Raw genomic sequence first — 72089 nt, forward strand, 5'->3', positions numbered from 1 at the left:
AGATGCTAGTTGTCTGATTTACGTTCTAGAGTGGTTAGCAGGATGGAGAAAAGTTCCAGTATCCCCAAACTTGGGAGTGAGGAGGACCCAGAAGAATTTGTTATTTGTGCGCTCCCCTGCTGGCTACTAGTAGATCATCTGGTCTCCTTGCCAAAGGCCTTAATTCTGGTCCCTCCGATGTTAAGGAAAGTTTTGTTACTGATTTCAAAGAAGCAGGATTAGACCCCAGTCTTCTGTTGAAATGAATTTGGAATGGGAAGAGATAAAAAATTGTTAGCCACGCACCCCTCCCAAATGGACCTTTTGCTTAATAATTCTACCCTTTTCCAGGAACTTTCTGTCTCAAATACCTCTACAGCCAACGAGTAAAGAACAGGCCAATACAGCACCTGCCAGTGCATCAATGGAAGGCAATGGAGATATGCCCTCAAAGCCATCACAGCCCCTTTATGGTCATTTTCCAGCATGTACATTTCTGGTTTAGGGCCAAATTGTGATACCTTTATCCATATTGGACTAAGTAGTACCTCTCACTATGCATAGTCCTACTGAATTCAAAGGCATTACTTGGTGAGCAAGACACTACTCAGTCTGAGTCATGGTATGACAATGAGGCCCTTAATGGCAACGTATCTGGCTGTCAGCATGAAACACTCACACTCCTGGCACTACAGATATTTTATCCAGTTGCAGAGGAGGGAAAGCCAGCAACAGGCTAGGAAGTGGCATCAGAACTATGCCCTTGGCTTGTTAATTGGAAAGGGAAAGTTAATAAGGCTTGCCCTACAATTACGTAAAATGTAAGATAACTGGCTTATATTAACAGTTTTTATTGAGCAGGAGACCAGGTGATATTAGACACCAAATCCCTTCTCACTTCCTGAGGTGATATTGGGATTTCACTTCTCACTTTTCCCCCCTGCTCCAAAGAAGATCAGGATTTCTCCAAACCCCTTTGGACGTGTAGAAAGTTCCCACTAAAAAGTGTGGTTACCAGCCCATTCAGGTACATAGCAGCAAATGCTACAGGCTTCCTTGAAAACTACCCACACCTGTAAGCTGAGAACTCCCAAAGCAGTCCACATGTTTTAATTCCCTCTTCCCTTGCCCCTAAACATTTTCACTCAAAATGCCTACATGTCAGGGAATATCATAAATTTTTGAGCTCTGCATATTGGCAATAGCCACCAGATGGATGGTGCATTTCATGGTCACTGGGTAGCCAGCCATTGGGTTATGTATTTCATTCCTGGTCCTTCACTAAATTTGGGTTCATATTTGTCTGGACTATTGACCAAACCACAATTTGTCAGCCTTTAGTAGCAGCTGTACAAAGGATGAGCTTATGTCTGTCCTCACAAACACTGGTTGATTATCATCGACTAGGCCCATGTGTTTCCTCATGATTTTGTTCATTTAAAGAAAGAAAAAAAAGAAAAACCTTCAGTTCTGACCTTTACAAAAAGAGAAATAAGAAAAATGTTGGCAATATATACAGGTGGGGAAATTGCACTTAATTACAGTAGTTTACATCCATTGGACAAAATTTACTTCTTTAATATAACTCTCTATTTATAGATGGAGATGGAAGGATCAGAGAGGAGAGAAGTTTATCTATATTTACAGTTTAATTGGCTCAGTTCAACAGAACATGCGATTCCTTCTTCCAAACTCCAAGTAACAGCTCCAAGTCTCATCAGTCTGTTTGGTGAAGGAATATAACTTAAATATGTTTGATCTTCATCTTCCTCTTCTGCCATCTGTACATTTTGTTCTTAATTTTCTCATGAGAGCCAATGCCCTCTCAAAGGCAAATACTTAAAATCCTCAAGACATCTCTTGGAAATACTGCGTGAAGGAAATGGAAAAGCACAGTCTCTGGGAGTAGGCACTTCGGTCCTGTCAAGTCACAGAAGGGTGGCTATTAAGTCTTGAAGCGCTAGCTCTTTTTCAGGTTAATGGGCGTCTCGCTATGGCACTAGACAAGCCGGCTGAGCTTCACTATGGCAACACCCCTCGGACTTCGTTGGTTACCGGCGTGATGTTGTGGAAAATAAGTTCCCGTTGCTAGGTGCAGAATAAGTGAGGTGTGGAACATCACCAGGCTTGCAGGGGACACTGGGAGGGAAAGAAACAGGATGCGTGAGTCAGAGAGCGTACAAAAAAATGTTGCAATGTGCAGAGGTGGAGTCACTGGACCTGGATGATTTTATGACACTCGGGATTGAGCTTTCAGGACCATTCAGGTGTTCATAAAACGTTCAGTGTGATACAGACAGTAATTCGTACGCTGCCTTTCCTTCCATAATATTATGGGAGCAGAACATTCTGTCCTGCACAAAGGCTCCAATGTGCCAAGCAACCTCAGCTCCACGGAGTTCTGCTCGTATTCTACACATCCCAGTAGGTCCGTTTATTGACCCAGGCTAAGATCCTCAAAAGTATTCAGGGACCTAACTCCCCTTGAAATGAATGCGAGTTAGTCACCTAAAGGATCTGGATCATAGAGATCAGTCCCGTTTATACCAATTCCCATTAGCCTCAATGAATTCAAGGGGAAAATACTCCAAGGTTGCAGATTGGGCCCGTAGCTCTTAGAAGATTTTTATGCAACCGGTACACTGGGGCCAATCCTGCCAGCTGACTTGGTAGTTAAGGACACTCATCGGGGCCTAATCCAACTCCCACTGAAGTCAGTGGGTGTTGGATCATGCCCAAGGTCTCAAGAGTTGCAATGGGGAACACAGTGGGAAAATAGTTTTCACGCCAGATGTTGCAAAAAAGGGCCTGTGTGTGCCCAGCCTATGGGAGAAATTGTTCCAAGACCAGTTCATTTGCCTTTGCAATGCTGCCAAGATCAGCCAAGCGTATGGAGATCTGCTGAGTAAATGCAGTCACACGAGTTAAAAGTTGCTTGGGGGGCAGCTCATGTTACATACAGGCCAGGAGTTATGACCCTCTGATGGCTTTCTTGTGACCTATGTAAAATGAGTTGAGGATCTCAATCCCAGATCCACACCAGTATTTAGGCTCCTAACTTGCTGGGCAGGTGTCCACTTCACATCATCCACGCAACTGGTGCTGCCTTACCAGCACTCTCAGCAGAAAATGGGTAATGGGACTCACTTCTTGCACCTAGAGGTGGTCCCTCCAGATCAGAGTTGAGGCATATTGACCACTGGGGAGCATAGGAGATGCTTGCCTTGCTGCTGCTTCTGCTGTGTGGCGGCTACACGGAGGACTGCTGTCTCTGGTTTGTCTCACCAGCACTGACTAGAGAGAAGACACGGTGTACAACATGCCCCTCTGCCATTTCTTTTCTCGTCTGCTCGGTTCATCCTCTCTCTTCCCGTCTCACCTCCCCAGCCCCACTCCTGACAAGGCGCATGCTGCATTTCAAGAGAAGCTCCAAAGGAGGGAGAGAGGTGAGAGCATACACTGAACCACTTGAACAAGGGCAGGAGGGACAGAGCTGAGCCCTTGGTGTATCTCTGGTTTTGGAAGCATTGGTCAATTATTTCCCACCTGGAGGTTCCATGATCCTTCACTCTCCACCCCCTCCCATCTCGCCTACTCAGTTCTTCAATTTTCAGATTTTGGGTGGAGAATGAGGAAGCCTGGGATGACCTTGTAGATTCAGTGAAACATCATAACAGGGAGATAAGGAGCCGCCAGGAGGCCTCTAGGACATGTCATTAGGGATGGGCCTCAGAGCTATCAGATGTTTGCTAATGCAATAAAATGGTGGCTCAGCCTTAAGTGTTGTCAAAGGAACTTATTTACCCCTTCCAAGTCTAAACATAAACATCTGATAAGAGCTCAGCAGTGTGGTGCTCAGAGCTGAAGCTGGCGAGCCCAGCCCAAAGGGGTGGCTTAACCGCTTAACATAGCATTCTGCACTGTTGAGCAAGAGACACTGGCGGTGTTCCTCTTCCTGCTTCCCAGCAGGATGGGGATAGAGCCCTGCAACTGGTCCAGGAGAGGGAGGGCCACAGTATAGCTCAAAGGGCAAAGCCTACCACCAAGCTACATAGATAAGCCCCATCCACTTTTGCTCAGCTGGAAGGATCCTGTGAGAGGCTAGGAGAGGGAAGCTAAATCACGGATAGGCTTCGCATTAAATCTCGCCTTCGAAATGTCTTAAAATCTTATAAATACAGGAATTTGCATTAGGCATTTCAAACTTTCCTGAGAAAGGAGCACCCTGGCCTCCCATTTTTATTGGTCTGTCAATCAATACAGATTTTTCCATCCTGATCAAGTCTAAACAGTGGCATTTACCTATTTAGGAATGGGAGTGGAGACCATTTGGGGCATGCCCTCCTTCTAGCCCTGCTCCACACACACACTGAACTCCTTCCAGATACGTTTCTTCTTTTGCACCCATTCTCTTCCTCTTGCAGCAGATATTATAATGCTCTTCACCACATACCACCACCACAACAGCGGCTACCAAGAAAATGCTAGGCTCCTCCTCCTACTTCGACCTATTTAAGCCACTGCTTGTATGCGCCACTCTCCACTATTGGCTGGGATAGTCAATCTGCTCAAGTGCATAAAGTTCCTTCTACTGACTGCTCTGGCAACAGGCCTCAACCCAAGGTAGGGTGACCAGATGTCCCAATTTTATAGGGACAGTCCAGATTTCTGGGTCTTTTTCTTATATAGGCTCCTATTACCCCCCACCCCCGTCCCGATTTTTCACACTTGCTATCTGGTCACCCTAACCCAAGGAGATGTAAGTTTTGGAGATGAAGGTTCTAATTCTCATCGCTGTGTATGTGCAATGAGTAGGTGGCCATGCTGTCTTATGCATTCAGCTGTGGATGGATACGAAGCTAGTTTAGCTCTGGGCCTTGTGCATTTAAGGTGAGTGTGTCTACTTGCACGTGGCTTGGCACAGAACTTTACCATGGGAACCACTAGCATTATGTTTTCAACATCAGCGCTCATATCCTTCTGAACACTTAGAGCAAAACTCCAGTTAGCAACCAGTGTGAGAATGGGGGTCAAAAGGAGCACTGTAAAATGACATGTATGAGATCAGGACACAAAAACCTTTTTATTGAACAAAGCCTTTTGACTCTTTTTGTCATGTCAAAATAGAGCATAAATCGGTCAAATGATCAGCTGGTATCCTAGGGCCTGATCCAAAGCCCCCATGTAGGGAAAGGCTCCCACTGACTTCCCTGGGTTTTGGAACAGTCCCTTGATGTCTTCTCTTCAGAATTCTGCTCCCCTCTTGCTAAAAGCAGTAGGTGGCAATGAAAAAAATATTCAATGATGTTTAAGATGAAAATTATTTCTTGCCTTTGCCGCTAACGGTCAAACGGTGTTTGCAGAATGGATCATAGAAAAGCAGGCCTATCTATGCAAACTTGGGCCTGGACACTTACTAATGAGCTTTGTTTGGGACGGCTGAGGGTGAAATGTATTCCAGTGCACAGACCCTTGCATCACTCAGCTCCCACTCTAGCCCTACTCTTGTGGACTTAAAATGGGACTTAAGTGGTTCACTTGCCTGGTGCCGGGCCTGTGCCCATAGAGAAATTTCATTCTATGCTCAGTACAATTTGCACGATCAGGTGCTATGGTTGGGTAACGTGGTATTTGCTGATTATGCTCAGCACTTGTTTGCATGGGATAAAACAAGAGTACATTAAAAAAATTCAAGTAAAATAGTGTGTGTGTGTGTGGGGGGGGGGAAACGAGTGGCTTGATTATCTTGGCCAGCCATGCTTCAAGGTAGGCTGATCATTCTCTCCAACGAAGGGCATAAGCCATCATTAGGCTCCATGACAGGCCTAGCGGGTAGCATCGTGCGCTATTTTGATTAAAAAGAACATTTCCTGTATTCAGAGGGCTTGTTTCAACAAGCAAGCATCAAAGTCAACTAGGGGTAAGCCAGAATAATTAATCAAGAGAGAAGTTAGGGCTGAGCGCACACCAGATGGATTGATAAAGGCTTTCAAAGGAAATGGTATTCCCTAGGAGTGCTGATGCGCCTGATTGCCCGACTGATTGAGATTTGTGGGCACAGATAAATGTTTTCCCTGCACACTACAAAGAGTGGGAAACCTGACAGGAGTCGCAGGGGCAGTGGGATTTGGAATTACACTTTCACCTTCCATTTTGTGAGAGAAAGGTTCTGTGGCGGGTCCCACACCCGGGGCCAGATCGTCAGCTGGCATAAGTGTATCTCCATTGACTTCAAAGGAGCTCCGCCAAATCACACCCACTGGGGATCTGGCCCACTGACTCCAATGGAGCTGCATCAGTTTACACCAGCTGTGTGTCTGGGTCATTGTACTTGGTCTTACACAATCCTGTTTCTTTCATTTTTTTTTTTATGGTGGCAGAGCCTTCCCTTTGCCATCCTCGGAGGGAAACTTTAAGGGCATCTGAAAATGAACCCGGGCAGCAATTCCAAACATTATTTGCTGTGCATTTGTTGCAAAGATTTTTCTCTTCCCACCGTCAGAGCTTAGCAAAAAGAAGTTTATCTGGATACAAGTTCAAGGTTGTCTCCTATTTATCTAGTAATCGATAAGGGCCACATATTTCCCACAGTCCCCAGAGCACTTTTTTTTTTTTTAAAAGGGCTATTGTCTGATCTGGACACTAAAAATGTAGGGCCTGATTCACCTTCACTGATGTAAATCTGGTGTGACACCAATACAGATTTGGGGGCTGGGGACCAGATTCACAGCTGGTATAAATCAGCATAGCTCTATTGACTTCACTGGGTTGTGACAGTTTTTAACAGCTGGGGATTTGGCCCAATAACTTCAATGCTGATACACACAAGCTGAGGATCTGGCCCCAGATTCCGATCTCATGTCCACTCATGTACATTTAGTGTAACTCCAATGACTCTGACAGTTACTCTGGCTTGTCTCGCTTGCAGTTTAGAGCCGGTCTCTCAATATAATCATTCAATGTCATTTTCAGTAAGCCTTGAATGACACCAAAAAGTCATTTTGATTCAAGGAAGTTAAATTGACTTTGATGGAGTTATGCCAGAGATGAACTTGGTCCATTGACTTTGCTGCATTTATCAAAGGCTCTACACACAACCTTCAAAAGACAAGCCTGGGAGCTTGAATTCATAACTTTGCTAGACACTAAATAACATGGTCTTCATAAAGACACGGGATTTATGACTTATTAAAACAATCTGTAACCCACTAATCTCCCTCTTTATCCTATGACTACATGGGTGTTAATGGGCCACTCCATCTTAAATGGTCTTGGAATCTATGTGTTAACTACTTATGCTAAACCATCTGTTCCATCTTGTATTTAGCTGGGACACTGAGTATCTTTCCCAGACCTGAAGAACTCTGTGTAGCTCTTTCACCACCAGAAGTTACCTCACCCACCTTATGCTTTTTAAAACAAGTCATAATAAACCAGCACAGCTTGGTGTTACATCCTCATGCTGGTCATTTTTGGGGCCAGGTTTTAAGAAGAAAATGAACTGGATTCACAATGGGTGACAGGTGTTGGGCTGAGAGCTCTGGAGAGTGGAGTGAAGTCCTCCATATATACACTGAATAGCACAGCCCAAGCCATGCAAGGACAAGCTTTCCCCTACACAGATCTGCCAACATGCCTTAACTCTGCACTGGGATCACATATAGAGGTAGGTGGATCACTCCCTCTCCACAGCCCATTCACGCTGGGCCCTCTCCTTTGAGTCTGCCAGTAAGAATGCCAGTTACCAACATGGACACTTGTGCACTGTGAACAATCCTGAGACCACCCATTAATTTCCACACAAAACATTCAGCTGCTGTGGTTTATATAATGGGCCGGTATTTAGGGCTGAATATCAAACACTATCCATAAATAGAAACACACAGGCCTTTGGATCAGCTTTTGTGAATGCTGGTGTGGTCCCTGAATATCACTCTTAGAACAGTGGAGCTGAGAAGCAGACACTGGGGTCTATTCACCACCAAATGTATTGGCTTAAACTCCCATTAGCAGTAGCAAGCGTACCAGGGAAGTACACCGTTCACACTGAGAGAATCCTATCCCACTTTCCCAGTATGCGCCATTACCTGTTTATTGGAAGACATATTGGTTAATGTACTGATGCTGCTGGTATCTGTGACCACCATGGCTGATGGAAACCGGGAAGTGTGGGAATACTGGGGAGGCTCCTGCTTGTGTGCATACACTATGAAAATGAAGGAGACAGACAGCAATCATATAAATGCCAGCTACAGTCTTCATGCAAATGCAAAGCAGTCAAGCCAAAAAGTTTCCAACACATTTGTGGGGGGTTTTTTTTGTTTTTGTTTTTTGTAAAAACAAATAAGGAGGAATGCTCGGCGTCCTCCTTAGAGGTCTGGAGAATCCACCTGGTTTCTCTGCAGCAGCATTTGGAGAGATTAAGGGTTAAAATGGCATGGTTTGATCCAACAGCTGAAGACCCTCAAACCACTTTCTGGGAGGCCATTCTGCTGGAGAACCAAATGCACAAACAAGACAATGAGCAGGAGTGCTGGACAAGAGCATTGGAGGCAGCACAGGCAAATATCCTAGATGAAGTCAATGGGAGTTTTGTTTACCAGGCTGACCAGGAATGGAAATGCCTGAATTAAGAAGCAAGCTCTTTGTCCAGCTGAAAAGTGTGAAGCAACTTCCCATCCTGTTCTCCTCAGCCAGAAAAAAGGTAAAAACAAATTCTTAACTCTGGTTAGTTTTTGACCAGCCTTAACAACCGTTTGATAGAAAATTGGGTTTTCAGCTAAATTTTTTTTTGCAAAAAATGTCTGCTCTCTGAAGAAATTTTTGATTTTTCATCAAATAATAGAATTCCCCAAAACTGAAATATTTCAGTTATGAAGTGCTGCTGCAGTGCCTCATGGGAGTTGTAGTTCAGGTTCCTCATGCTTTAATTCTTCTCTATGGCTGGTCTCCCCAGACAAACTTCATCTCCCATGATGCACTACTACCATATAACTGCCATAATGTACTACCTCCTCTCATCAAGAAGAGACCATGATGCATCCTGGGAGATTTAGTCTAACCAGGGACCCTAGTGGAGAGAGGAATGGATGCACTAGGTTCCTGAGCTTCAGCTCCCATGAGGCACCACAGTGGTATTTCACAATCTAACTATTTTAGTTTTTGGACAAAATATTTTGCTGAAAATCCACATTTTCTGTGCAAAACAAACACACACCCCACCTCCTTTTCTGACCAGCTTTAGTGTTTAGCAAGATATTCCATCTGCTGCTGCTGTCAAACCTCAGTTCGAGGACCTACACCTCTACCCCGATATAACGTGACCTGATAGAACACGAATTTGGATATAACGCAGTAAAGCAGCGCTCCGGGGGGGCGGGGCTGCGCACTCTGGCAGATCAAAGCAAGTTCGATATAATGCGGTTTCACGTATAACGCGGTAAGATTTTTTGGCTCCCGAGGACAGCGTTATATCAGGGTAGAGGTGTATGTTATAATCACCAACCTGCTGGCCAAGGAGAACTGGAAGAGTCTTCCCCTCACAGTCTCTGCTGCTCCTCAGTTGGCCAAAGCCTTATTGTTTAATTACATGAGGCCCCTGCCTGCCTGGTAAAACTAAAAGCCGGGAATAAAGGCCATGTATTCCATTTGGCAAAACAGATCGTTAGTCACAAGGACTAGGCAAGGTGTTTTAAAAGATTTGTTGTTAAGCTTGAGTACATGCTACAGGTAAACTACACCTGAAAATTTAGTAAACATAACGGGAGCATACACTAGTTTACAATTAGACTGGGGTCTTGGAGAATAGTAAAACTGCAGTTCACTTATATTATGCAATTAGGCATCTCAACTGCATTGTACATTTAAGCATCTTACAGAACACAATTCCCCAATAATTTGGGGAAGGAAACCCTGGACACACAAGATTTCTTATTCTAATCTAGGTCATAACGTATTTTTAAATTTTTTTTAAATGATCATGAGAGTGTAAATGAATCAGGCACAATCTGAAAATTGTTGTTCGTAGAACTGTAATATGAGAAAAGCTCAACTGAAAAAAACATCAACAGACATAAAAACAAAGGCATCATTTGCAGAACATACGGGTAGTTCATCCTCCCCCACATACCTATGTTCTAACTTCCTCCCCAAAGTGCAAAGACCATAATAAGTAAAATGAAATGGTTGGGAATGTCAAGGAGACTCAGGGAGTTAGGCACCTAAATCCTATGGACTTTTACTGACTCCCTTTGAAAGCCCTAGCCAATAAATACAGCCATACGGAAAAAAAGTTATCATCTGCTGCCTGCCCAAATGTCCACAGAGCTAAACCTGTTTGTTTTTCATCACCTGCCTGGCCCCCTAACTCCAATGATCATGTTGAGTGCACCTTAAAAGGGTGGTCCTATCAATTGCAGTTAGAGAAGAACTCAAAATCTCCTTGGATAGCACAGTGCAGGCAAGCACAGGCGCTCTGGGGACACAAACAGAAGATCCTCAACCAAATTCTGCTCTGGTGTAAATCCGGAAAAACTCCACTGACATTATACTGAATTTACGCCTGTGATCGAGAGCAGAATTTGGCTCCTGGACTTGCAGACCGAGTATGAAGGAATAAGTTTGTGCAGCGGGAAGGTGCACTCTGTATTCTAAAAGAGTAGCAAATACATGTACTATGGAAGGGTGAGCTGGGAGGGGTGTAACAATGGGCAGTGGGCAACATTAATTGCCACGTGTTGGCGCCCTCTGATGAAAGCTGAGTCATTTCCTCATATAGTCCTGAAAGGTGAAGTTCGGGTGTTTTCATTCCCCTGATGCTCTCTGGGATTCAAAATTCTTCCATGGTGCACCTTTTTTATCTGACTGCTTTAGTGCTGGAGAGTTTGCGATTCCCCCATGAATCAATCTACTTTGGAAAGGGAATGTCCTAACACCTGCAGGAGAAGATGACGCAGGTCATGAGTTAGAACCAACTAGCCGGAGGGGTAGAGAGGGCAAGGAGGGGAGAAAGCACAGTTAATTCAAAATGTATTTATGACAATTGGCAATTATAATGCAGCTAAATCCTTCCCTTCAGACCTCAACAAATACCTGACAAGATCCTTACTGTGTGAATTCTGCAGCTGAGTCACTGTGGCCATAAAAGGCTGCTGTGTCATATGGCTGGGCGACTGTTGCATGAGTGGCTGTTGATGAGGACTGTGTAGCTGCTGGGAAAACTGGACTGGTTGTAAAGCTGCCAGACTTCCGGCAACACTGTTGATAACAGGGACGCTCTGCGCCTGGGAAGTATTTAGACCTATGAGAACAGAGGAGAACGAAACAACATGTCAAGATTTCAGTGCCGGTGGAATCAGAAACAGAGACGGCTGCTGCAGTGGAATAAAAATCGAGATGAATGTTATCTTCATACATTGGAGATACCTACAAGGGTTGTGCTGTACACGGTCTGCTTCTATCTGCAGTACAGCAGGGTGTGCAGTAAAATCAAAGGGTTTTATCCCCCTCTCAAATACATCTGTTTTCACAGGTTTCAATGGAGTTCCTCCTAGTTTATGCCCAGAACAGCTGGTCAGATCAGGCCCTAAACACTCTGGGTGAAATCCTGGACCCGCTGAATTTAATGGCAAAACTCCCATTGACTTCAACAGGGCCGCTGATTTCACTCACAGCACATAGCCACTGCTTTCCTTCCCCTCTGAACTTGGTGGCGAAACACCATAGCACGTGGCAAAAGACCACAAAGTGCGTTAGTGCTGGGAGCAAAGAACATTACTGTACCCAGCTGGAACTACGGAGGAGGGGGAATTCAGAGCTGCAGAACGGAGTTACTCGCATACTGCTTCTAAACATACCAGCCGAGGGGATAAAAGCCCTATCAACTGGAGTGTACTGAAACTAGAGCACGGTGAGGCACTTACTTTGCGCGATTGCCATGACGCCAGAGAGCGGTGTCATGATGAGGTTCTGAGACTGTTGTGGGTTGTGATGGGGCAAGCTGTGGATATTGGTCAGGGTACTTACAGGGGGCAGCCCACCTCCCGAAACAGAGATCTGTCAAGAAACCAAAAGGGACAACAGATGTCAGAGGCGCAATGGACAAAACCGCTTCTAGTCAAATGAAAGTGACTTTGGCTAGGGCCAGCCATACAGAAATGACTCTCTTCATGCATGACTAGGCCATTTCACAAAAAAGACAAGCAAAATCATCTCATGGAAAGTGACCCAGTCAGTCGGGGGGAAACCACCATTTATGTCAGTTGGGAGCTCTCTGGGGCAGGAACTCTCTTTTTGTTCTATGTTTGTACAGCGCCTAGCACAAAGAGGTCCTGATCCATGACTAGGGTGACCAGATGTCCCGATTTTATAGGGACAGTTCCGATTTTTGGGTCTTTTTCTTATATAGGCTCCTATTACCCCCCACCCCCGTCCTGATTTTTCACACTTGCTGTCTGGTCACCCTATCCATGACTGGGGCTCCTAGGTGCTACTGCAGTAGAAATAGTTAAATAAACCACAGCAGCAACAGTGAGAGGCATTTCAGGAAACCTGCTTCCACTGCTCCCATCAGTCTACCAGATCCTAAATTTTGGATCCTCAAGTCACGCTGCAAAAACTCATCTTTTTTGCTCAGGCCTTTTCTGAGTAAACAGCAATGTCGCCAGTTCTTGAGAGTTCATTGCAATTTTCTTGGTAATTAGTGTTTTATTCTTAAAGCCGCAGATCCTGGAGTCATGTGATTATGGGAGAACTTTCATTAAAAAAAACCACAACAACACCAAAAACCCAATAACTTTCTAGCCCTCATGGTTACAAAGGAAAGGTGGAAAATTCGAATCATAAAGGTTAAAAATACAGAAGGCAAAGAACAGATCCCACATGTATTATTTTTTTAAAAATTCATTAATTTTTAAGCCAGTTTCATCATTTTAGGGGGCCAGACTCATGATTTTTGAATGGCTGCAGCTGGCAATACTGAAACAGGCTATATGGTGGAGGAATGCTAGTTAAGTGAGTCTGGTTAGGTTTAGGCTCCAATTCAGCAAGGTACTTAAGTAAATGCCCAACTTTAAGCATGTGACTTGTCTCATGGAGTTCAAGGGGACTGCTCATGTGCTCAAAGTTACAACACATGCTTATGTGAACGTCTTGCTGAATCGAGGTCTTGATGTTTCGGACAGCGACTCAATTGTCCATACATGGGTGCCTAAAATGAGGTTATTTAGGCCTGGTCTAGATGGGAGATATGTCCCAATTACAGCCATCAATATAACTGCACTACTGCAACCCCCTGGTGCAGACAAGGCCAACTGCTTGACACCACAATAAGCTTTCCCAGTGCATATTGTGGCTTTCCTTGTCTACAATGGTGAGGGTTTGCACCAGTTTCTGAAATTGGGGTCCCTGATGCAGGCAAGGATTCAAATACCTAAATAAAACCAGTCTGATTATCAGAAGTGCTGAACATCCACAAATTCCACCGACATTGATGGGAGCTTCAGGTGCTCATCCCTTTGAAAAATCAGTCCACTTTTATTTAGACACCTCAGTGTGGATTTAGACACACTTTGGGGTTCCAGGTGTGAAATTTTTGGTCTCGGTTTGCAAGTGTATCATGCACATCCGAGCTTGAGATGGGCCTTGCTTTAATTGAAACAAACATATCAATGCATTTCAGAGCATGAGAATGAGTCAGATTTTCTTATCCAGTATTTTCCCTTTTCAAAAAGTTCTTCAAGGCCAGCTTACACCACAGCAGGTGTGCAAGTCAAACAATCAGTCACAAAACCATGGAACTCTTGCAGTTTGAGCTAATTTCAAACTTGAGATTAGGACCAAAAACTTGAACCAAAAGAAACAAGCTAGAGATCACATGACGAAGAAAGTATTCAAACCACATCATTAAAACAACCCTCCACTGAGTTTTCCATAGCTGTGATGGTAAAAGGCAATGAAGGCTCATAAAACAATGACAAGCCCAAACTCCTGATAGGTTCAATAGCATGTGCCTCAAAAAAAACAAAACACAACATTATTTTAAGCTGCAATGACTTCCTTGGCTGTTGTTAATTTGATATGGGATATTAGAGAAACATGTTTACTCACTGGAAACCACAGCCCACAGCATATTTGTGTTAAATAACTTGCAAGCACTAGCTAGCTCTGCGGAGGAGATCAGAAATAAACTGGATGACAGCTCCATACTAATGGATGCCCATAAATGTTCGGTGCTATGCATCCTGCACTCAGTGGGGCTGGTTGAGCACTGCGTCAAGCTGGGTAAAAAGCTTTTACTGCTGTGCATGTTTCTGTGATGGTTAAAATCGGTTCCGTTTCAACTGTAACTTGTTAAATTTCAAACAAGCACCGTCGTGCTTTCCCCCCATGCAGCCCCTCACACTTGGGAGGAGCAGCCTGTGAACATCTGCAAAACTACCTCATTGTCCTCCTCCAAATGCTTCCAGAAAGCTCACCTTTGCTGTGATGGCTACAGAAAACTTGGTAACAGTTAGGCAGCTGGAGTGCAGAGACCACTGGCTACCATCCTGCTGACCATCTCATCTAATTGTGCTTCCTCCATGTGTCTGTCTGTCTATGCACCTGCTGTCTCTCGTCTTACATGGAGACTGTAAACTCTTTGGGTCAGGGACGGTCTTTATTCCATTTGTACAGCGCCTATCACCACATACTTCCTCTCTGTGACTGGGGTTCCTAGCTGCTATTGCAATACAATAAAATAAATAATATGTTTGGGCTACTACTTCAGAATACTCTCCTGACTTTTAAAAGGAAAGGCTCACAATGCCTTATCAGTCATTTTGTCCATTTGATTTTTAATGCCTGATGTGTCATCTATTCTTCTGGATTATTTTTTATGATTATTCGTGATCTGCTTAGAAATGCATGTCCCAAATTTTGGGGGCACGTGAAATCTGAACATAGGGGGGTCGTGTGCAAAATCCAGATCTCTCTTTGCAGTGAGACAAACCTAATGTTCGGATCGAAAGGCTTTTACTGTAGGAAGTTGTTAGGAATCTGGATTAAGATAATGTATCTTGGGCCCACTGATATTTATTACCATTGCCACATACAGTATCTTTTTTCAAGGCTCTCATTAGGGAAGTACTTGAAGCCAGTTCCCATTGTCCTAATCTACACAGCAGAATATTGGGAAAAGTTTTCAACTAGCAATAATCACACCTCAGATTAACCTCATTGGCTATGATACTGCCAGTATTTCAAAAGCCTGTGTGTGGGCCACCATCCTGTCTCTCTCACCAACAGAAGCTAGTTCAATAAGAGATATTACCTCACTGATCTTGTCTCTCTAATACCGTGGGACCTCCAGAGTTAAATGCATAAGCTGCTACAGCTTGAACTACAGAGCCTTGTTTACTGGGTCTGTAACTAGAGCTTGGCATTTTCAAAATGTTAAAAAATAAATTGGATCAGACCAAAGGCTGAGGTTTTTTTGAAATTTTTTGGAAAATTGAAGTTGAAAAAAATTTTCATTTTGGGTCAATCAAAATATTTTGTTTAGCTATCCAACGTTCTGAACTGGTTTTGAAGGTCTTAAAAAAAAGAAGAGATTATTTTGATATAAAAAAGCCCTTTCAAACTGAAAAAAGGAAAAACATTTCAATTTTTTAAAGATTTTCAGACAATTAGGTGAAATCGACATGAATTCGCAAAATGTTTTGGTGTCACCAAATCTGTATTTTGCCCCCCCCCCCCAAAAAAAAAGAAAAAGAAAAAGCTTTGGCCCAAACTCTTCCACTCAGCTTGAGCGGTAACAGATTCCTATCCTCTGTGGCCCAGGTGCAGAGTGGCCCAGTAACACACATTGAGCAGCAGATTGTGTGTGTGTGTGTGTGTGTGTGTGTGTGTGTGTGTGGGGCGGGGGGGGGGGTCAGAGAGGGGAAGGGGCTTGCTTGTAAAGAAACTGCTTCCCTGGTGAAACTTAGAACTTTGGAGGGCTTAAGAAAAAAAATAAATGAATGAGCATTTTATCAACACGAATGTCATCGGCAGCGAAAAACAAACAGTGATCCACCCACTGTGCTACTTTACAAGGCATTCAATCAATAAAATGAGAACGGGCCTGTGTCAGGTTTATTGGCTGGGTTCAGACCGTACACCACTACCTACGGTCAGAGCGCTGCCTTTGACTCCTGGCAGCTGGGATTTTTTTTTACCCCGCCCCTCCCACCTCCAGCCCTACAATGCTTCATTGTTTAACGTGGGCCTTGTGTGAAACTAAAAAAAAAAAAAAAAAGTCTTGTTTGTTTTGCCTGCTGGGCCCTCTTATCTTATCAGCTTTGGAGCTACAATAGGCCAGGTGTACTCACCATTTTACCATCAGGCGAGAGTAAATTGTGGCCTGGGTCCAACCCTGCTGGAGAAACCTGCTGTAGGACGGACTGGCTGGTGGTCACCATGGTGTTGTTGCCATGGTGACTGATTGTCGAAGAGGAAGTGACCTCATTGTTCCCCTGCTGGCTGTATCGGACTCCTGCAAAAACAAGGCCAAGTGCAGTGTGTTAACAACCCCTATCTGCCATACAGTCATAGGGTTGCCAACTGTTTAATTGCACAAACCAAAACACCCTTGCCCCGCCCCTGCCCTTCTCAGAGGCCCCGCCCCTTCTCCAAGGCCCCGCCCCCTCTCACTTCATCCCTCCCCCATTGCTCTCTCTCCCCCCCAACTCACTTTCACCAGGCTGGGATGGAGCTGAGGGGTTCGGAGTGTGGGAGGGGGCTCCAGGCTGAGCCTGGGGCAGGGGATTGGGATGCACAAGGGCTGTGGGGTGCAGGAGGGGGCTGAGGCAGGGGGTTGGGGTGCAGGAGGGGGTGGAGGTGCAGGAGGGGGTGGGGGTGCAGGCTCCAACCGGGCGGTGCTTACCTCGGGCAGCTCCCGGAAGCGACCGGCATATCAGCTCCTAGGCTCAGGGGTGGCCAGGTGGCTCTGTGCGCTGCCCCTGCCTGCAGGCACCACCCCCGCAGCTCTCATTGGCTACGGTTCCCGGCCAATGGGAGCTGCAGAGTCGGCGCTCGGGGTGGGGGCAGCGTATAGAGCCCCCATGGCCATCCCTGCATCTAGGAGCCAGAGGGACATGACGGTTGATTCCGGGAGCCGTAGGGAGCCTGCCTTAGCCCCTCTGCACTGCTGACCAGACTTTTAGCAGCCTATTAAAATCCCCCAGATTGGTTTCAGTAGCCTCCGGGAGATCGATTCCGGGAGACTCCCGGCCAATCCGGGAGGGTTGGCAACCTAGTCAAAGCATTTTCATTATATACGGCAGGTTAAAACAGCAGCAAACAATCAGTCAGCATGATATGGTGACGTTTCTGGGGAGAAAAAAGGACATTTTTCACGGCTTTTATTTAAAATAAATAATAATAATAAAAGACACCAGGGATAAAACTCTTCCGATACTGCACTGTCAGAGACATCTATACATCCGTTACCAAGGCAGCCACGATACTTCATGATCTTGTTGCTCTGTGTCTTTGTTACTAGTCTTCCGTGTGCGCTTGCAAAAACACCAGGCTTCATTACTGGTGTTTTCTTACAAGAACCACACGAGAGGGGCTCAAGTGGGATCTAGATTCCTAACACTCCGAAGCTCACGAGAAAGAGCTCTTCAGAGCCAGAAATTTGCTTTGGGCCTGTTTTATCTGAACCCACAATGTTTGAGGCAGGGGGAAAGTTGGGGGTAAGTTTTGGGTTTGCTTCATCTCTCTAATCACGGACAACAAAAGCAGTGAGAGCAAGACATTGGGAAAGGGGCTTGACATTTTTTGCGCCTTAGTTCTGCTCAGTTGTGTCTTCTATCTCAGAGTGGTTTGGTTTGTTTCGCACTTACTTTCTCAGCCCTGGTTTGAATCAATTTAATTTGCTTTTAAACCTCTCATTTTGATGGCACAGACGTAGGAATTCTGAAGTAAAGGCAGGACTGTTTGGGCTGCTCATTCACATGCAGTTATCCATAATGCTCTTCCTTCTAGCAAACAGTTACACCTCTACCTTGATATAACGCTGTCCGCGGGAGCCAAAAAAATCTTACTGCGTTATAGGTGAAACCGCGTTATATTGAACTTGCTTTGATCCACCGGAGTGCGCAGCCCTCCCCCCCCCCCCGGAGCACTGCTTTACCGCATTATATCCGAATTCATGTTATATCGGGTCGCGTTATATCGAGGTAGCGGTGTACTTCAGAACCATGTTAAAGAGTCAGAGAAAACCGGTGATGCACGGAATCCGGTGCTACGCGCTTTGCTAGCAGAATTGGGGACTGTTTCTCCCCTGTCTTCCTAAATTCAGGTTAGCGCAAAGTTTCCAAGGTGCCCTCAGGCAGGTCTTAATTGCACCTGCAATTTGTTTTTCATAATTATTTACATGTGTAAATCAGACAGTTGGATGTCTCGCCCCCCCCCCCCCCCAATTTGTGCATGCAAGTGCCATTCCTATGTGCAAATGCAGCATTTTGCATGCAAAAAAGCCAGCAACCAAAACGCAGAGGGCAACTGTAAACCACGTTGCTTTAAAATATATGTTGCTGTTGTTGCATTTGGATTTGCTTTTACACCACCTGTTCTTTTCGACAGGTTATCCACTACTCTGCAGTCACGCCATCTATTGCATTAGATCAGTGACAGGCAGAATGAGAGTGCTCAGAATATGCGCAACACGGTTTAAGCCTGTCTAATTGCACTTTATGCAACATGTATTCGTTGCTGGGCTGAGAGCCGTTTCAGGGCTGTAAAACCCTTGATGGAGAGCTTTTGTGCAAGGGACACCTTTCCACAGATGTTTACAACCTTCCCTCCCCTCCCTCTCCCCTCCAAACAGTAAAAGCTAGAAAGCCAACAAGAGAGAAAGTACACAATGCGTGCTGACAGGCTGGCATGCACCCAGGAGTCAAAGGCCCCGCATTTATTTTACTGTCAGTCAAAGTTCTGTCCCCAAATGGGTTGTAAAGACAACCTCAGCGGAGAAGGCCAAAGCTAGTCAAGGACTCGCAGGGAAGCACATGGAAAAACGATGTCACCTCTGATCTAGTCCCAGCTGCTGTTATTTAACTGCAGACTTGACAGCAGGCCTGGGGACTGACACAGGAAGAACCCCAGCACTCACTTCCCAGATTCCCCTGCACCCAGTTCTTATGTCACTAAAAATGTTTTTAATTTTAGTCCTGGTGCAAGTTGCCAGGCTGGCACCCTGGTGACTCAAGGCCTCTATTTATCAGCACAATGGAGAGTGGCCGAACAAGATTCATCACCTTGTTCCACCTATGACCGCCCCTCTCCCTGTGGCTGCGATCTCTCAGGGCAAGAGGGCATCCCATGTCAATTCAGTTCTTGGCCTTGCTATCTCGGACCCCGATCCTGAGGTGAGATCTGTGCAGATGTACCCCAACACCGTCCAAGAGCACCACTGGCTTCAATGGGGTCTGTGTGGGTGCAAAGGTTCACCCACTGGGGAGCCAGTTGCAGTGTGCCCTTCACCCTGGTATCTGTGCCTCGCTGGTGAGACAACCCACCGACGTGCCAAAGAGAATTACTTGTCATGATGTTTTGAAATGACATGGACACTCTCCCACTCTCCCAACCAGGATAGGAACCCCCTCCCCTCAACTAGGCTACAACTGCAAACAAGGTATCATACTCAGGAATCTGTCAGTGTTTATGACAACGTTTAAAAAATGGCTGACAATCAGGGCCAAAAATTAACTTCAGTTTTCTGGGTAAATATCAGGGTTAATATTGGAGATCAGGAGGACAGAAAAAAAGCACCAAATAAGAGAAAAATAAGAGTATTGAAAGTCAAAGCAGTTTAATGTATGGTTTACATACATTAACAGTACATACACATATGTACACACATCCATGCATGCATATGTATCTTCCACTACGTTTCTTTACTTTAGCAGACGGCCTTGCATTTACACTTCGACTAACTTATTAGGAACACATTTCCTAATGTTACGTATTGGATTTTCTTACCATAGTCAGTCTTTTCATCCACTTGCGTGGTCTAAAATTTGGGCAAAAACCAAGAGTCTACGCTGCGATCACGACTGCAGCTTGAGTTGACATACCTGAGCTAGCCAGCCTGGGTCCCAGAGCAGCGAAGCCATAGCAATCCATGCTTTAGCATGGGCTAGCCAGCGAGTAATTACCCAGGGTTCTGGACGGGCCATGCTTAAGCCTGTGCTGTTACAGCTTCACCGCTCCAGGACCCAAGCTAGCAACATTAAAGCTAGCTCAGGTACATCTACTCCTGCCCCAATCAGGTCCCAGGACTGCAGCATAGACATACCCACAGTTATAGCTATAGATACATCTGGACACAGTACTGGTTTGGACTGTGAGGTGAGTGAATCTGTGTCCCATGAGATGACTATTCCTCCCTTCTGCCCCCCCATCTCCTGATTCTCTCAGCTATCGAAAAGTCTTCCTAGCAGCCCAGCGCAGTCTGGTTCTGACTTCCTTTCCAGGCTTTTATGAATCACGTTTCCGCTCCGGACTCAGTCCTGAGACACTTATGAGTAACAGATCGTGTCAGGGAAATAAAAGAATGACAGCTCCAGAGGGAAGAGGACATCTCAGCCCATCAGAGTCTACATGCACCAACGATCCAGTCTGGAGTTAGCACAATGCTTCAGTATAAATATATTTAATCTGGCTAAAAAAATCCCCTGCATTGATAACCTGCAGTGTGTCATTGGAAGGCATCTACAGCAGTTCACAAATAATTAACTGAGGAAACCCACTGGAAACAAAAGCCGCTTTTACAAGGCCGCCTTGACAAATGCGGCATAAAAGCCATTTATTATAAACAGTCAAGCACTACATATAACAAGCAGGTTTAAGACACTCTCTTGGGAGATAGAAGTGACTGCTTGTGACAGGTACAGGACCGACAGCCCTGGAGCCTCATTGCCTCTGTCTGTCCACAGAACAGATGCATCTCTGCTGCCCATGCTGTAATTGCCTCGCCATTGTGCCTCAGCCCTGACTGAGAGGAACAACACCTCGAAAGGGGTTCAGTCCCAGGGCCCGTTCCATCCTTAGCCTCTGTGCTGAGACCCCAGTAAGAAAGCTAGTTAGCACCAGCTGAGGTGCAGAGTCCTGTCCAGTAAGAAACTGGAGTGAGACCACCAACTCATTCACACAGGCCACCGCAAAGCTTTGAGATGTGACAAATATTGACAACATAGCATCTGTCATTGCCAAGAATCCGACAGGTTCTTACAAACATCTTTGAAAGGCTCCAAGTTAGAGCTAGGTGAAATTTTTTAGCCAAACGTTTTTTTCCCCACCAAAAAAATAAAATAAAAATAAAATCCAGATTCAGGTCAACTGCAATATTTTGCAAATTCATGTCAAATTCACCAAAATCGTCTCAGTTGATAATAACTCACCCCCCCCCGCCCAAAATTCCAAGACATTGAAACATTTTATTTCGACATTTTCAAGATGAAACATTTTGATTTTGCAATTTGAAAAGACCTTTTGTTTTGTAATGCACTTCAATTTCATTTAAAAAATGCTTTAAAAAGCTCAAAAACCAAACAAAACATTTTGGTTTTTGGTCGAACAAAATGCATCATTTGCTCTGTAACTTTTTTTTTTTTTTTTTTTAATGTTTTGTTTCACTGAAAATTTCAAAAAAATTTCATTTTGGGTTAACAGTAAATATTTTGCCCTCGATTTTTCAGAATGGCCAACAAACCAATAAATAATAATAATAAAAATCAGTTATTTGTACAGCTCTACTTCAAGTCTCATTACCATCCTGCCCCCTCCCCCCCCCTGCTAACCTACCTACTACCTACCTTCCTTTCTTAAATGACCTTGTGCCACCGCAAGGGCTGTGATTGGGAGCTATGGACAAATTGTAGGAGAGATGATTGCAGCTTTGCCAGGACATGTCACAGCATCGTATGATGGCTACACAACATCGTAAATCCTGAATCTGACAGATACTGAAGTGACAAGGAGTTGTGAAAATATCAGGCTCTTCATGTGAAAAGGACCCAAGGAAATCACCACTGTCCTAAGCATTTAGGGCACCTTAGTGGCAGCCCTGTGTAAATTAGAAAAATAAGATTCCCTACAGTCCACGTGGAAGGCAGCTGCCCAGCTGCCAACTCTAAAATGTTCAATTTGCAGACACATCAGGTGGCTTAAGTGCAGCTCTGGAAACCTAGTAGATTTCTTTGTGAGATTTCTGATACTCCTGCTTCCGGACAGAACCTAGCAGTACAGATGTAGCAAAAATGAAAGATAACGGGGTGGTTGGGGATGACAAGGGAACTTATAAAAACTTCACAAGAAATTTGAAAAAGTTTGGGCAAAGTTTCACGTTGGTCATTATTTCAACCAAGGGGAGAAAAGGTTCAAGGGTCACAATGTGGGTTAGTTCAACCACAAGTCAGTGGGCTTGATGCAGAAATCAATGGGTAAAAGTCTAAGAACTAAATGATCATCAATGGTTCCTTCTGGCCCTAAAAAAAAAAATCTATGAATCAATGGTGGTGAAAGAAAGAAAAATGAATGATGGTGGATTATAATTATCTGACATGACATTTTTCCTCCTGAAGGATCCCAAAGCACTTTAAAAATTAGCATAGAAATGTAGGGTTGGAAGTCAACTTTAGAGGTCATCTAGTTCATCACCACCCACTGAGGAAGCACCAAAATGACACATATGCACCCACCCACCACCTAAATGCAACCACCTCTGGAGAAAATCTGTATGATTCATCAAACACTGCCCAACAAACGAGTGCAGAATGAACATGAAAAGGCCTCTCTCTCTTTTTCTTTAGATGTTCAGCATCAGCTGGTTAAACATGTTGAACAGTTAGGAATCCTCCTGTGATGACTTTGGCTCCTGGTTTTTCCCCAGCAACTCTCCCATCCCTGATAATAGAAGAATGTTCTTTGGCAGGTAGACATTTGCCAGTCTGAGTGACTGTCCCAGCCACGAACCGGGTAAACATTACTCAACTAAAGCACTGTCACACGCATTCTTGTCCTGTATTCCTAACCTCATGCAAAGTGTGTTCCAACTGCTGTTGGGTCAGAAAATCTGACAAATTATTTGAACAATGGGAGGGGAGATAAAACCAAGAAGGGGGGAAGCTATATTTAAAAAAAAAATCTATAAATGATAGACAGCTCCTGTTTTCTTTAGTAGGAAGCAAAAATACAATTTGGTTCCTTATGGAAAAGCCCCATCTAACTTGCTAGGGAGCAAACCAATAATGTTTTATAGAAATGTAATAGGGTTCTATAGAAATTATAAAATACTACAGGTTTTTAGAGTAGAGAATGAGTGTCTTTCTAGAGGTTTAAGAAATACTATAATATTCTGCAGTAGGGATATTATTCTCTGTTAAATCCTAGACAGTTGTTTCAATCTTTATTAAATATAGTAGGGTTTTTCCACAAGGACTGATTCTGTTACAAACACAAAAATCACAATATTTCCAACCCTGGGTCTCAAAAATCATGTTTCAGCCCCCCCTCCCCCCAATAATGTGATTGGCTTAAAAATTATATATTTTTTAAATGATGCATTTGGGGTTCTTTTTATTTGCCTTCTGGTTTTTGAGCCTTTAGAATTCATATTTTCAAGCTTTCTTCTGCCCCTGTGAGGGTGAGAAGCTTTGTTTTAAGTAAAAAACAAAAAACGGAGACTCTCACATAATCACATGACTCCAGGTGCTGGGGCTTTAAGAAAAACACCAAATCTTACAAGACTTACAAGAGCATGTAAAAATCCACCTGAAACTGGTGGGTATCCATGCCTCCACTGCCACTACCCAGAATGGCTACATTTATATAACTATTTATACTCCAGCTAGCTTGCCGAGAGCTAGCAGGAGTACGTGTATGTGATGAGGACAATCATACCCCTAGCTTTTAGGTGGGCCCTGCACCATTGAAATAAAGCGTAAGGTGCAGCCAGGTTGTCTAAGCCTGGGCCTAACTCAGTTCTTCTCTTGGCTCTGACAAGGCTGTCTTACTGACCTTTGGGAAGCCTTGGATTTCCCCTTCCACTCAATGGGGATAATTACTATCAGTTATGCAGCACCAATGTTAGGCAGATACTTTCACTTACTTAGGTGGATTAAATATGTAATGTCTGTAAAACACTGAAAAGTGCTGGGATTATTATTATTAACAGTGTCCCCTAAATATCTTGATTGGCTTTTAGCACCCAAGAGCGCTCAGTAGTTTTAGAGCAGAACACAGCGTTCTTAGCTATGTTAGTATAAGAAGCCTAGTAGAAGATAGCCATATTTTATGCTTTGCCCAGGCAGCCTCCATGCTCATAAGGCGTCTCCCACAGTCATTCACCCACTCACTATTTTCTCCTCACATACTTATTGAAAGGTTTTCACAATGCCCCACGAGAAGTGAGTTTGTAACATAGTTCGTGCAAACAGGAAACACAAATCCATGCTCATTTATCCCCACCCAGGGACTGCCCAGTACATCCACGCTAAAATGTTCTCTGAGTGGCTATGGATTTTGAGATCCCTTAAAGGGGCCGGATTTTCAGAGCATGGGTGCTCAGCACTTCCGGAAAATCAAGGCCTTTAAGTGGCTCAGATTGGGCACCCAAAAATGGAGACATCCACAATCACTAATCCCCTTTCTGAAAAATCCTCCTTCTAGCCTGTAAACGGTTTGAACCAGGGACTGTCCTATGCTGAGCTCATTGCAGGTGTTCAAAGGACACAGGATTCATTAGAATCCTAGAAACATAGGGCTGGAAGGGACCTCCTCATCTAATCTAGCCCTCATGCTCTGGTAGGATTAAGTATGCCTCCAGTGGTTCTCAAACTTTCAAACTGGTGACCCCTTTTACACAGCAAGCCTCGGAGTGTGACACTCCTTATAAATTAAAAACACTATTATAAATGATGGAGGTGAAGCGGGGTTTGGGGGTGGCAGCTGACAGCTCCTGACCCCCCATGTAATAATCTCGTGATCCCCTGAGGGGTCAAACCCCCCAGTTTGAGAACCCCTGGCCTAGACCATCCCTGGCATATCTTTCTCTAACCTGTCCTTGTGTTTGGTATGTGATCGTTTGGAAATTCTGTGATCTTTGCCATCCTGTGATCTTTGCCATCAGCTAGAAAAATCAAAAGCTATCTTGCAAACACAGCAGCTGTTTTCTGCCCCAGAACGTAATGCTTTCCACTCGCAAAGGCTTGGGACAGAGAAGGCCCTCAGAGATCTTCCTAATATAGTCAGAGTTCATGGTTTATGGAAAGGTCGGACAGCTTTTGTAAAGCTGGATCAATTGTTCCCTCTCCCCCCGCCCCCCCTTGTTGTTCCACAGCTTGAAATAGCTCCAGTGTAAAGAGATTTATTTCTCCCCCTGTCTTCCCTCCCCACCACCCCACTGCAGCCTGCGATGATAGGAACCTGCATAAGAATCACTGTCCATGGGCTTGTGCTTTTAGTAGCGCTATCCCCATAATATAAAAGTCTGTTTATTGGACTTGGCTATTGTTTGGCCACCAACTTGTACAGCCTGTGAAATGTTTTATTGGCTTTTCCGTGTTTTCTAGGCCAACTAGCCCAGCATCAGCTCCAGCCCAACCACGAAAACTTCAGCCCCTGATGGCCTTTAACCACAGGCTTTCGTTAGACTAAGGCCTTAAGAGGCAGATTCCTTCAGCACTAGGTTTGACTCAGGATAAGCAGCCAATTCAATGACCTACGAGGAGGAGCGCAGCAGAGGCAAGAAGCTTTCCACTGCTGAAGATTTAAGTAAAGGCAGCCATCAGGTGCAGGTTACGAGACAGAGGTGGGGGCAAGGATTTGGGGGATGCTGGACTCCACACCCAGGGTCATAGGACTGAGTTGAACCCTGAGGTGGGGAATTTTCCTGTCTCTGTTTTGCTTAGATAACTCATTTCACTCAGCGCGCATGTCACTCAGAAGCCTGGAGCTTCATGAGCCTTGGGGAGCTTGGGGGTGGAACCTGGAAGATGGTTTGCAATGGAAGATGGTGAGTTTCACTTGGCTTTGAACATTCCACATCGCTCCAGCAGTGCATTTCAGGTCCCAAGAGGAGACTTCACCTCTGAGCGACCAAGTCAGGCACTTATTCGTACTCATAAGGGGAAGAGAACTATAATCACACAGATTACTGTCGGTGATGATCAGATGATTAGTACTCTCTGGTTGATCCTGTAATAATCAGGATCCTTTCCTGTCCCAGGTGGGGAAGAAATAAAAATATCTGCCTTCAGCACAAGGGGCAGATCTTGCTTCCCTTCCCCACCTCTTGCAGGCATCAGAGACCTTGTAGGCAGCAGAACTGGGGTGGTTCTGATGTGCAATGGGGAGTCTGTATCTTATGTGCAATATGGAGCTGTGCTCTATGGACTTTCCTCCCATGCTGGCAATCAGAGGGGCGAGGGGTTGAGGGGCAGAGCTTCTGGATCAGTACCTGTGTGGACTTGCCAGCCAAGCCAGTCCCCTCTATACAGGGAGGCCTGCAGCAGTCAGAACCCTACAACACCCTTAAGGCAGCAGTAAGATTCCTCGCATATGGCTCACTTGCTCAGGGCCAGGATTGAGCCCTACAAGCTGTAAAACTCTGCTCGTGTCTCAGAAGCAAGGAAGCCCCAGTCTGTCTCTCCTTCCTGGAGCCATAGCCTTGAAATAGCAGCAGGATAACAAACACAGAGGTCAATTCCTCAGGCATCACAGGAATCCCACTCTGTGGCCTGGTGCTGTCACCTCAACTCTCTTTAAAGAAAGCCCAGGAGCAGAGAAGTGCAGCCCAGCTCTGCTCTCCTGGCCGGAGTCCTTTTGTTACATTTCACATACACCAGGTCTGAGGCAGCACTCCAGTGCGCCACTCAGAGTACATGCCACACAGTTGCCTTCTGCGTAACCTCTCAGTACACAAGCCACGAGGCCCCAGCCCTCCCACTTACTGGCCCCCCTTTTCGCTAACAGAGCCACAAGCACTGCCACGTACGTTAGATCCGCACCAAGATTCAGTCCCCACTGACGTCCATCCGCTTCCACGGGAGTTGGATCCCGCATTAAGGTACTGAACTTGCAAGATACAGTGCAGCAACAGGGGGAGGGAGCCTGAATAAACAGCAGTGAGAGCTGGGCTTCTGGTCCAAAGAGCACAGAGAGTGAATAGGTCCAGGCTTTAGGAGAGTACAGGTCTGTCGCATCTTACGTGCATTTAACATGTGCGATTTCAGCTTTACGCGGTCGGCAAAAACAAAACCAAAAAAAAGAGAAAAATAACAATTTTAATACTGTACCTGTAGTGCGGGCGATTCCGCCCGCCATTACACTCCATGTAATTTTGACTATACGCGATTTTCGCTTTACGCGCTGACTGCGGAACGTAACCCCAGCGTAAGATGCGACAGACCTGTACCTCCTTAATCAATCAGGCTGTGTTATTCAGATACTGGTTAATTGCTCTTCCTTGGTTTCACTACAGGAACCCTTATCTAATATAGAACCAGTTGATCAAAGCCCCCCAGCTGCTGGATTAATTTTGATCATTATCATCTCACCTTAAAAGGTCTGTGATCGGTCTTCCTCCAATACCCCCCTACGGCCCATCACTGTAGTTGCAGTGTACCAGAATCCTTTTGCAGGTTAGTCTGTGAAGGGCTCCCTCAACCCCAGCTCTCACTCCCTCTTGTGGTCCCATCTGACCCTGAGGTTTATGGCTTTTGGAACACAGTGCTAGATTTGTTTATTTGAGCCGGGTTTCTGCTGTGTGTGAGTATCAGGGAGGGGATTTATTGGTAGTGGTGCAGAATGAATTTCTGTGGGGCTTGTGACTGGTAATAGCCAGAGATTGTTTGGAAGATATTTTAATACGCAGCCCACTGATGTGGGGCGAGAGAGAAATTACTGAATAGGGATCAGAAAAATGTGTCTCCCCCAAAATAGGATTTTGGAGTTGGAGGAAAGAGCACAAAAAGAGCAACTGCAACCCCTAATTGTTTTGGGGAGCAGGAATGCTGGTTCTCTTACAATTTAGGAACCAGATGGATATTATTTGGTTGAAAATTTTGCATACTTGATTTCCTTTTAGTCTCCTGGGCTGGGGAATTAATGTATGGCCAGTTTCAGTTGTGGGTGAATTTTTTATGGACTGCTTATATCTCCCTGAAAACAAAGGCTGCCAATGCAAATGCTGACACCACTAGAAGGCTTCACCGGCTTCAAAACAAAAACACCCCATGAACTACAGGCGGTGTCTGGACCCCAAACCTAACATCCTATTTTGGACAAACGACCGTAATATGATCTGCGTTGTTTCTGTGGTGGAGCTACCTTCATCGTCATGGACAAAACAGTTTGCAAACATTTAAAATAGTGAAGTAGCCAGCGAAATGGGACCAGCTAAATGGAAAGGTTTGGTTTTGCTTTTCAAATGGTTATGTTTTAGCCAGCGGCCCTGCTTTCAGCTGCACGTCGGGCTAGAGGGCAAAAGTGGAAAAAGCCTTCCTCCCTTTCAGATTTCCAGCTCAAAAGTGAATTGAGTGAAACATTATTTGCTTTTTGGGCTGCCACTCTAATTGTCTTGAAAGTGTTAATTTCGCTAAGTTATAGGGTGCATAGTTTATATCCATTATAAACCTGTTTATGGGGATGAGATCCTCCCATTCTACTGGTGTCATAAAGTTCTAATTACCCCCAATAAAACCAGAAAGGCTTCTAACAGCGCACTGTACGGACCGAACAGGACAATGAACAGAACAGTAAAATATTGCAATTGCTGGGCAGTCGTATACCTCTGGCATTAGAATCTAGAATCGGAACCAATGGAAGTAACCCAAGCTTATAAAGAACAACTTGTAAGATTCATATATAAACTGAAGTGATCAGAACCAACTTTGTACTGATAGGCCTTTAGAGAACAAGTACGAACCGCTTTTTGCGTCCAGATATTGTGATCACCACTTGTACCAAAAGGAATTCAAGGGTCTGCTACAAATATTTTTTTTATCACGATGCAGCTCAGTTTGATGCATTAAAGGATACAAGGCTAGCTTCTTAGCTGGCGCAGCTGCACTGGATTTTAATGGCATATGTCTAGTTACACCACCTAATGATCTATCTGGCCTTGACAATACTCCCTGCTGTTTGGATACTGATGGTTTTCTCTGCAGCTTGCTTAAACTGGCTGACTTGAACTGCAAATACACCTTCCTAGATTAGGGTGACCAGATGTCCCGATTTTATAGGGACAGTTCCGATTTTGGGGGGCTTTTTCTTATATAAGCACTTATTACCCCCCCATCCCCATCCCGATTTTTTACACTTGTTATCTGGTCACCCTACCCTAGATGACTGGCTCACCAGTCACCAACCGTGCCCACATTAGTTATGTGGACGAGACTGAAGCAGGAAGAGCTGACAGTGAATAGGGGAGTTTGAAGGTTATTGCTCACTCTTGACTTGTGACTCAGTCCTGACCCTCGATCCAGGAGAGGCGGTTTAAGAAAGATTGCAGTGTCATTCTTACAGAGCCCGAGCCTAAGCCAGTCAATGAAAAAGACTCCCATGGATGTCGGGGAGCTTTGGATCAGACCCACTGTTAACAGGAACTTGTCAGGATGTGTGTCCAACGCACACCACGACATTTTCAGGGCCTATCTCGTTACACTCTGGTTTAATCACTGGCTCTGTGTGAGCTGATGAATCTCACTCACTACAAGTGGGATAAGAGATCAACTGTAGAGTTAACGCAGAGCTGGATAATAGAGGCTCTGTTCTCCCCAAGAACCAATATTTGCTCCTGTTTCAGGTGGTATTTCAGGCTGTAGCATAGATGCTGGGGGGCTAATGTTTATGAGTGTTCGCTCCATGACCCTACATTGGCTTCCATGCACTGCACCCACGCAGACTATTCTCTGTTCCTGACTGTATGAACCAGCTCTGCACAGGCCCCGGGCTGTATTTGGGACATACTGTGTGTGCCTATTCTGGCTGCTTCCAGGTGCCAGCCTGCATGGGACCCAGTGACACACAGTTACCTCATTTGTGAGTAGACACGCCCACAAGACCAGCTCTTGCCTTGCTTCTTTGTATGCAAACCCTAGAGTCTGACTAGGTTATCACGTGAAAATTGACAGCAGAATGCTTTGAGCTTTATGCTGGTTAATCTCGTCAATATCCTGATTGTTTTCGGGACTCTTGAAGATAAAAATGGCATAAACCCAGCGTCTATGGGAAGGCATTGAGTTAACAAGATAAAACAGTCTGACCTTCAAATCAAACAGACAATGGAGAACACTGATAAATGCGCTATAGGAAGGGACAAGTTCAGGAATTAGAAAAATCCCCTTATGATAGTATTTGTGCTATTTAAATAGGCTGTAAAATATCCATCTCTGAATAATTAAAAACTAGGGGTAAGGGTTAGATGGATGGATACCCCCAGAGGATTTCAGGTATGTATTTATTTTGATTTGGGGGGGGGGGTTGATTTCTTTTAAAAGGGCCCTCTAGGCACTAACCATGGTACTCACACTCCCTTCATTGAAGAATACAAATCATCTCTTTTTAACCAAGATGTTATACATAGGAACGATTTTGCCACTGCTCCATACATTCCAATCCCAGTATTTCCTGTCCATAGAAGTCATTTGGAGAGGGAGGCTGGAGGAGGGGGGCTAGGAAGTGGGGGCTGCTGCAGTCAGGCAGGCCATTAAGCTGTTAAGGCATTTAGTGCTCCAGACAGCCCCACACATGGTGCAAGGGCAGTTCAAATCCCAGCATGGACAACCATAGTTGAGGTCGGGGAGACAGCTGGTATGGGGAGCTGCCAGCCAATTGCATCTTGCTGCTTTCTTGCAGGCATTACTCTGCCCTGATTAAAAATGCTTGGGGAAGAGGTCACTAACCAGCAATCCAAGGGCTCCTTACAACCCACTGGTAGGAGTTAGCAATGAGATCTCAACTGGAGCCCTGAATCGGAGCACCCTATACATTTCTGGAGGGGAAAGGTACTGTTTGATTTGAGCCCCTGGATCTGACCCTGACCCTGGGATTATGCAAACAATGTTGGATCAACAGTGGAAAGGGACCCCATGTCTGGATCCAATTCTGATGTGTTCCAAGACGGCAGAATCTCCTAAAATTAGGGAGTTGAGAGATTTCTGCCATTCAGGGCCAAAAAAAAAAAAAAAAAATCACATGAAAGCAACTCACAAGGGGTTTATACTGTTGTATCCAAGCCTGATCTCTGACCTCAATTCAGCCCCAAACCCTAAGCCTAATCTAGATCCACACAGGTCTGCTTCTAGCACCAGCACATCTGGAAGTTGCTATGTCCTCCTTTAAAGCCCCCCACCCAATCGGTTACCAGCGCTAGTCAAGGGGCAGCCCCAGAAGCATGGATCTGGATGCTTTGACAGACCCCCTTCCCACACCCCAAAGATCCCTCTATAGAGGAAAATATTCTTCTTATTACCAAAAGCCCTTTCCCCACTCCAACCTCCTCCTCACTCTCCAAAACCAGTGTTAAAATCCTACTCCCTATGCCAGGCACCGCACCATCCCCAGACGCAGATCATATATTGCATCTCTCTGCTCTTCTAGGCTGCTCTGTTCTTGGGAGTAGGTATGAAAATATGGCAAGAATCCGGCTCTCTGAAGAAACCGGTTTGCCCTTTGCAGACAGCAGTGCCCTTCAGCACAGCCAGAAAGCTGCCAGCCACACATGCGCCCGAGATCCAAGGCCAGCCTTACTCATATCCTGTGCCAATTTCCTCCTCCTTTGAGGAATCCAATCAATATGAGCACCAGTCTCCAGCAAATTCAATCAGTTCCCACAGCCAACCCCTCCTGACCTTTCCAAAGGGGCCTTTCGCCAATTGAGTAACGAGATCAGGGAGGCAGCCATCACTCCTGGCCTGCTCAAAAGAAGCCTCAGAATAGGCTGTCACTGGGGCCTATATCCCGGGACAGCTCCTGCTGGCTGAGTCTAGGGCTAGGAAAATAAAGGCCCAGGCTTAACGGCCTTCCAGCCTCAAGATAAATGAACATGGTTACAGCAATTGCGGTCCCCCTAATAGAAGAAGACAAAGGATGTCATGGAGCGACCCAATACGCGGTGGAAGGATGAGGACACATCAAAGGCAACAAGACTTGTTCAAAGCCCCAGCTTAATTGTCAATTAAGCATGCATCAGGGGGACAATGCCATGACAACGCAGGGCTGCATGCTGGTGTATTATTGTAAAGCCAGGAGGAGAACACTGAAAACAGCTGATTTTGCTGACAATGTGCTTGTAGGGCACCTTGTAAGCAATCAGCCTATGACAGAAGGGCAAACTTCTTCCCTGCCACCCCTATTGTGTGGGACATTCCAGGGTTAGGGTCACATTCTGGTCATCATGTACTTGCTGTATGTGGAATGGATGCATTGCCGCTGGATGAGTAGCAATCCTAAAGCTTTCCTTACTGATGGCAAATAGACTCCCCCCACATAAGCCTGCTTTTATACTCACATTACCATAGTACGTTCAGCACCCATTCAGAAGTGCCTTCCATTTATGTTCTAAAATATATCCCACTGGCCACTCTGTGCTAAACCAGCATAAATCCAAATGGACTCCCTTTAGCGTCAGTGGAGTCACCCTGGATTTACACTGGTATCAATAAGAGTAGGCCTTGGTCCCAGTATGGCTTGTGTGTTTGCAATGTCTTTGGGAAGATCTTAATGTCCTAATTTGTGTGTACTACTATTTGATGCTTGTAATGCAGCCAGAGCTCCAGGCGGGGGTGCAATGGTAAATGCAAAGTGAGAAATATATACCGTAAAATAATTATTTACTTCTCACCGTAATGCAGGCAAGAAAAAGACATGTTTCCAAGGGGGGTCGTGGGACTAAATTCACTGATGTCTGAAAACCACACTGAGATCTTGGATGGACGGCACAGAAAAAAGTATCCACCCGTTCATTACCCTAGGTGCCCGCTCTGAATGAGGGCAGATCGTTAAGTGACACATACCAAAGAGATGCATCAGGGAGCTGCTTTACTGAGCATTTAACAGAGAGGGGCCCAAACAGGCCCTGTGATTCTGAGCCTGTACATAATAACGTTTCCTAGTCCAAACAGCTTCAAAATGTCCCCCCTTAGCCCCTCTGTGATATTTGTCTTCTGCCTTCCCCCAGCCCTCTCTGACTTTTTGTTCCCTTGCTGACACCCTCAAGTCCAGCTGATCAATTGCAGCATCCCAGCAGAGATGCACAAATGTGGCATGAAAACCAATCGCTCGCTCGTGTTAATACTGATGCACAAAGTGATCACCTGCTGTCTGACTGACGCCACTGACCTGGTAACAACACGTTCATTTGCAGCATAGGTTAAAGTTCCACAGGTAACCCACTTCCATGTCCGTGGACTCCTGTGAACACACCGCAGCGGCTTAGCACAGAAAGTGGACATTTCACATAGTTAACCAGCAGGGATTTGGAGCAATCAAATTTTTGAATTGCTCTGCTCCAGCTCTGGGCAAAAACCTACTGGTCCGGGCTCCAGCTCCGGGCTCCGCTCCAAAGCCCTGTTAACCAGCATCAATTCATACAAGCACGAGGGGGTCCCTGCAAACAGTGATGCAGAGAACAGGAATAGAAAACAAGGCTGTGTGTTCTGAAAAGAAAATAAAGAAAACCCATATAGTGGATGGAGCGAGCCCATGAATCCAACTTCTCTCTTTCCCCACCAAGCCCATGGAAGTCCCTCCAGGTGAGCAACCAAGTCATCTGGAGGGATTGTGGCTGGGCTCAGGAGAAGCAGAAAATCCCACATGATGCTGCTCTGAGTAGCACGGAAGGGTGAGACCATCCAAGGCTGCCACCCTTATCACTACTACAAGCATGTGCCAAATCTTACCTTCCCCTGTCGCCAGGAGTTAATTAGCTTTGTCTGCAGGTCAACAATGGGGCTCCACTAGTTAGTGGCTTGGGGGGGGGGGGGAATGTGCCCCATTTGTTCATTCCCTATCTAGAGAGACAGTTCTTATTCAAAAGTGAAGTTATCGGAGTTAGACTGTAAGAGCATTAAGGTCAGGGACCATGTCTCACTATAGGGTATCACAAGTAATCTGGACAGACAGCACGGTTCTTTTATCTTTGCCCCAGTGCTTAATTTGTAATGAAAGAGGTGCCGGGGTTCAGGGAATTCGATGCTGGGGCTCAAGCAATATTTTTACATTCATAACTGATGCGGCAAGCCCAGAGGTGCCGGGGCGATGGCCTGCCCAGCCCAGAGGTGCCGGGCCGATGGCCTGCCCAGCCCAGAGGTGCCGGGGCTATGAACTGGCACAAATTAAGCACTTCTTTGCCCTCATCCTCCTCTTGTCTTACTCTTCGATTGGCAGCTCTCCCGGCAGGGACTGTCTTTATTAGTCTTTGTAAAGCAACAGGTCTAGCTAAGATGCTATACAATAAACAACACAGGCACCACTACAAACGTTTTTTTTCTCCTGCTGACAATAGCTCGTCTTAATTAATTAGCCTCGTACAGTTGGTATGGCTACTTCCACCTTTTCATGTTCTCTGTATGTATATACATCTTCTTACTATATGTTTCATTCTATGCATCCAATGAAGTGGGCTGTAGCCCACGAAAGCTTATGCCCAAATAAATTTGTTAGTCTCTAAGGTGGATACAGACTAACACGGCTGCTACTCTGAAACCAGTAAATAAGGAGGGATTTCCAAGACACTGACTGCTCCTATCCCCCTACCCCATGGATTTTAGGTAGGACGGATTGCTCTGATTGTCTCTTTATAGCAAAAGAGGAGGATGCTGTATTGTTCAGTGAACCATCAGAAAGACCCAACAGTGAGAGCGGCTGACCCCCACGCGACCCTAGGGCTTGTCAGAAAGCTGCCCTCTTTTGTTTGCCTCTTGAGCTTACTGACTTTGTACTACAGGTACAAGGACAATGGGAATTGTTTTCCCAACAATGCCTCTTGCCCCACACCACTCACTCAAGTCAGGGACTTCTCTGATTAGCCTCCACTCTCTTCTAGCCTTGTTCTTTTCCGATTCCCCTGCCCCACAGTGATGGGTCTCTGGTTTAAATGTCTCTGGTTTAAATCTATTTACAATTTTCTGTTGATTTGCTTTCGGTCCTTCCCCTTTGTTGCAAATCTCGGATGAATGACAGAACAAGAACATGGAAACGAATCCAACTGTGAAAGGGAAAAGAATGGAGCGAGACCTTTATCCCAAACAAATCACCTGGAAAGAGAAAAGTCCTGTCTCCTCAAGGAGTTTAACTGGGATGTGTGGGACAGAGGAATAGGGCACATGCAGGGATCTACACTGATCTTTCATGGTGGAATCAGTTCTCAGTTCCTCAAGCCAGCCTGCTCAGACCAAAAGACCATAAAACACTGTTGCTTTTTTCTGGCTGGGGCGGGTAGAAGGAGGGCAATTCTGTGTGTTGCAAGGAAGTGGTCACACCCGACACCAGAGTGGAGGCCAAACCATCCCTTCCCATGCCAGGGGATCGTGCCAGCGCAGCAGAGGCTACCCTATAGGGAAGAGCTGAAGAGCTATGCAGCTGGTAACACCCTGCCCTCTCCAGCGAAACAAAGCACAGCGCACATTAATATCCAGGTGCAGCTTTCATAGGATGGGCTATTCTGAAGGGCAGTGGGGTGGGCCTATGCCAACCAGCTCCCATCACAGGCAGTCCCCTGCATTATTCTAACACAGCCCAGCGCAGTGCTCTGCCCTGCTGTCAAAGCCTGCCAAGAGAGCAGATCTGGGCTTAAAATCTCTTCCCATGCGCCTCCCTCTGGGGTGCGGCTAGTTGACAGCACAGCAGCCACACGCACACCACCGTTTGTACCCACAGTATCCACGTAACCATATTCTGCATTTCCTCCTATGTGCTCCCTGTGCCTTCCAGCCAGTTAAACGCACAAGGACACGTGCGAGGAGAAGCGTTTGTTAACCCCAGCAGAGGAAAAACAGGGCACAGAGTAGTGAAATGACTTGCCCAAGGTGACAAAGGTAGAGCAAGGGAAAGAACCCAGGTTTCCCAGACTCCCAGCCAGGGATCTTCCCAGACTCCCAGCCAGGGATCTTCCCCACAAGACCATCGTCTCCTCCTTCCTGACGAGGACAGAGACAGGCGCCCTTTTGGGGGTGAAGAGTCGATATCCCGAGGTGGAGTGATGTGCTAGTGAGGCAGAGGAGGGCTTCTAGAGCCTTGGTCTGCAATCACTGTGGCCTGGGTGTCGAAAAGCACAGCCACCCCCTGTGCTGGCCATGGGAAAGGAGTCAAGGGCTCTTCACTGAGTGGGGCTGGGAGATCACTGCTGGGTTTGGGGGAGGGCAGGATGCAGGGGGAAAAGAGCAGGGCCTCTGCGCAGTGTAACCCCATCTCATGATCTGTTATGCTGAGGTGGCTGAAAGGACATCGAGTGGCTTAACCTGCTGCTTTCTGAGTATCTGATCAATCCACTCTTTCAAACCTCACTCAGATCCCATCCTTGAGTGTTCGCTCATGGGGGTTTGTAGACGTGTGCGGTCACAGGGGGTTTAGACTCTCATGGATTAGCTCAGCTCTCCTGCCTAGGCCTGAAGCAAATGCAAAAAGTTCAAGTCAAATTGGCTAAGTTTCACCTAGTTCGAATGCATGATTGTCACCCGCTCCTCGGCTCAGTGGAGACCTGGAGGCTCCACTCGATGCGGGTTTGTGAATCTTGGCAATGTTTTGTGAGTCAAGACTTGGATTCGTAAGTAAAACCCCAAAGCAGGGGAGTTTCGCATGGTGGAAGTTTGGACAGTGCTTATTTCAGAGAGAGTGACTTAGCAGCAGTTTGAAGGAGAATTACAGGGGACATTTCACGTAACAGGAAGACAAATTCTGCTCCCAGCTATGCTGATGCAACCCCACTGATTTCACATCACAGGTCAGATGAATGATTCTTAGGCCTGGTCTACACTGGGGAGGAGGGGGGGGGGGAAATCGACCTAAGATACGCAACTTCAGCTACGAGAATAGTGTAGCTGAAGTCGATGTATCTTAGTTCGACTTACCTCCCATTCTCATGACGTGGGATCAACTGCCACCGCTCCCCCGTCGACTCCACTTCTCGCCGTGGTGGAGTTCTGGAGTCGACGGCAGAGCGATCAGGGATCGATTTATCGCGTCTACTCAAGACGTGATAAATCGATCCCCAATAGATCGATCACTACCCGCCGATCCGGCGGGTAGTGAAGACGTACCCTTAGGGTCACATTCAGGCATGAAATAAATGGGATGCAAGTTACATATTGGGCCACAGGGGTAGAAAGCATGTAAACTTGCTCCAGTTTGTGTTTAGTGGGTGTGCAGAATGAGTGACTTACACCAATTTGCTATTGCATGGGGACTACGTTCCACCCCAACATAATTGTTGCATTTGCTTACATTCCCCAGTGTGGAGGACGGGGTTGTGTTTTGAAAGTGGAACCACATGGCTGCTTTATCTTTCACCCTTCCTATTATTACTGCTATTTATTTGCATTGTGGTAGCACCCTAGGAGCACTATGGTGCTAGGCGCTGTACAAACACAGAACAAAGAGATGGGCCCTGCCCCAATCGAATCCTTCTTAGTTGCTTTTCCTGCCGCATCCTTTCTTCCCCCAGTAAACTCACTTGCACACCCAGTGAATGCCAAAGCAGTGCAAGCTATATACTTCTTTTCTGGTTCCGGCTAGGAATCAAATCAATGTCATAAAACCAGCAAAAATCAAGAGGTTCCACCTTGTTGAAATCCAACTTGCAATCAATACATAAACATCAGTAATCATCATCGATGGCTCTTCTCCAACACCTTCACATTTGTATTACGGTAGCACCTAGAGGGCCCAGCTAAGATCAGAGTCCCATTGTACCAGGTGTTTTATATACACATACTAAGAGAGAGACAGTCCCTGTCCCAAGGAGTTTAAATAGACCAGACAGATTAAAGCCTTAAACTCTACCACAAGTCCAGGTTTGGAAAAGCACAGTACCACACCCCTGCACTGTACAGACGGGGAATTGATGCACAGAGGGGCAAACGGATTTGCCCAAGGTCACAAAGAGAATCTGTCGCAGAACCACAAATTAAAGCCAGGCTTCCCGAGACCCAGTCTGGTGCCTTCACAACAAGCCCATCCTTCCTCTTCACAGACAATATTGCAACAAGCCACACAACCACCACCCTGTCACTTAGGGAATCTAGCCCTATTTTACAGACAAGGGAAACAGACTAAAATCACTCCAGCTCACAGAGACAACACAGCTAGATCTTCAGATTCCTGCTTCGCACAAGATCACACTTCCCTCCCCACATACGCTAAGAAGCGGTTTGAAAAACCAATTCCCACTCCCCTTTGCACAGGGTTAGGTTCTCGCTTACCTGCCATTTTGCTGGGGGGCGAAGAGCTAGGCTGGGTGTGATGGGGCGAGTTGTGGGACAGCAGGAGGTTCATGCTGTGCGGCTGGCCTGTGCTGTAGGCGTCCATGGCCAGCTTCTGGCGGAAAGCCTCCTCTTTCCGTCGGTTCGCGAACCAGTTGTAGACACGAACTTCCGTCACCAGGTTGGAGCCCAGCCCATGCGCTTTGGAGGGGGACACTCCTCGCTGGAGACATTCCGCCCTTGGGGGGGAATGAAGAGAACACTTTGGAACGGGTCGCCTGCTGCTATGAAGTCCATAATGATACATCGCGTTTCCATAGCCCTTTACTGGTTCAAAGCACAATAGCGAGTGCATCCCCAGGACCCCTCTGCGCAATAGGTGGTTAAGCAATACCCCTATATTACAGGTGGGGAAACCGAGGCAGAATGGGGAAGGGTGACTTGCCCAAGGCCACACAGTGAATCAGCAGCACATCAGCTAGACCCCCTCTTTCACAAGGATTTTATGTAGGTGTTTATAAGCTCCCCCGTCCATGGAGGGTACTTCTCTGGCCCATCACCTCTCGGTATTTATCCTCACTACACCCCGGTGAGATGGGGATTACGGCTCTGCCCTATTTTACAGGCATGGAGAGACGACGTGACCTGCCCGAGGTCCCCCAGGAATTCTGGGTGGGGGGAGAACAGGGAATTGAACACCTGTAACCCAAATCCCAGTCTAAGGCACTGGATGACCCTTCCTACTGCTTGCACCTTGCAGCTGTAGTTCCAACCCTGGCCAAGACCCATTAGGCCAAAGCAGCATATAAAAAAGTTAATAAAATCAAAGTAAATTCTCAGTGTCTGAGAACCCCAAGGAGCGGTTTGATTTTGTGCTGGGTGTAAAAATGGGCAAAGGGTTGGGCTGGTGGTGGAGTGGTGTAAAAGCAAAAAAAAAAAAAAAAACTAACAGGAAGGGAATTGCAATGCATAACAGTTTGTTAGCAAAAGTCAGGCTAACTGTAACCCTAATAACGCAAAATTTGTAAAAGCAAAAATTATGTAAGGCAAGTAAAAAAAAACTGTGTAAAAAGTTGTTGCAACCTTGTGTAAATAATGTGTAAATAATATTGCATATAAACTAAAGTCTAAACAAGCAAAAAAAACAAAATATCAAAATAACCTATGTATAAACAAAATGCAGCTGTTGCTCATTATTGTCTGTAACAAAAGGTATAAATGCTTGCTGTAATTGTTTACCTGTTAAAAAAACTGTTTAGCTCTCTCCCTCTATGCAATTGCTTAAAAAAATAAAGTATCTAACTTGCTGTACCCAAACAAAAAGTAAAAACTTTGTTATTCTCCAACAGTGGTTCGGATTTTTCCAGCCCTCCTTAAACAAGGCTAAACTTGGCATTCGGGATGGGCACAAACCCAAACCCTGTGTGTGGATACCACTGAACTTGGAGACAGCTGGGATTCGGAGCCAAACTCTGTGGCCCGTATAGGGCCCCGATCCAGCAGAGCCCGTACACGGCTAGTTCAATGGTAAACACTTGAATAGTCCCCTTGATTTTAGTGGAATTGCTTGTGTTTGGCTCCTCTTCTGGATCAGAGCTTCAATCAACAGAAATACGCACGCCAGCCTTGGGGAAGGTCTGATCCAAACCTTGCAGCTCAGGCCCATTGCATCTTCTTACAGGGAAGGAAAGAATTTATGCTCAGGCCAGGTCTGCACTTAAAATGTACCTCGGTATAATGACGTCACTCAGGGGTGTGAAAAACCCACACTCCTGAGTGACTCAGTTATACCGACCTACACCCCTGGTGTAGACAGCGCTACGTCGCTGGGAAGGCTTTCCCCGTCGATACAGCCCCCGCCTCTCGTGGAGGTGAATTAACTATGCTGACGGTCTCCCGATGCCGCTGCAGCGTTTTAAGTGTAGACCTGCCCTCAGAGAGAATCGTGCAGAAGGGAAGGGATGGAACGTCTTTTCCAGGATCCCATAGTCATTTATCCCTGGAGCCAGGCTCCTGTTAAGTATAGCAGATTCCCTCTCTCCAACAGTGCCTACTAGAAGCCTAGGACCATAGGGATTTGGGCTCCCTTAGCTTGTTTGTATTTTTAAACAAAAGCTCTCCAATTAATTGAGAGACAATGGAGCTGGGGGGGGAGGACAATATTCTCTTGAGCCAGCCCAGTGCCATTTTACCTGTTACATTCCTCCACTAAGGCTTCCCTTTCCTCCTTGCTAGGGTTCTTTTGCCGGTCATAGGCTTGGTACAAGATTTGTTGCGAGGCCGGCCCCCATTTGAATCGATTCCGTCGCATCTTCTTGCTGGGAGTTTCAGAGCAGGTGTCCTCGAGCTGGCCCGTGCCCTGGTTCTGCTGATTGAACTCTGGAAAGAGAAACAGCAGCTGATCCTGACTGCTTTTGTCTGTCATATTTCCAGAACCCTGGACTGTCTGGTTGAATTCTGAAAGAGAAAGGAGCAGATTTGATCTGGCCTATAGCCACTGCCACTCAGAAAATAACCTGCATTCATATTCATATTGTCACATTGTTTCCTTGTGCTCCCCCATCTGCCTCCCTGTATCCACTTGCTGTCTGTTTTATACTGAAATTGTAAGCTCTTTCAGCCAGGGGCGTTTGTACAGCGCCTAGCACCAGGGGGTCCTGGTCAGTGGTTGGGGCTCTTAGCCGCCACCACAATACAAATAAATAATAAATAAAAATAACAATAGATTTTAAGATCAGGAGGAACCATCTAGTCCAGCCTCCTGCATAACACGGGCCAGAGAATATCACCCAGTGATTGCTGCATTGACGCCAATTGCTTTGCTTTGTTTGTTCGCAAAGTTGCGTGAACAATTTTGAGACCCAGTACACTACACACCAGCCACACATACCCCACTGCCATCAACGGAAAGGTCAATACATTTATCCTTGGATGTGAGAGACTGGGGCTGGCTAATCACTTCAGTCTGTGCCATTGATCTCTTCTGCTAAAGAGCCTTAGCAGGACTGCAATTTGAAACAATAGGCAATTTATTTGCAGGCAGCAATCTGGATACCAGCAGGATCAGAGAGGGAACCCACTTCTCCCTGCCTTTCCCAAATCCACCCACGCCCTCGCAATAAAAAACATGAAACACAGACTTGTGAACAGCCCTGGCACAAAACCGTGTACGAAGACCGAGGTTGGCACTTTAGGGCAACTCCCGGACACCTTTTAATGGACCCTCTCTTGGGTGAGCAGCTCACAGCTGTTTGCAACTTTGATACCTTTTAGACTGGTTTAAGTTACCCTTCAGACAGGCTTCCCCAGAGTTCCAGTCTCCACACCCCGTCCTGCACTCAGCGACGACACCAGTGCCAATCCAGGATAGCTACCGGCTTCAGTGGGGGTGCTCTGGATTGACATGAATGTAGCTGAGCACTAAACATACCCTCTATTTCAATGTTTTAGATAGAGCCATCAGTGCACTTTACAGATTATTACCCTGGCGGGAAGGGGGACATAGGGAGTGGCTTGTGGTTAGGACACATTAAAGGAAGGCTGGCAATTTGGGTCCTAGTCACTCCTCTTATCCGTGCCTCAGTTTCTTCTCTCAGCTGGGTGCTGTGAATCAGATCAGTAATGTTTCAGAGGGGCTCCATTGCGCAAACATAAATAAATAGCCAACCTCTCAAAAATGGAGCCGATATCAACTCGAGAGAAAGGCGCCAAGTGCAATCTCAGGTAAGTCCCTCAGTCTCTCTGTGCCTCAGTTCCCCCCAGCGCCCACCATTTGTCTGTCTTGAGGGTGAGCTCTCCAGGGCAGGGACTGTCTCTTACGAGGTGTAGGGGTTCTTCCATCGCTGTAGTAAATCCACCCCTCCGAGAAGCCGTAGCTAGGTGGATGGAAGAATTCTTCGGTCCACCTAGCAGTGTCTACGCTGGAGCATCGCTCAGTTTATTTACATGGCACAGGGCGAGACATTTTTCACAGCTCTGAGCAATGTAGTTAAACCGTCCTAACGTTGTAGTGTAGACCAGCTCCACGCAAGGGCCTTAAGATGCTACAAGTATATAGTACTAATCAAGTAGCCATGGGCTAATCTGAAAGGGTCAGTTGTTCCACTCGAAGTTCAGAGAAAGCATCCAAGGATTTGGAAGATTCTCTGTCCAAACCTCTTAGGTTTGCAAAGCCAGACTGGAAATCTTACGAGACCAGGTTCTCTCCCCACTGCTCCAAGCGGGAGCCTGGAAGTGCAGAGTCCCAAGACAATGAACAACGACTGCAGGTGGGAAGTTCAGAATTTTTGGCAGCTCCGAGAAGGTTCGGTAGGGCACAGGTCCAACTTTCCCCTAATATGTGACTTTTCCATAAGCTTCACCTCTCCCTCTTGCGATTGCTGCTAATCTGCGAAATGCCTTCCCAGGCCTATGCCAAGACACAGCCACAGATGCATGTTCTAAAATGATTATGGATATGTATGAGGCTCCTTGAGCTGTGTGGCAGCTCCCTTAATGAGAAGGCACATGCAGGCCATACATATTCATGGCCTGGCTTTCTGTGTCTGCGTGTACTTGTTCAGGGCGGGATTCTGTGAACTTAGGCTAATACATTATGAGTTAGGCAGTCAGACTTCAAAGATCCCCCCCGAATCCTGCCTCTCTTTGTTCCTAAATAACTCCCCACCTTTGATACAGCTCAATTTCAAATTAATAGGAAACAAACACACTCCTCCAGCAATAAGGAAGCTTAAATCAACTCATGTATGCGGCGGGATCGCCATTTCCAAAACTGAACACCTTGGGCAATGCAGCACAGCAGAGGCATGAGGCGAACGGGTGACCTTCCACGCCTGCCTGCCACGGAGCTGGGGCCTGTCAGCACAGCCGTAAAGGGAGATTGATGGCAGGTTTTATTATTCTCAGTTTTGCAGGGAAATTCTCCCTCTTTTTATAATAGCTTTTCCCTTGGGACAACAAGAGAAGCAGAAAACAGAGGCCAAGGTTGGAGCAGGGGGTTGGTTTTTTTCCTCTAGGTGGATTTTCAAAGCACTGACATTCAGTTTGAAAGACTTTCTGGAGTCCCTATCTTCCTGAAATAGAATGATACTCCATCCCGTTGGGAGGACAGGTGCTGAACTACTTTTTAAGACATAGTTTAGGGCCCTTGACTCACATGGATAGCCCCAATTGGATTCAATGAGATGAACTGCAGAAGTAAGGACTAATTACATGAGTAAAGTAAAGGTCTGTGGGGCCATTGAACTCAATGAACACAAGCTAGATTGGGCCCTCCCCTTGTAGATTTGGGTTGTTAAAGGAGGCCATAGGAACAACCTGAAACTTTTCTGCATTCTTCATTGCCTAAGCATCACTGAAGGAAACATCGAAATGCAGCATCCAGGAATTTTAGGAGTTTTTGTTTTAAAAAGGGACACCATCCTTTAAAAGGAATGCTGGAGGAACCACTATTGTCCTTCCATATATTGCTACTAACTTAGCCTTAGATCATTAAAGCAAAGAATTTTAAAATGCTAATTAACTTTCCACCACTTGGGCTGGCTGCTTGCTTCATTTAGTTTTGTACTTCATTTTGTTTGGACAGTGACATCAGAATAGTCAATAACTAAGCCACCCAGTCCCTTGCCCTGTCCATGCAGCAAAGTTCTCTTTCTTACTTTCAGCCCATCACCCCAAACGACCCCCAAAATCATCTCCCTCCTTCAAACATGTGCAAATTCACATGCCCCAACTTACTGATCACTTAAAGTTATGCATATTTACTTCTAGGATCTAATCCCATTCACATTGAATTCAGTGACAAATCCCACCAATGGGATCAGGATCAGACGTCATCAGTCGATCCCGCTGCTATTTTTTGTTCCTGGTCTCTTGATAGCCGGCCGTATCAAATGCTTTACTAAGATCCAAATAGGTCATGTTCACTGAGCTCCCTTCACCTGCTGACTCTAATTCTATCACAAACTAGCCAGTTTCTCTGGCAAGGCCTATTCTTTGTGGGTGAAATTCATCAGTTTCAGCACCATTTAAAGTCCCACTTAAACCCTTAAGCTTAAGGTTTGCTCAATTGCACTTCTGCACAAGGGTTGAGTCTCACCATAGAAACCCACGCACATTATTGCTCTTTGTTCCATTAGCCAAGATATTAAACTTTCCGATTCTCATGCATTAGCACAAGGCTGTACCCGCTGTAACACTGCAGAGGGATGTTTAAATTCAAGCTAAAAACCACAGCTGATTTCAATGATTTTTTTTAAATTGACAACTATATTTCTATCAATATACTAAAACTACAATTTTTGTCCAAGGTATTTGTCATTGCCCCTTTAAGAATCCAGGGGAAGATTCCTAACAGCCCGGCAAACATGATAAGAACACTACAGCTAGAGTATTGGAAAATACTGCCCCCAAAAGATTTCCTCAAATAGTCACATTTCTGAAAAAACAGATTTTCTTCTGATGTGTTCCTGTCCCCTTTTTTAAGAGTTCATTTCCCACAAATACTGTTGCAAATAAATTCACTGATTGGAACATCCAGGGCAACAGCAAGTTTGAAGCAAGTGTTATAAAAATATTCTGAGGCCCTAATTCAGAAAGATACTTATGCATTTGCCTAACTAAGCACATGACTAACCTCACTGAAGCTGCTGGGACTCAGAAACAAGCTACAGACCCAGGATTATTTGAAGAAAATATTCCCCACATATTTGTGAATAATGAATAAGTGTGAGAAGCTGCAGACAGAGGCAAAAGTCACCTAAATCAGGTGTTCCTTATGAATTGTTTGTCTGGTTCTAATTGTCACACATACATGGGGCAATAAAGTGATTTTAATGGGGGCTACATGGAAGTTGAACATTGCTGCTCAGTGGGCTTCAGTGTATTTCTTATGGGCTTTTTAAAAAAAATGTTGTACTTGGACGCATCTTTTTTTTTTAAATTTTATGCAGTAAAGTTACAAACAAACCACCAAAAATGCAGTATAATGCTTTGATCAATGGCACTACCAAGGAACTGTGGCGGTCACATGGACAGCTAAATCAGGACGTTATGCATGCTTCAAGACATGAAATGTCTCAGTAAGACAATAAGCTCTGATTTGAGCATGGAAAAAAAAAAGGGATAATTCATTTTCTACCTGCTTCATTTCACTGACAGACTGAGAATATTTGATACAGAAACCACTGAGAGACTCAAGCCCCGATTCAGCAAAGCATTTGATCACAGTTAACCTTAAGCATGTAAATCCATGCCTATGCAGCAAAACACTAAGCACATGCTTGACTTTAACCATGTGGCCCTATTAAATCAGGGGTTTAAAGCCAAATGTGTGCTTGATTGGACCGAGGTATCAATAGAAACACGAAGCCCCATTACACAGTTACTTTTCAGAGCAGATCTGCACATTAACGAGCTGCGGCGAGAAGGCTGGAAGGAACAAGGACATCTAGAGCAGACTACTTACGTCTGAGAATCTCCCTCTGCTTCCGGACGTACCACGTGTAGAGTGCTGCCCGCTTCTGCGTTTTCATGGGTGTTCCCTTGTTGAGGTGCTGGGAGAGGTGAGACTGATTCAGGCCTGTGACATCCACCACCTCCCTCTGGGGGATGTTGTGCTGCTGCATGTAACCTTTGATCATTTTTGCAGCCCGCCAGGGGTCCTCGCTACAGGGGGAAACAAACAGTTAGTTTGGTCTGGGGGAGGTGCCCAGGGTAAGCTTATTCCAAATGACAAAAATCTCAGGCTGATTGCTAAGAATCTATTACTAATCGGATGGCAGCATTAGGCCTTTTGAATGCACGAGTGAACCCAGAATCCATTACAGGTGGGCACCCAAAAATCCACAACAGGATTTCCTTTCAGTTGCCTAAGGTGGGCAGTTTTACTGATGATGGATCGGCCTCCTTAAAAATCACTCTATCCATGAACCCAGCACAAAGACAGATCCCCACCCTGCTCCCCTGGAAGACACTTCACTCCAAAGGGGGCAGGATCAGTCCCTTAATCTGAATCTGAGCCACAAATTTACTCCTTCCGGTCACATCCCACTTCCCATAGGAATAACCTCAGCTGGGTGAAAAGTAAATTTGATAATGTTGCCCAGTGGTTAAAGCAAGGGACCGAGAGTCAGGAATTCTAAGTTCCATTCCCAGCTTCACCACTGTCAAGCCGCCTAATCTCGGTCTGGGGCTCAGTTTACTCACTGGTAAAATAGAAATAAAACTTGCTTGCTTCACAGGGATGTTGCAAGGCTTAATTAAGCATTTTGAGATCCATCATCCTTGGATTAAAGGTCCAATAGAAGCATTAAGTAGGAGTAGTAGTAATAGTAATAATAATCACTCCCCTTGATATGTATGAACAACATAACATGTTCCATAATGGGAGTTCCCTACATAAACACAGCAGATAGTGAAGACTTCTAATTTTGTGACAATTGGACATTTTTCTTTTTACCTAGCCTCTGTTCTATGCTCTTTCACGCTGCATTAATGAGTTATCCCCAAAAGAACTGAAGATCGTTTGGAGTGTTACACCAAAGAACGTAGCCTTTGTTGAGACCCAGACCTTAACAGCTTTAAGGTGCTTTACAAATTACATCCAACAATAGCTTTATAATGGTAAATATTTTAGCCCTTAATTAATAGTGAGACTCACAACTTACTCCTAAACCCTCCTATGATCCGGCTGCCTTCTCCAAAACCCGAGTAAAGAGATAGGCTGAGCAGATGCTTCACAACTCTGGGAGACCAAGACGGGGAAGAACTTGTGAAAGTTTGCTTCAAATCAGAGCGGATATTTGGACTTGGATCTGAAAAGCCCAATTCGGAGGACCTTCAGGGCACATTGCAAAGTTCATGTTCCCCCCCAGGCTTTTAAAATCAGGATGGGAGAAATTATAAGCTTGGAGAATTTTAGGAGGGAGAAGGTGATTTGAGCTTCTGAGTTCCCTCTGTAGAAGGTTATATTGAATTGTAGTGCTGCACTTTAATTATAGTTGGATATGAAGACCCCAATTCTTCAATGGATTTAGGCACATGCTTAACCTTATCCACTCTCAATAGTTCCCTTGGAGTCAACCGGGCTACTCACAGTGCGTAAGCAGTGTTGCCAGCTGTTACAGATGTTATCACAAATTTTGTGACATTTATTGTTTTCTTCCCTTAAATTCTCAGCTCCTGGAGTAAGTGATTATGGGAGAATCTCAGCTTTCATTTACAAAAGTCATATTTTTAGCCCTCATGGTAGCAGAGGGAAGCCCGAAAACAGGAGCCAAATACACCCTTAAGATTCAAAAACCAGAAGACAAATTTATTATTTTTTAAAATCTGATTCTTTTTGAGCCACAGCTCATGATTTGTAATGCTTGGGCTTTGCAAGTGTATCAATATTTGCAGGATCAGGACCTGATTTTAATGTATTTTTAAATTATTTTCAGGGCACCTCCTTGGCCAGGCATTCTTTTTTGGGGTGCATATAATTCTAACTAAATAATAAATACATTATATGGTAAATACTGCTAAATCTGCAAAGGGTAGCTGTTGTAAAGACAGGTTAATATGCAAAAATACATTTCAATTATTTAAGATGATTGGATTTATTTTTATAGACAAGGATAGACGGTGAATTAAAAGGAAGTGCTTTATGCTGAAAAATCATTTTTGATCATGAACTTGGTCACAGTTGTGCACTAAAATAATGAGATATTCTAATATTTTACTTGGAATAACCATCCAACTGCATTTTCAGTTCATTTGTTATTTTGGATCCTTCAACTTGTCAAGGAAAAAAAAAATCCCATAGATTCTTACCTTTTGTCCTGAAAGCAGCTTGAAAACAAAGCTACTGGTAACCAACATGAAAGTGAGTTCGGAAAAATATTGTTATAATAGTGCACTTTTCCCTCGTTTCCCCTCTAAAACAATAACTATTTGATTTAAAGAGATGCTGTCAGGCCCAATCCTGCTTTCTCAAAGTACTGAAAATTCGCACTGATTGTTCCGTGTTCGTACAGCACCTAGCACAATGGGGTCTTGGTTCATGACTGGGGCTCCTAGGTGCTATGATAATAAAAATAACATAAAAAATAATAAATAAAATAATAATAAGAAGAGTTTGGGGTGTATTGATTATGGAATGCAGGATCCAAACACAGTTTAGTAGACTCAAAATTTGACACCCTACCCCTTAATTTTGCTACAGCCATTAATAAAGTCCCTCCAATTATTTTGGTGACTTTTTCAAAAGGAGTACATCTGTGACATTTTCCCTACATATTCATTCATTTCTATGACACCAGTCATCGTGGTATGTATTATACATACATGCACCTTGTTATTATTGTACCAGTGCTTTGGAATCCCAGTCTAGGCGCTGTACAAACAGAGAACGGAAAGGTGGGCCCTGTCCCCAAGCGATACGCTGCCACAGCCTAGCACTGAAGGACAGCCCTCCCCAATAACAAACGTGGGCGCACATATGATGGCGGAAAACGTTTCTAGTCAAACAGATTTTGGTTTCTAAGGGTTTGTTACAAACAGTGTCAAATTAAATTATATGATTGTAAATGATGTTCAAAGTCCATTTAAACAGAATTGGACTGAGGCAATCTACACATCAGTGAAATATAGAAAAAACTCATGTCTAGAAATACAGAAAGACCCAGAACATACATAAGGTGGCTTGAAAGTGGCATCTCATTGATAGGCAACTGTAATTACCGTAATTAAATGATTTTTCAGAACTTGCTGACTTTGCTCTATATCAGGGTCCTTTTTCTTTCTGAGCCCCCCCCCCCCCCCCCCAGGCTATAAAAACTTCATGGCCCACCTGTGCCACAACAACTATTTTTCTGCATATCCAGTAGATTAAAAGCCGGAGCCACGTTAGGGGGTAGCAAGCAGGGCAATTGCCTGGGGCCCCACGCCACAGGGGCCCCACAAAGCTAAGTTGCTCAGGCTTCAGCTTCAGCGCCAGGTGGTGGGGCTTGGGGCCCCAGGCTTCTGCCCCACATGGCGGGTCTTGAACTTTCCGCCCTGGGTTCCAGTAAGTCTAATGCTGACCCTGCTTGGCAGACCCCCCTGAAACCTGCTCATGGCCCCTCAGGGAGCCCCAGCCCCCTGGTTGAGAACTGCTGCTCTATATTTCATGCCATGTCCTCAAACCTGTAAAAACCCGGGCAGGGAAGCATAGTTCAATTGAACTATTCCCATACGTTGAGTTACTCATGTGCTTACGGGGTCAATCCTGCAAACACTTAATTGTAGCAAACACCATTACATTAGGGTTGTGACAGAGTTCCAGGTCCAGACCATCTGGGGAAATCTTCATTCGTGATGCAGAAAACCAAGCTGCCCCATTCCCCCAACATAAAAATGGTAGAGTCAAATCTGATTTGTATTATCTGCAAGTGGGGCCAATGAAATCAGTGGGAAAGACAATCAGGACTCTAGGGCCACTGTCAGCACTTCTCCTGCCTCCCATCATTCTCCTACAGAGGCATTTGTCCTGCGCTTCTCATCCCTAATATCTTGGGTGACATCCTCACATTTCTTATACTTCAGCAACAGAGGTGACACATTCCCCCCAAAGCTTACAGGAATAGTCACTTGAATTAAAGAGGATAATAACTGGCTTGCCCCAACTGTGTCTGCATCACGTTCCACTTATAGTTTAGCAAGCGAGAATACTGGCAGAAATATTCACCTAAGCACTAAGCTTTAAGTCAGTACTAGAGACTTTTTTCAGAAAGTGAGTTTGGAACTTCACCACCTCCACCACCAACTGGATTTTAAGGGTTACACTAATCCAGCCAGTGAACAGAAACAATGCTACATGACCTGCCTCCAGTCAGCACTAGCCAAAATATCTCAAATGTTGAACACCCAAGTGAAATGCTTGCAAAACAAACAAATGAGCAAGCAAACAAACCAAACAACAAAAAACACCCTACCAACCAAGGATCATCTGTGGAAAGGGTTCAGTGAAGAATTTTGAATCGTGAATACATGGGGGGGGGGGGGAGGGAGAGGAATCTCTTATGAAGAGAAAGAAATCTATTCAGTCAATTATTCCCTACAGATTATTGTGCAGTTCTACCTGGCTCTGTGCTGTCATCACCACTGCCCCTAGCTATGGGAAGACTGAGTCCTAAGAGGTTCCTATTAGCAAAGTTCAGATGGTGCTGGCTCTCCCCAGTTTATTCCTTTGTTATGGGTCACCTCTCTCCCTGTATGATCAAGGTGATCCAGAAGCAGTCTGTCTTGGTTCAAATCCACATTAATCTAGCCAGGTCTTTCCCACTCTGCCCGGGGATTACAGGTACACAGAGATCCAGAAAAACTGTTAACTACTCTGGTCACAGCCTCTATTCTTGACCTGGCTGGTTGTTGCTGGAAGTTGAATGTCTTCTCACAAGACTTGCCCTCCCTTGCTTCTGTGTTCCTCTAGAGGAATCATTTTATTGCACATATTTATTTAAAGATTCTTAAAGAGCTCATCATTTTAAGAGCTGGGTTCTATTTACCAAAGGCTAAGAGCATTCAAGATTATACAGAGAATTACCTATAAAGCTATGGCTACTGTAAGAGGCAAGAAAGCTTCATTGCTTTCCTGTTACCTCGGAAGATGACGAAGAGAGCAGGAAGTGACTCATATATACACTCTTATATTACACTTTTCATCCATCCATCTCAAACTGCTTTGTAAAGGAGGGCAGTATCACTATTCCCATCTTACAAAAGGGGACGCAGGGAGGGGAAGTGATTTGCCCATTGGTCACCAGGGCCGGCTCCAGCTTTTTTGCTGCCCCAAGCGGCGAAGCAGGGGGGAAAAAAATAGCTCTACCGCGCCGCTTCATTCTTTGGCGGCAATTCGGCGGCGGGTCCTTTGCTCCAACAGGGACTGAGGGACCCACTGCCGAATTGCCGCCGAAGACCCGGACGTGCCGCCCCTTTCCATTGGCCGCCCCAAGCAGCTGCTTCCTTTGCTGGTGCCTGGAGCCGGCCCTGACGGTCACACAAAAGGCCAGAGCCAGGAATAGGAACCCAGATCTCCCGAGTCCCAAGCCAGTGCTCTACCCACTAGACCACACTGCTTCCAATCCGTATACGGATTTTCTTCGGCTGTCATTGGCTTATCTCAGATGAATGATTTTATAAAATTACTGGACAATGAAGTTACTAAAATAGAGTAACTCAGCATTTCTAAGAGAAACTGGTTAACTTTGTACAGGTACTAAGTTAAGATAGATTTTCCGAGCCCAATCATTAACTGGTGTGAACGGAACATTTTCACCCCCACCACGAATCTGGACCGTAACTCCCTCCATGTGCGTAGCATTCTGTGTTTTTTTCAAAGCAGATAATGGGCCTGATCCTGCGTTCCTTGTCCACCCAACCCCTCCTATTGACGTCATCAGAAGCTCATCCCTAAGTAAAGATAACGAACAATAATTTGTCTGTGAATGCATGACCCAAACCAGGGCTTTTCTAAAACCATGCCTAACCTTCCGAGCGGAGGTTGTCTATTCATAGCTAAGTTGCATTGTTGATGTCACATGAAGCTTCTTTCCAAGGATTCTCTCCCTCTCTCACCCCCGCCCCTCCAGCCTTGAAAAGAGGTAAATAAAACTCGACAACATCCTCAGAGAAATATGCCAAGAATTTATACTCCTGGATTATAAACCAGGCTCTCTGCATAGACCATCTATCTAATCTGTATCTCTCGGTACACACGCAAAGGCTTAAAAGCTCCTAGGTGTGCTGTGTTCAGTCACCCCTTACCCTTTTATTTTAAACAGACTTCTTTATACTACATTGAAAGGCTGCCTCTACACCAACAGATATTCAGCCAGGCATTTCTCACCTCACCTTCCAGTTATAGGTGGATTTTTGCGCACCTCAGCAGCGGAGTGCATAGAGCGAATTCCTATTGTCTGCATGTAGCAGTCACATGTCCCCCTTAGCAGGAGTCATTCAACCGTCATTATTAATTATTATTATTATTATGTACTGAGGATAGCTCCAGCCATGTGCTGGGCACCATCCCAACGCTCAAGGACAATCACTGCTCCACAGAGCTCACAATCACAAATGGACAAGTAGGCCGAAGACAAGGGAAGTCACACAGCAAAAGGCAAGTTATAGGTAAGCCAAAGTCATTGTAAGCAGCATGGAAGAAGTGGGTCTTTAAGAGGATTTAAATTTGGACAGACTAGGAGCCTTGCAGATGTGGCTGCGCTATCCAGAAGGGGCCACACAGAAGAAGGCACAGCGGGGATTGGGCTAGAAACTATTATTCTCTGACCGGAGGTGGCAGGGGGACTACTACAGCGCCTGAGGCGAAACCCCACTGAAGTCAATGGAATCACAGCAGGGATGGGTTTAGTTCAGAGTAACTGCAGTGGTTGCTTATTCTTATACCCCAGCTCCCTCTCCAAGTACATGTGAGCAGCCATACTGGGTCAGACCAATAGTCCATGTAGCCCAGTGTCCTGTCTTCCAGCAGTGGCTGGTGCCAGATGCTTCAGAGGGAATGAAAAGAACAAGGCAATTTATCGAGTGATCCATCTCCTGTCTTCCAGTCCCACCTTCTGGCAGTCAGGGACACACAGAGCATGTGGTTGCATCCATGACCATCTTGGCGAATAGTCATTGATAGACCTAACCTCCATGACCTCAGCTAATTCAGTTTTGAACCCAGTTATGCTTTTGGCCTTCACAACATCCCCTGGGAATGAGTTTCACAGGTTGTGCACTGTGTGAAGAAACACTTCCTGTTGTTTGTTTTAAACCTGCTGCCTATTAATTTCATTGGGTGATTCCTGGTTCTTGTGTTATGTGAAGGGGTAAATAACAACACTTCCATATTTGTTTTCTCCACACTGCTCATGATTTTATAGACCTCTATCATGTCCCCCCACCTTAGTTATCTCTTTTCCAAGCTGAACAGTCCCAGTCTTTTTAATGTCTCCTCACATGGAAGCCGTTCCAGACCCTTAATCATTTTTGTTGCCCTTTTCTGTACTTTTTCCAATTTCGAATATATCTTTTTTGAGTTGCAGCAACCAGAACTGCACTCAGTATTCAAGGTGTGGGGTACCATGGATTTATAGAGTGGCATTATATTTACTGTCTTATCTATCTCTTTCCTAATGGTTCCTAACATTTTGTTAGTTTTTTGACTGCCACTGCACATTGAGCAGATGTTTTCAGAGCACTATCCACAATGACTCCAAGATCTCTTTCTTGAGTGGTAACAGCTAATTTAGACCCCATCATTTTGTATGTATAGTTAGGATTATGGTTTTCCAATGTGCATTACTTTGCATTTATCAACATTGGGCAACAAACTGGCAGATGAAATTCAATCACCCAGTTTTGTGAGATCCCTTTATAATTCTTCGCAGTTTGCTTTGGACTGTCTTCAGTAATTTCATATCTTCAAAAACTTTGCCATCTCACTGTTTAACTTTCTCCAAATCATTTATGAATATGTTGAACAGCACTGGTCCCAGTACAGATCCCTGCTATTTACCTCTCTCCACTGTGAAAACGATCCATTTATTCCTACCCTTTGTTTCCTGTCTTTTAACCAGTTACTGATCCATGAGAGGATCTTCCCTCTTATCCCATGACTGCCTACTTAGCTTCAAAAAGCATTTGGTGAGGAACTTTGTCAAAGGCTTTCTGGAAGTATCCACTGGAATGCCCTTGTCCACATATTTGCTGACATCCTCAAAGAATTCTAATAGATTGGGGAGGCATGATTTCCCTTTACAAAAGCCACGTGACTCTTCCCGGACATGTCCTGTTCATCTAAATGTCTGATAATTCTGTTCTTTACTATGGTTGAACCAATATGCCTAGTACTGAAGTTAGGCTTGCCAGCCTGTAATTGCCAGGATCACCTTTCTTAAAAATTGGCATGACATTAGTTATCCACCAGCCACCTGGTACAGAGGCTGATTTAAGTGATAGGTTACAGAACACTGTTAGTAGGTCTGCAATTTCATATCAGATTTCCTTCAGCACTCTTGGGTCAATACCACTAGGTCCCCGTGACTTATTACTGTTTAATTTGATCAATTTGTTCCAAAATCTCCTCTATTGACACCTCAAAATTTGGACAGTTCCTCAGATTTGTCATAATGGCTCAGGTATGGGAGTCTCCCTCACATTCTCTGCAGTGAAGAACAAATCAAAGAATTCATTTAGCTTCTCTTCAACAGCCAGTTCCTTCCTTTGCGTGCTCCTGTGGCACCTTGACCATCCAGTGGCCCCACTGATTGTTTGGCAGGCAGGCTTCCTGCTTCTGAGGTACTTAAATATTTATTATTCATTATTATTAGGAGTATGTATGTAGTTTCAGCCTCCATTATGGTGTTTTTTAAAAGTTTCCATGCTGCTTTCCGGCATTTTACTCTTGTGACTGTTCCTTTTAATTTCCATTTAACTAGCCTCCTCATTTTTGTGTAGTTCCCCTTTTTGAAGCTAAATGCCATTGGGATGGGTTGCTTCCCCCCCAGGATGTTAAATTCAATTACATTATGGTCGTTGTTACAGAGCAGTTCAGTTATATTCACTTCTTGGACCAGAACCTGTACACCACTTAGAACTAAATCAAAAATTGCCTCTTCCCTTGTGGGTTCCAGGACTAACTGCTTCAAGAAGCCGTCAATTATGGTGTCTAGAAACTTACTCTCTGCATCCCATCCTGAGGTGACATGTTCCTAGTCACTATTGGGAGAGTTGAAATCCCCCATTAATATTGGGGTTTTTGTTTTTATAGCCTCTCTAATCTCCTTGAGCATTTCACAATCACCATGATGGTCAGGTGATTGGCAGTGTACTCCTACTGCTTTCCTCTTATTATTCAAGCATTTCTAGCCAGACAGACTGTGGTACCATTTGATTCATTTGAAGATTTTTACTATATTTGATTCTAGGCATTCTTTCACATATAGTGCCACTCCCACACCAATGCAACCTACTCGGTCATTCCAATATATTTTGTACCCTGGTATTACCATGTCCCATTGGTTGTCATCATTCTACCAAGTTTCTGTGATGCCGTTTATATCAATATCCTCATTTAATACCAGGCACTCAAGTTCATCCATCTTAGTATTTAGACCTTGTGCATTTATATACAAACAATTAAATATTGACACATTTTGTATCTGCCTTCATGTGATGTAATTGAATGGGGATCTTTTTTGTTTGACTGTTTCCCTTCAGTTCCAGCCTGTACTTTATCAACTTCTATCCTCTCCTCTTTACTGGAATATAAAATCTCTCCTTTAATAAGTCCCCAGCTAAGGGATCCGTCTGTCCTAACCGTGTGCTCCTCCACACCTGTTGGCTTCCCCCAAGACCTTAGTTTAGAAACTCCTCTACAACCTTTTGAATTTTCTTGCTAGCAACCTAGTTCCTGTATAGGCTCCTCCTTTCCCAACAGGTTCCCGAATTCCTAATAAACTTAAATCCCTCCTCCCAATGCCATCATCTCATCCGCACATCAAGACCCTGCAATTCTGCCTGTCTAACTAACCCTGCATGCGGAACTGGAAGCATTTCAGAGAATGCTACCATGGCGATCCTGGATTTTAATCTCTTACCTAGCATCATAAATTTGGCCTCCAGGATCTCTCTTCTACCTTTCCCTATGTCACTGGTACCTACATGACCATGACCACAAAGGCTTCGCTTAGAGCAAACTGGGAGTTCTTTGCAATAGCCCCCTCAGGGAGGTGTGCCTGATCTTAAGAACATAAGAACAGCCATACAGTGTCAGACCAAAGGTCCATCTAGCCCAGTATCCTGTCTTCCGACAGTGACCAATGCCAAGTGCCCCAGAGGGAATGAACAGAACTGGTAATCATCAAGTGATCCATTCCCTGTCACCCATTCCCAGCTTCTGGCAAACAGAGGCTTGGGACACTATCCCTGCCCATCCTGGCTAATAGCCATTGATGGACTTATCCTCCATGAATTTATCTAGTTCTTTTTTGAACCCTGTTATAGACTTGGCCTTCACAACATCCTCTGGCAAGGAGTTCCACAGGTTGACTGTGTGTTGTGTGAAAAAAAATACTTCCTTTTGTTTGTTTTAAATCTGCTGCCTATTCATTTCATTTGGTGGCCCCTAGTACTTGTGTTATGAGAAGGAGTAAATAACACTTCCTTATTTACTTTCTCCACACCAGTCATGATTTTATAGACCTCAAATCATATCCCCCCTTAGTCGTCTCTTTTCCAAGCTGAAAAGTCCCAGTCTTATTAATCTCTCCTCATACAGCAACCATTCCATACCACTAATAATTTTTGTTGCCCTTTTCTGAAACCTTTTCCAAGGCCAATATATCTTTTTTGAGATGGGGCGACCACATCTGCACTCAGCATTCAAGATGTGGGCGTACCATGGATTTATATAGAGGCAATATGATATTTTCTGTCTTATTATCTATCCCTTTCTTAAGGATTCCCAACATTCTGTTCACTGCCGCTGCACATTGAGTGGATCCTGTCTGCACCAAAGGCAAGCTTTGAACTGAAAGGGCAAAATTCTGCCCCGAGTTATTGTCCATGCAAACCTACCAGCTTTAGTGGGGTTACACAGGTGTCACTGGGGGAGGGGGGCAGAATTCAGACCTTCATCTACTTTAGAAGAGGACAGGTGTAATGAGAGGAGCATGGGGTGGACTGTCACACACCTGAACTCTCCGGGGACCTAAATGGCAGGAGAGCACGCCAAGGCAAATGAAGATAGAGAGTGCAAATCTTGTCAGAAAACACCCTCAACACTACAGGGAAATTTTCTAGTCTGATCAATGCATCTTCACCAGTGTCATTGAGCTAAGTCATTTTTAAGGGAGTATTAAGCTAATCGGCCTTCTCCCCCCCTCATTTGTTTTGCCCCTGGTTATTGTCTCAGCTGTACAGATTGTAAAGTGTCTGCAGATGACATACAAGCCCTGTGCCTGGCACAACAGGGGCCCAGACTGGGGCACCACAACAGACACGACAAACAATTGGGTGCAGCAGATACACCTATACAGAGAATTCTAGTCCATTTGATCGAGGGCTTGGAGAGAGCGGGTGTTTCCCAAGGGGTGGAAAGGAGCTGTGGAGGTGGCTAGGTGAATCCCCGGCGGATAGATTGATTGAACGCTGCTGGAGTTATGCTGGATGGTTATTAGGTGTTGTTAGGGCTCCTGGAGGCTCTGTATTATTTAAATCAAGGGAACTGGACGTGCAATCTGTAGGCCTTGGGGACTACAGCTGGGTGCATTAGAAACACCCGCTTTGTACACAAACAAGAGGGAGCCTCCCGTGCATTTCCCCGCTGTGTCTCCCCGCCAGGTTTCGCTGGAAGCCCCGGGGCCGGGATTTCGCTGCCTTGCGGGAGTGCAGGCCCCGCTCTGGTACCGCAGCGCTCCCCCGACCCGACAGCCCCAGCTCCAGCGGGCTTCTGCTGAAGATACCCGGCTGTGAGGGGGGGGTCCTCCCCCTGCCCCAGGTCCCCCCCATGGCCGTGATGTCCTCCCCGCCCCCCCCCCAGAGGACAGCGCCCCATTCCCCGCCCCGCTGGCACCAGGCTCGCCAGGGACACGCGGCCAGGCTGGGGCAGCGGTACCTGGGCACGGCCCGCGGGGCGAGGAGGGGGGAGAAATCAACCCGATCCCCCCCCAGCGAGTCCCGACCTGGCCCTGCCCCTCTCCCTCCTTCCTTCGCCTGGCAGCGGCCGGAGCTGGGGTCCCGGGACCGGGCCCCCCGGCCGGGCTCCTTCCTTTCCTGGGCACCCTTTGAAGCGAGCCCGGCGCTGCGCGTGTTTATTTATTTAAGAGAAGGCCAAAAAAAAAAAAAAACCAACCACCCGACACCCGCGCCTGGGGTTTTCCTCTCCCCCCGCGGGCTGCTTTACAGCTTCGCCAATGAATAACCCGCCTCTCCCCGCAGCCCCGTGTGTATCTTTCGGTTGATGATTTATAGAAATAAATTAATAACACCCCCTGCTCCACGTGCGGCCGGCTGGGGTTGCCCCGGAACAGGCGGAGGGAAGAGCGCAGCCCGCGGGCGGCCCTCGGGTTGCTCCGGGCACAGCGGGCGCTGCCCAGAGCCCGGGCACTAGGGTGCAGGTAACGCCCGGGACGGGCCCCCTCTGCCTCCGTTCCGCCGCCCTCGGGCAACAAGCGCCAGCGCGGCCCAGAAGCGGGGAGCCCCCGCGGGGTCCAACTCCTCCCGCACCGCGCGGAGAGAAGTTTTCCGGCTCCTTCCGAAAGCAGCCCCGGGTAGCACAGAAATCCCCGGCTCCAGCCGCTGCTCCGCCTCTTTGGGAGCTCGCTAAGAACTGGCCCCGGCATGGGCCCATTTGCAACGCTTCGAAACCAAACCAGCCCCTGAAATACCCACTCCGAGCCGCCCATGCGGCCTCCCACCCGTGCCCGGGGATTTGGTCATCACACGGGTGGGTCTGGCTGTTTGCACGGGTATTTAGCCAGGGCTCAGTTACGCGAAGATCCTGCATTCGTTCGGCATCCGAATTAAGAGTAAAAAAAAAAGTGACCCTCGGACCGAAAAGCATTTTCTCAGCTCGCTTCTACGCTAAGAAACTGCAGCCTTCGGCTAGAGACTTTCCTGGTCTGTTCCAGTCCCTGGGGTTAATAAAGGGCCGGGCTGGGGTTAGTTGATATTTTGCTAACGAAAAAGAAACAATGAACGACGTGGATAATTAGTAACTAACTAACTAACTACCTTGACGGGGCAACAGAGCTCGGGGAAGCGTTTCAGCGTTTGATCAACATCCCCTGGCTAGCAGGCAAGAAACCGGCTCTCAACGCGCAAAGTTACTCCGAAGTTTGATTCCTTGGCTGGGCTCGCTCGGCAGTGCCTGGATCTGCTCAGAGCTCGTTTTTTATTTTCTTTTTACGTCCATCCTCAGATCTCCCCACCCCACCGCGAATCCACTCGGCAGGAGAGAACCCCAGAATCTGCACCTGACTGGTTGGCTACGGGTTATGGGGCTGCCCGGGTGTGGTTTAAAAGCGAGGTGTATGCAGGAGAAATAGAGTCGGGAAGGAGTTTTTAAGGGACTCTTTCAAATCTAGTTTTAAAATAGAACAAAGCCCATCGCCGCTGCCTCGGGTCTATTTTCTTCCTTTTTAAAGTTTAGTTTGAGGCGCCCAGCCCCCGCGGGTGGGCACAGATAGCCGCTCTGACAAAGTGGGGTTCAATGGAATACAGCATACAAAAAAACCCCACTCCGATTTACTTATTTACACGTGCCTCTCTGGGCCCGAGCCCTGCGCTCAGCACGCCAGGAGGCGAGGGCAGAAAGTGACCTGGCAGACGCGGGGGCTCCTGCTGCGTTTAGACGCGGTCAGAAATCGATTCCCTGGTCACCTGCTTGGGGGGGGGGGGAAGATGAGGGGCAAGTTCCCAGGGGCTGGGGTGACCTGGGTTTCAGAGTCCGCGGACTACGCTGCCTAGTGAACGAGAAGCGAGCCTTCATCCCACCTGGGCCTCTGGCTGCAGGGCTGGGGGGAGAAGAGGGAGCCCCGTTTGTACCTGATCATCCGATCCACCTCCGCTCTTTGCTCCACGGCCTCCTCCGTGTTGAGCGCCTGCAGCTCCCGGAGGATCTGCGGGGTGTCGAAGTCGTCCCCGTCCTCGGAGCCCTCGTCCCCGGACAGCTTGCCCTTGTTGTGGCCGTTGGTGAGGGTGTGGAAGACGGGCTTGCTGTCCGCCTCCGTCCCGCTGCCTGGGGACAGGGGCAGGTTCTCCAGCTTCACCCCGAAGCTGGTGGTGGGCACCATGTCCTCCAGGGCTTGGATCAACACCTCCTTGGTGACACCGGAGCTGAGGAGAGCGCTCAGAAGTTCCTGCTGCAGAGAGCTGAGCTTGGACACCATTTTACCAGGAGGGGAGAGAGAGAGAGAAGGGGAGGGGGGTAGGGGTGGGGTGGGGGGGGAGGGAAGGTAGGTTAAAAACACCCCAAAGTCTTAGATTCCCCCCGTGAGCCCCAGACACCTGCTCCTCCTCCGTGCCCTGGTGAATCTCCTTTGAGAGGGCTCGGCAGACCTCTACCTTGCCATGATCTCCTCCATTAGGCAATATAAGATATGCAAATCAGTGGGAAGGGAGAGTCATTCCTGCAGGATGCAAATGGAAAGGGGGGTAGTGGGTAAAGGGTTTGGGGGGGGCACAGAAGAGGAGCAGCTGCTCTGGGCCTGGATTTGACAGAGTTCGTTGCGTTTATACGGGTGGCTGAAACCTTTCGATTGGTTCTGTTTTTATCAGCCAAACTTTAGCTGAACTTTGGACTTGTTGGGCAAGGAGGCAGCCAGCCCCAAGTGCACCAGCTCCAGGCTTCTCCAGCAGCACTGGGGCTTGGGAGGCCAGGAGGAGGAATTAGGTAAATTCGAGCAAAACAAATCAAAGCCATTTAAAACAACCCAAAGCCTTAGTCTCTCGGCCGAGCTATTTACCAGGAAAGGTGAGCTGGGAGGGTGGTGTCGTGGAACTGGCTGGCAGGTCAGACTGGGGAAGAAATCCAAAGGAAAGGGAGTCTGCAAAATATACCAATTAAAATTAAGGAGGAGATTGCATTTTGCTTTTCGTTTTCATTGGTATTTTCATGTGGATTTGGTATCTGAGGGAGCTTGTTAACAGAAACAACATCGAAGCGTTTGCATTAAAAAGAAAAAGCGCAAGCAGACCCAACCAAATGTCTTGTTCGGCAAAGCAGGACTTTCCCTTCTAACGTCTTTTGTGGGGATAGTGGAAGAGGAATCAAATGTAGTGGTTAGAAACAAGAATTTTAAAAACCAGAGGAAGAGGGGGGAAAACCAAAGGGACTCGTTTATATTATGGTATAGGATCTTCACCTGCGCAGATTTTAGTCTCTGGGAATATTATGAGTATTGTGGTGTAGCCGAGAGGGGAGAAAAAGATAGGATTAGTCCAGCGATAGCTGTCTGTGTAACGATCAGATGTTTGTTGGGGGTTGTGTTTCTAAAACAAAGAAAACGGTTTGTAAAAAAAAAAGTCGCATTTGCTAAAATATCTGGGGAGCTTTTCTTTGTGTTTGTGCAGCTGCAAAAGAATTTTGAAATAGAGAAAAGACAGATTTTAAAAAGCATGGTTGATTGTCTGAAAATAAAACAATGAACGCAAACTAGTGTTTAAATTGTTTTTTTTTAATAAAAGCTCTAATTAACTTAAATTTTAAAAAAAACCCTGTGTTTATTTTAATCCGTGTTTTCTTGCATTTCAATGCAGGAAATATTTTTTACTCAGAAATGCTGGTAAAGAAAATGCATTCCCCCCCCCATTAACCAAATGCTATTTTAAAAACAATCAACGCCTCATGCTATGATTTTTAATGTATTACTCTTGAAACGAGTTAAGATTTCTTGTTTCACGACAGTTCGTGGGTGTGAGGAAAACTCAGTTTAGTTTCGTCTCCCGTCCAAGGTAAAGAGATTTTCGTTTCCCTTTTTTACCTCCATCCCTCCAGGGGTTTGTAAAATGTACTTGGTTCGGGTTATTTTTTAAAGCGGTCTCGGGAAAGGATTAAATTATACTAAATATGAAACAATCGAAGGAGGGAATGGAAAAGTAACTCAAACTAGGAACTCGGGTTATTCTGGACTCCCGGAAGCAAACGAGCTCTTGAAAAAAAATGCTCGAGCCTGGGAGGGGGAAAAAACTTAGAAACTCCACTTAAGTTTTAAATCCACAAAGACCATTTGGTTTGTGTTGCCTGCCTGCAGTCCTGTTTACCTGTCCGCCTTCAGCACAAATACAACTTCACGGGGCGCAGCTCATCGCGTCCGTTAAGCAGGGAAAAGAAAGGGGGGAAAGTTAAATCTTTTCTTTGCAGTGGCAGAGGGTTTGGGAGAAAACACTGGGCTTAAGGTATTAAAATAGGAACCCAACGAATCCACCTGGTCCTAGCCGCGTGTTCTGAGCGGAAACAGCAGCGTTCACACAGATCACTGGGTTGTGATCGCCTGAAGCCGGGCAACAAGCAAGTTCAAAAGGTTTGTTAAAACAATCCCCCGTCCAGGACATCTAGTCTCCCCCAGTGGGGCCTCGTGGCCCAAGTTACATGTTCCCTGGATTTCTTTTGGGATTACACGGTTATGAAATACGCAGCTGGGCAGAGGCGATCCTGCGACATTTCATGAATAAAACACGCCTGCCCTTTTCCCACCTGCCCGAGACCCGTTTACACCTAACATAGCAACGTGTTCCCGTCTCTATTTCACCATATTTGTGCTCTCCTGCAGCCTGGTCTGCTCCCTACCTAGTTTGCTGATGAATTCAAAGGCTCTGATTTTAAGCTGCATAATTACACACACAGGTTCCCTTTCCCCTAACTATCGAGGAGACTCAGCGCTGGTTTTCAAATGGTTGGTTGCCCTGTATTATTTTAATTTTTGTGGCATGATCTACGTATAAAATACCGGAGCGAGCCAATGGGCCGCATGCCTTATAGCTTACGCCAAAGGAGTCTTAAAATGATAAACAACCCCGCGTTATTTGCCCTGGAGAAATAAGATCTCAATAAACAAGTTTTGAAACGGATCGCCAATTGTTTGACTCCTTATTCTTCCTTGTTTTCCAGTGGGTAGCTACTCAAAAACAGGAAGTAGGGTGTGCTTTGGACTGTGGGATCCCAGCAGGGGCAAACCACTTCACTGGGGAGGAAAAAACAAAACAAAACACACACACACACACACACACACAAAACAAAAACCCAAACCACTAGCCTTAAAACTACATCCCTTACTCAGTGGCTGCAGCTCCTCTGGCATTATCTGAGCATCTGCCCCCCAGTAAAACCAATTTGTGATGCAACAGAGGTGGCTCTTGGCATCCAGTGCCTTTTAGCCTGGCTTTCCCAGTGCTTTTTCCAAATGGGGATTGATTTCCTTTCACTGGCAATCCCTCCCCCATTTCTTAATGCGAACGTTCTCTTCTCGCTGCTGCACCAAGGCCAGAGAAGTCCAAGAAAATCTCAACTCCTTGGTGGGATTTTATTAGATTTAAAAAAAAAAAAAATCCATCCAGAATTCCATTGCTCCCTTCTGCTGGGCTGGTCTCTGGGGTTTGTGCTCCTCAAGAATATCCACACCACACTATCCTAACCCTATGAACCTGTTTCCGAAGTACTTTGAGGATTGAGGTAGAGATATTTCAGTTTCTAATGAAATCATCTCTGTCCATGGGGAGGTGGCGAGATCTATTTCCCTTCCTCTCTCCTTGTAGAAACCAGAAGCAGGGTTAGAAAATACAAAATCCAGGCTATTCCCTAACCAAGTAGCACTAGGACATTGGGAATAGACACAGGTTTTACAAGCCAAGTCTCAGAGCCTGCTTCACCATCAGATTTTATGCCTCAAAACCTCGCTTAGAGGACAGAAAGTGAATGTAGATACCAAGTGATACCCCAACTTGGGGACCTTAGGTACTATGGTGGTGGGAGGAATTCCCATAGGTACAAAACACTCTAAACCGAACTAAAGCACTGGCCCTTTAAGGCCAGAATTTTTAGAAGGGCTTAGTTACAACTGGGGCCAGATTTTCATAAGAACTCAGCTCCCATTCAGACCCCAGAATAAGGGAGCAGATTTTCAGTAGTGCTTAGCACAATGGAGGCACAAACTGGGCTGTTAAATGTCACAACGGGAGCCGCTGGGGGCTGAGCACTTTGGAAAAATCTGGCCCCAGGTGTGAGTACTATGCCCTTCTGAAAATTCTGGCCCTAAATAGCTTGGGTGAAGGGAACGCTTCAGCTCTGGTAACAGATCAATTACTCAAGAGAGGCCCCAGTGCTATATACTGGCACACTTTCACCCAACAAACAAAAACAAAACAAAACAAACAAACCAACCCAAAACAACCCTCACCCCCACCTTGCAAAAAAAAAAAAAAAAATCAAAGCAAACAAAAAAGAAAAATCAAGGTCATTTTAAACAAGACAGACCAAAAAAAAAAAAAAAAAATCAATAGAGGGATGCACACACCCCAATCAGACTGAAGAGAGGGAAAATGTTGCTGCGTGAAGCTCTGACCACGGTTTTCAATCAGAACATGAAAAGATTTTTAGGTTCCTCAATTTTGATTCCTCCCACCCCCAACTTGAGACACCTTAAAAGAGTGGTCTGGTTTTCAGAGGAGTGGGGTTCAGAATTCTCTCAATAAACACAAGACCAAAGGTCAGATTTTTAAAGGTATTTAGGCGCTCAAAGATGCAGATAAGAACCTCATGGGGACTTTCAAGAGCATCTAGATTCCTCTCTGACTTGTCAAACCAACTTGTTTAAAAACAAAACAAAACCCGATGACTAGTTTGGTTGATAAAGGTAATCGTGTGGATGTAACACACACAGACTTCTGTAAGGTATTGACTCGGTATCATACTATATTCTGATTAAAAAACTAGAACAATATAAAAATCAGCATGGCACACATTAAATAGCGAACTGATGGGTCTCAAAAATGTAATTGTAACTAGGGAATCATCACTGGGCAGGTGCTTTTACAGTGGGGTCCCACCAGGATTGGTTCTTGGCCCTACACTGTTTAACATTTTTAAATCAAGGACCTGGAAGAAAACAAAACATCATCAGTGATAAAGTTTCCAGATGACACAAAGTCTAGGGGAGTAGTAATAAAGAAGAGGCCGGGTCACAGAAACAGCAATCTGGATCATTTGGTAAGCTGGGTGCAAGCAAACATACAAATGGACGGGGGACTCTATCCTGGGAGCAGTTAACTCAGACCCGGGGGGTCATGGCAGACAGACAGACAATCAGCTGAACATAAGCTCCCATTGCAACAATGTGGCCTTATCTATGAATCTATTTAACTAAATTGATTTAATTAAGTCAATTTAATTTCTGTGTGCAGACGAACCCATATGCTCATGAGAGTAGGGCTGCAGGATCATGACCTACATACAGAAATGGACTTCAGGATTGAAAGGACCCTGTAACTTAAAATTTACTTCTTGTGGGCCCAGTCTCTATAGAGGTCACTCCCTCCCTTATTAATTTGACAGACCTGCTGATGACCATTTCACCTGTAAATCCCCATTGCTCTTTGCAGGCAGAGAGACCAATAGAGGAGGGGACAGAATTTAGGAGAGAATCAAAGGACTTAAGAATGTGTATTAGTAGAAAAGCTTATGATCAGAGTGTTAGAGGAAAGCGCATTGTCTGACAAGTGTCTGCTGTGCTGTAATGAAAGGCTAAGTGATAAGAATATCTAAAAGAAAAAAACAAAAACACCCTCAATTATCTTAGGCCTGCACCAAGTAGGACACCTCTGGAAAGCCAGAAGAAGTGGCAACATGAATGTGCCAAACCCTCTGAAGAGGGTATTTCATTTGGGGTGAGGGTTGCATTCAATTGTTTCTCATTTGTGCAGAACAGGAATAACACCAGGAACATTGCAGGATAGGCTATTTGCTCTGGCTATTAAATGCTCCACTGTGGCCGTTAAGTGGGCATGAAAAAGCCATTAAAGTAGACCTGGGTAAATGCAGAAAAATTTCACACTGATATTCAGCTGAACCTTGGAGAGAATGTGCTTTGGCCACATTCATGTTCACTTCCCATGAACGTTACCAGCATCAACTCAGAAGTTTTTAGGGCATGTGCGCAGACAACGGCAGAAGGAATCATGTGGATCAGAGATCTGCAGTGAAGCTGCAAGAGGACAATTTTACCCGTTAGATTTTCATCATCATTGTATATATTGCTGTAGAGCCTAGAAGCTTCCTCATGGACCTGTGCCCCATTGTGCAAGGTGCTGTACAAACACATGACTTTGGCCCTCAAAATTTGCAATCTAAATAAATGTTTATTCTATTGAATGAGAAAATGCAGAAGTGTTTTCATGCCCCAGTGAATGTTCACGGTGGCATGTCATCTACTGAATGGAAGAGATCCTTTCACTGCTGTTCTTAAGAGTGGCTGTATTAGTACATCACCATACACATGATCTTTAGGGAGGCATGTGTTTAATAATGTGCAAAAGATGCACACCTCAGAGGCTTGCATTCTGGGTGATTTCTCTTCCATTTGCTCATCACTTTGTGAGATGCTTCACTGATGCTCGTTACTCTTTTAGGTAAGAGCAACGGCAGTATAAAGGATGTACGTTTGCCACCAGACAGCCCAGAATTAACTCTTCTTCAGCAACTGACCCACAGCTTGGACTACCATGCTGGCATCTTCCCACAAACAGTCCACTCTAAAGAACAGCTGTGAAAAGAAGAGCTCTTCCATTCAGAACAGGCAAGAGGTTAGGCAGTGAGGGTAAGCCTCCAGATTATTGAAAGGACAACTCATGACACTCAAGGGGGAGTTCAAATAAAAAGGAGGACACACAAGCGTGGATCATGATCTCCACAAAGCTAGCGAAAATGGGCTTAGTGCAGAGGACAGCAACGAACCCCATCTTAGCACGAGCCCCAGCCCTGCCATTTCTGTGCACCACAGGCTGTAGCATCATCTATGCTTACAGGGCTCCTACTATCACATGGGAGTATTGGCCCGTGGAGCCACATAGTCCACAACCCATTGGCCATGCTCTTGTTACTCATCCTCCCTAAATCCACAAACATGCCTTTGACCACAGCTATGGATTGTGCCAATGGGGAGTATTATTCTGCGCCTGTCAAACATGTTACAGTGTATATACACATTAAAACATTCGGACTAAGCCAGCCTTGCCCACTATACTACTCACCCGGGAGGGGCCTTCTTTACGGATGTGTTTTTGGGGGCAAGTAAACCAAGCCTTAAGATTCCCCAGCACCATGGAATACCATCCCTACTTCAGACCAACCGCCATCACCAAAGCCATTGCAGTTGATGGAAAGACTCCCACTGAGTTCATTAGGCTTTGGATAAGACCCTTAGAGCCTGATCCTGAGAGGTGCTCAGCACCTTGCTGGATCAGGCCTTGAAATCCCTTCTGAAAACTCATTTCTGCCAGGGTGTCTAACACAGGGGAGGTGGTAACATTTTCTCTCTCAGATCTTTATAGTTTCTACTTGGGCCTAGTGGATAAGGCACTGGGCTAGAACTGAGGAGACCTATTCCCCCCACCCCCAGCTCTGCCAGTGGCCTGCTGGGTGACCTGGGGCAAGTCACATTACCTCTCTGTACCTCAACTTCCATACCTGTAAAATGGAGATAATAATACTGGCCTCCTTGGTCAAGTACTTTGAGCTCTACTGTTCAAAGACAATGTAAGAGCTAGGCTTAAACACTGAATAGATCCAGCAAGATATGCACCTATCCATTCAATTAACCTCAGTAACTATGTGATCATACTGCTCTAGCCCTCACCGCATCCTCTCCATACTGAGGTGCCCTCACATTTAAGGTCTAAATTGTAAAGTTCCTTGGGGCAGGGGCAGTGCCTGATCTCACACTTTCAGTGCTGCACTTAGTACATTTCTAGGCACTATGAAATAATAGTCATCATGGTAAAAGGTGGGCAAATAAATCTGCTGTCTGAGTCGGTAAGTTGTCCATGACATTTTTTGCATGGCTGGACTTATCCCATTGGTGTCTCATTCGAAGGATTCTGTAAACCTGGACAAAGCGAAAATGGGAGCTTTCTTGTCCGTGTTCCATTTGTACTGGGGAGCAGGATGCAGGTCTGACGCTGCTTGGAATCAGTAAGTATTATAAAATGCCTGGAGAGGAGCATTGTTTGAAAGAGGCGGCCATTTGAAAGAAAGAACTGGTGAGCTTCGCCTTGGCCTTTGGACAGGTTTCATGGCACTGCATTACAATAATGTTCTGTCACAGTCAGTAACCTGGACCTTGGCCTGTTTCCACACATTTTGAGCCATCCAGCTAATTAAATGGATATTGTTTTCTGGTCCATCTCTCATACCCTATTGCTATTCTCCCCCACCCCCACCCCCCCGCCCCTCGCTTAGCAGTGGTGTCAGGAGTGATACTGCGATTGGCCTTTTCCCATCGTTGTCCTGCACACCTCATTAATTCGTCTCAGCAGAGGATCATGGTCATTATGTTTTGGAAAAGCTGATGGGCTCTTCAGAGGGCTGAGGAATGCAGTTTCCCAGAAGCGCCAGCCTCAGGAATTCTCTCCCGAAGGAGGCAAGAGGAGCGTGCCATTTTAGCAGTGTTGCAGGAAGGGAAGTTAGAGACAGCACTTGTGGAACACCAGCCATCTTTTGCACTAGGGACTTTGAATAAGAGGATACTGTTACTGGAAATGAAATACAGAGGTCTTCATTTCTAAGGCGCCGGTTCAAATCCAACTCCAGTGACTGAAAGCGGTCCTCTTCCCATGGCTACTCAGCAGCCTATATTAAGTCCACTAGGAACTCAAGTTCACAAGTGCCCACGTCCCCCACAATACCCGACATGGTAGGCATTAGTTGGTAGGTAGGCTCAGTACAGAAACTGGAATGAACGGCTGGGAGACACCTCCTAGAGGCCATCCCTCCATGACAGTGGGCAGCTTGCCTGGCTATGCCTGTCCTATGGGTCGAGGATTTCTGTCTCCAGGGCTGGCGTCTCTCACTGGCACGCCTAAATCCCAATTTAAATTTCAAAGATGCATTGGGGTCGGCTCATCAGTTAGTGCCATTGCGCTTGGCTATTTCCAATAGCTCGGGCACAAACAGACTTGTCTGCACAGGGAAATTTCCCTGTATAGCTATAGTGGAATAATTATAGTTCTACCACTACATGGATACTGGTGACGTAAAGGCCCTGGGGACACTCTATTCTGGAATAAAAGTGATTTTATTCTGGAATAAATTATTTCACCATAACAATACTGGGAAATTTCCCCATGCAGACAAGCCCTTAGGTCCCAGTTGGGCAGGTCTCACATTGAAGAACTGCACTGAGATCCCCACCCAGCCCTGCCAGCCAGGCAGGATAGTGACTTCGAGGAAGAGAGCAATAACTGAGGCTCATCAGCCCCATGTTAAGAGATTAATATGAACCCAAGGAAACCCCCAGGAGAAGGAGGTCTCTCAAAGGGGACACCCTCCTTACGAAGAGTTTGGTTGAGTACCCTCCACAGGTGCAGAGGGCATTCTGCACCCTTCAGGCTTGGGCCTCTCAGAACCTCTGTCCAGGGCATTGCAAATTTTGATGAGATCAGAGAAACAAGGAATCCACGCTCGTTATCTCCTTCCTGAAGCTCCCCCCTCCTTCCCCACCCTGAGCCTATACCATTTCCTTTTAAGAGGTGTGTTCTAAACACTCCTGACCTACATGGGCTTATCACTGCTAGTAGCCACCCCATCTCATAGCTCGTTAACTTTGATGGTCATATGCAGAATCTCTATTACCAGTGGAAGAAGCCTTAGGGAATCTGACCACAGCATTTACTCAAGCGGAGAAGCAATTCCCTCCCATCCAGTAGAAGCAGCCCAGTGCTCATGCTCTTCTTGGTAACTTCTGAGTTTGGGGGGCCATACAGGAGAACCTTGACTGTATGAACAATCTTACAAATGACCAGTGCAAAATGCAAACCATTTTTCCTTGATGGGGGGTGAGGGGGGAAAGAAAAGAAAAAAAAAATCACATAACAGAAGTGATGTCCATGAAGACTAGACTTCCCTTCCCATTTCATTGCCTTCTATGCATCGGAAGTCAGTTTGCAGTGGTTTGAAGGACAAGGGAAAAGCAATGCAGTACAATCATACTGCAACTTCTGCACCATTTGGAGATGATCAATTTTATGAACTTTTCAGTTTTATGAACCCCTCAATCCCCGATATTAGATAAGCAAAGCAAGGTTAGAAAAAACAACTCCCCAAACAGCTAAATGGTCTTGAGCCAGTCAATGGTTTCTGAGTCAGCAGTGTTCAGCTTGAGAGGACCTCTGGGGTGCCCAACATGGAAACTGCAACCATCCAGCATGCATGGAACAATTTCCACAACACTACAGGTGCACAGTGGGCTGTCCTGGATGCCCCAGGCATAGTCGGTCTTGGCACAGCAAACAACGCCACACATGAATCTCTTAAGCTGGCTCCAGAGGTGGAATCGGAGCCCATCATCCATCTTGGTGATGATGTAGGAGTTCCTGGTAGTGGCTCTCCCCTGTTCTGTCTGAGCTGCAGATATTATCAGTTGGATGGAGAAGGTGCAGCCCTGTCCAGATAAGATTTCTGCTATGCTGTCATTGGCAGGGTGCATCCCATAGATCCCTCAACGTTGGCAAGTGTGGCATTTACTATACCTTAATGATCAGTTTGTTGGCTGCATCCAGACACCAGATGTTAGATGGAGGAATATTGGCTAGGACTGGTATCCAGAGAAGTTTTGTTGGCTTCAGTGTGCCTGTGATAATTCTCATGGTATGATTAAGCGGTGTGTCTATTAGTCTAGCATGGGCAAAGTTTAACCACATTGGGGCACAATGTTTGCCAACCGAGAAGCAGAGAGCGAGCCCTGAACTACACAGTGTTTGCACATTGGGTACAATGAAGCTACATTCTTGTTTTATACCCTGTGACTAACCCTTGGGGGGGAAGCCAAAGCCGGAACCAGTGAAACAAATCTACTGGATCACCGTTAGTGTGGCCCTAGACCAGGGGTGCTAGAACACTATTGTGGGGGTGCTGAGAGTCATTGAACCAAACTGTAAACTCTCTATTTGATGGAAACCACTTCAAGCCAGGAGGTGCAGCAGCCCCCCAGCAGCCCTAGACAAGAACAAGGAAGTGCTATAAATGTTAGTCCTTCCCTTAAGGTGCTACTGTTGAATGTTGAGGGCCTCCCAGCCCCAACCGCTCTGTTACTGAAAATCCCCAATTAATAAAATAGGGCTTCTACTGCAATCAGTTTAGATGTTGATCCCTCCAGATCATGACTGAAAGCAGATTGACAAGGGGGTAGTATGGGGAACCTTGCACTTAAGATAAGTATCACTCTAGTAAGTCTGGCACATAGAAAATCAGCTCGGTTTCGGGGCCAGGGAGTTGAGGAGGACCACACTCACTGAGCACACAGCATGAGGCATTCTGGAGCTAGAGGACGCTGGGGCCCACTGAGGTGTAGTTCTGTACTTACCCTCCCAGAGCACACTGGGATTTCATTCCTTTCCTGCCAGCATTGGTTAGGTCATGAGGAGTCATTTTGGAGGCTGGAATGAACTTCCTGGCTTTTGAAACACAGGGTCAGGCAGCAGCTGACTCAAAGCTGCTCCCCCACGGAGGGTGGGGATGCCATTTCTGCCAGGGTAAACCTTACCTTGGACTCAACAACAGAGCTCTTAGAACCCTTATTCCAGTCACCCAGCACCGGGGGGGATGTTTTCAATGCCGACGCTTATGAATTTTTTATAAGGTTCTATTTTTGCAATTTCATGTAACGCCTCAGCGCATGCAGACGGGTCACACTCTGACCATTCGGCTAGTGGGCGAGAGATTTCTCCACAAACAAGGCCATTAAAGCCCACTGAGTCCCCCCGCCCCCCTACCCCCCCACACACTGATTTTTGCAGTCTCTCCATCCCCACCTCCCCTGCACGGAGTGCCGTCATGTTTTGAAACCCTCTCCCATCTCCACCTTTATTAAATATGACCCGTGCGTGATCCCAGCGCTCAGGCGAAGGGAAGCTGTGGTTTGAGAAAGGATC

General features: G+C 45.8%; 1 protein-coding gene and 1 non-coding gene across 3 annotated transcripts; both read right to left on the reverse strand.

Moving 5' to 3' along the window:
* Window positions 1–2097: 2097 nt before the first annotated feature.
* Window positions 2098–60340, reverse strand: HNF1B (HNF1 homeobox B). 2 transcript variants are annotated; one of them, XM_065418277.1, is made up of 9 exons: window positions 59997–60340; window positions 45892–46091; window positions 40619–40805; window positions 38427–38665; window positions 16329–16492; window positions 11901–12033; window positions 11087–11278; window positions 8067–8185; window positions 2098–2118 (listed from the first exon to the last, which is right to left on the reverse strand). In XM_065418277.1, the coding sequence occupies exons 1-9, from the start codon at window positions 60338–60340 to the stop codon at window positions 2098–2100; spliced, it is 1599 nt and encodes a 532-aa protein (XP_065274349.1). The 2 variants fall into 2 exon arrangements, with proteins under 2 accessions (XP_065274349.1, XP_065274348.1); XM_065418276.1 differs by having other exon boundaries at window positions 40619–40883.
* LOC135891087 (U4 spliceosomal RNA) lies at window positions 15090–15225 on the reverse strand. The gene has a single exon (XR_010562235.1). It is a non-coding gene; the product is annotated as a U4 spliceosomal RNA (small nuclear RNA).
* Window positions 60341–72089: the final 11749 nt, after the last annotated feature.

This window comes from Emys orbicularis, chromosome 17 (assembly GCF_028017835.1).
Source record: "Emys orbicularis isolate rEmyOrb1 chromosome 17, rEmyOrb1.hap1, whole genome shotgun sequence".
Lineage (NCBI taxonomy): Eukaryota > Metazoa > Chordata > Testudines > Emydidae > Emys > Emys orbicularis.

Excerpts from the sequence above, each read along its gene's own strand:
- HNF1B (XM_065418276.1), bottom strand. The coding sequence starts at position 60,340 with ATGGTGTCCAAGCTCAGCTCTCTGCAGCAGGAACTTCTGAGCGCTCTC. Across the intron at positions 40,884-45,891 it reads GCAGAGGGAGATTCTCAGAC|AATTCAACCAGACAGTCCAG; the intron begins GTAAGTAGTCTG and ends TTTCTCTTTCAG. Across the intron at positions 8,186-11,086 it reads TCAGCTGCAGAATTCACACA|TGTATGCACACAAGCAGGAG; the intron begins GTAAGGATCTTG and ends TCATTTTCATAG.